The sequence below is a fragment of the Telopea speciosissima genome, chromosome 1 (genome assembly GCF_018873765.1).
Source record: "Telopea speciosissima isolate NSW1024214 ecotype Mountain lineage chromosome 1, Tspe_v1, whole genome shotgun sequence".
NCBI classification, from domain to species: Eukaryota; Viridiplantae; Streptophyta; class Magnoliopsida; order Proteales; family Proteaceae; genus Telopea; species Telopea speciosissima.
In genome coordinates, this window is record NC_057916.1 from 67,139,603 (window position 1) to 67,211,691 (window position 72,089).

The 72,089-nt window shown below is 40.8% G+C and overlaps 1 protein-coding gene across 5 annotated transcripts; it reads left to right on the plus strand.

The window, feature by feature from the left end:
* The first annotated feature begins 2,641 nt into the window (after window positions 1-2,641).
* LOC122648488 (COP9 signalosome complex subunit 7-like) lies at window positions 2,642-48,256 on the plus strand. Of its 5 annotated transcripts, none has more exons than XR_006331089.1 (9): window positions 2,642-2,993; window positions 3,689-3,764; window positions 31,386-31,474; window positions 32,485-32,574; window positions 35,458-35,502; window positions 35,606-35,676; window positions 36,258-36,400; window positions 39,734-39,828; window positions 47,859-48,256. XR_006331089.1 is itself a non-coding variant. In XM_043841692.1 (9 exons), the coding sequence occupies exons 1-9, from the start codon at window positions 2,835-2,837 to the stop codon at window positions 47,878-47,880; spliced, it is 786 nt and encodes a 261-aa protein (XP_043697627.1). In that variant the 5' UTR covers window positions 2,642-2,834; the 3' UTR covers window positions 47,881-48,256. The 5 variants fall into 5 exon arrangements, 2 of the variants coding, with proteins under 2 accessions (XP_043697627.1, XP_043697628.1); XR_006331087.1 differs by having other exon boundaries at window positions 36,258-36,396; window positions 39,714-39,828; XR_006331088.1 differs by having other exon boundaries at window positions 36,258-36,396; window positions 39,717-39,828.
* Window positions 48,257-72,089: the final 23,833 nt, after the last annotated feature.

Consider the following 72,089-nt stretch of genomic DNA (forward strand, 5'->3'; position numbering starts at 1 on the left):
GGAGTAATTTGAGTTTTAATTGAATCAAACTAACAATACATGGCTGGAATTAGGTTATAAACCATGATCAAGCATAATAGGTGATAATTGTTAGTAATACATCCAAACTAGAACCAAAGTGAAGTCTCCTAACAGAATTCGAGCATGCATGAAGAAGGTTTGATCAAATCAGTAATCTTTCAAATAAATTCACATTCATGCAAGTTGGATATTCAGATTCCCAAATCAGAGATGAGTTTAGTATTAGGATTTTGGTAAAGAAGGAAAATCAAGGAAGAGATTAAAGAAAAGGGTAAGAGTTACCTTCGCAGTTGTTGCTTGGAAATAATTGGATGGATTTCACTCTTGAACCATACACATACAAGCTGGACAGATTACAATAGATTTCAGAGAAGGTTTGGTGCAAAGATCAGCTAGGATCGAATGGATTAAGGAGAAGATGATCGATTGCTTACCAATTTCCAGAATTTTAATTCCCAAGGCTTCCTTCTTCTCCTCTTCTTTTCTTTCTCTGTTTCCAATGATTGTAATAGTGAACGAGTTTGGTTTTTAGTTTGTTTATATAGTAGTGGGTTATTAGGGTCTGTTTGGTTTGGGTTTAATTGGTTCAAAACTAATTTTTAAGCCGAGTTAATGTACGCGGGTCAATTACGTGGGTCCCACATACCAACATTGTTGGAGGAACATATCCACAGGTAAATGGGACGTGGAGGTGAGATCCCTGACTCGAGACACTGGGCCCTGCACTCCCAAGATAGAGAAATGTTGGGACAACAACACTGGTCTGTGTGAGATGTCGACCAGTGCCATCGACCAATGGATTGTTTTATGCTGACCAAGTGTCGGGACACCCCGAGCATTGGTGTTTTCATGTGTTTACATATTTCCAACTTTTCTCAAGTTTAAAATATTAAAGTTATGACATGGGTTTGCCAACTAGTGGGACTTATCATGATCCGTACATCTGGTGGTGAATCTCGAATTTGCATGGGAAAGGTATCCATCTGATTACCGGCAAGTGGAATCTCACAATTGGGATCCTTTCTTCTTGCTCAAACACCCAATTAATATTCCACAAGGTACTGGGGGCTATAACCTTGGGTTCCTGATCTGCAATTGGATTCGGGTTAGGATCTTACAACTAAAGTTCAAATTAGCCCGGGTTTTGGGCATTGGTGTAACACTGGAGGCTTATAACAGAGGTTTTTAAATGTAGTTTCTACAAAAAGTTAAAGGAAACCAACATGGTATTATAACCAACATGAAGAGTTAAGGAGGCTTAGACCGTCCATAATAATGGATATATGTGAAAATTGTTCCTTAGTTGCAATGCAACCTGCTGCTGCACTTGCAATAGTATACTCTCTTGCTCAAGTTTGGGCTACGAAGCACCCTGGTTTGCGCGTCTAACAATGAGATTTTTGTCACCCATCTTTATTCCATTGAGAGCTGCGCAAGCAATGTTGTCATTGATAGATCTTGATACACACAAAAAGCACAACCTTTTGAGTTCCTTGTTTCCTTGTCCTTGACAAGATCAAAACCAAGAAGAGGTCCAAATGATTCTAGAAGTTCCCATATCTGTGCTTCCGTGAAATAGTATGGAAGCCTACCCATAAAGATGTGATCGGGACCCTCGAGTCTACCAGCGAAACCTGGTGTTAATCCAACGGTAGCTATGTTGAGATTGGGATTGGGTTGACTTGGCCCAAGTGCTGCAGCAAGAGAAGGGTTGTAATCACTTGGCCTCTTTGGAATCGTTCATGTCACAAATCATCTATTGAGGAACATAGGTTTCTCACCTTGGTCAGTCATATGTTCCATGGCATCTACAACTGGGGATGGACCAGTTTCTCCAATTGTCGACTCAGATAGGCGAGCAGTTCAAACCCGCAGAGGAAGAGTGGCCATGGCGCAGTGTGAGGGGAATGGCGATGGTGATAGCGACGTCGGGATGGAAATGGCTGGCGATGGTGGCATCAGTTGATTGGAGATGGTAATGGAGGCAGAGGTTATTTGTTTGTTTAGCAACGATGGAGGTTTTTTTTCCTCTATTTTTCAAATTTTTTTTTTTTCCTCATTTTGATAAGATGATGTTATGCTTCATCCCATCATCCCTAATGAGGGTAAAAAAATAATAGCACTTCATTCCAAATGAGGTAAACAAGGAATGAGGTATTATTAAGAGTATTATAGACATTTAGATTAAAATTGGGCGATGACATCATCACTTAACTATTTTAATCTAATGGTAAGGGTATGGTTGTAAGATTTTTTCAACATACAGGTTAAGTTTTTGAAATAAATGATTTCAGGGGTGGACGTAATAGATTCACACTTCAAGGGTGGTAAACGTAAATTTTCCAAAAAAAAAAGGTTACACATTGGTGAAAGTTATTGCAAGGGAACTGAATTACAAACCCCACAAGTACTCCGAAATTCCGACCTTTTAAGGGGCGCATCCTAGGCGTACATCAAGGCCCGCATCGCAGGCGTAGACAACTATGGCAAGTGTACCACCTTTCATGCTTTTCACGCTCTAAAAAAAGGGAGTTTTTGATTTCGAGCAATTATTAAAAGAAAAAAAAAGTAGAAAAAGAAAAAGAAAGAGGGAAGAAGCCCTTTATATGGATTCTAGAGGGGACACCTAGAGGCGCCGTAGAAGTATTGGGAGGGAACGAGGGAAGCTAGTGGAATCCTTTCATTGAAAAAACCCATCTTTTCGAATCGATTTCTCTATAGAATTATATCATCTTAGTCTTCTGGTTTGATGGGTTCTTAGTTACATATACTGTGTTTGAAGCTTTACTTGTCTTTCTATTAAGTAGTACTACATGGATATCGAGCAGAAGCAAGCGGAGCTTATAGAGCACTTCGTCAAACAAGCAGAGAATCACAAAGGGGCTTCTCTTGCGAATGTAATAGTTGAAGCAACCTCGCATTCATCTCTCTTCGCTTTTTCTGAGATTCTAGCTGTTCCTCATGTTGTCGAGGTCAGATTATATTCGACGATTATTTATTTATTTATTCCATTTATTGCCTTTTCTTTTTTAATGTTCTTCCCCACTTTTGGGGGCTTTATGCTTCTTTTTCTTGTATTTGGTTGTTCCTTCTAATTGAATTCATTGATCTTCAATGCATGTTTTTTCCCCCTTGTATCGTAATTCGGTTTCCAGTTGGTTTTTTTTTTTTTTTTTTTTTGAAATCCCTTTCTTGTTGAATGTTTTTGTTGATGGTTCTAGTAAGTAGATAATTTGTTTCTTGTGGGGTTTGCTTCTTTTTTAGGCATAATGTCACTTATAATTTATATTGTTTAGCACAGGAGTTTAGTTTTTCATCTATTTTTATGTTTTAAGGTTGTGGTTTGAATTTATAAAATTGAAATAGTTGTAAATAGTTATTGTGCAAGCATGCAATTAGAGTCATATGTTGCTTCATGTTATTATTTACTATCAGTTGGCATTGTGTGTTGTTTAAGTATTCCATATCATGCTTAACATCTTCAGTAACTATTAAGGCGTCCCATTCAATATTGAGTTTGTCATGATCGTTAATGTTGCTACTTGCTAGTTTCAGTATTATACAGTTCCTAGAACTACTTATGTCATCCCTGAAGAAGGGTATTGATTGATTGCACTAGTATATTTTAGCAGATGTCTAACTTGTCTTTCTGCTAATTTTGGTGCAGCTTCAAGGCACTGAGTACTCTGTCTTTCTTGATATGCTTCGTCTGTTTGCCCATGGCACATGGAGTGATTACAAGAGTATGTGTTTCATTTGTTCGTGAATTGGCAATTTTCTGTTTGTGCAATGATGCCCTGACTGTGTATTTAAATTTTCATCTATTTGATGATTATGATTTAGGTACTCGAAGGATTTACATCACAGCTTATCATCTGTGTTTACTTTGATTATGTAACTTGTGATTACCCTTTTTTTGATATATATGTAATTTGTGATTACCTGAAAAGAGGACCAATGATTGATGGTGTTATTCGCATTAGAATGGCTAGTGAAAGCAGCGAAACAAGGTTAATGTACTGGAAATGTAACCAAAGAGTATCCCAAAGCATGTTTTTGTTTCTAACTCTACAACAACAACCATAACCTTATCCCAACTAAATGGGGTCGGCTACATGGATCCGATAGAGGCCATGGTAGTAATAGGAATAAGAGAAGTAGAAGGAAGTGAAAAAAGTAAAAAGGAGTGAAAGGAAGTAAACAATAAAATTAGTAGAGGAAGAAATCTAAGCAGCATCCCAGGAACATCCCCCTACAAGGGGTCGGCTACACGGGCCCTCGTCCTCCAAACAACTCTATCTGCGGTCATACTAGGATCGAACCCTACCACATGCATATCCTTTCTTAATACTTCTCCAATAGTCATTTTAGGCCTACCCCTACCTCTTTTAGCTCCTTCAAATTGAATCTGGTCACTATTCCTTACTAGTGCATCAATGGGTCTCTGTTGGACATGACCATACCACCTTAAGCGGCTCTCATAGAGCTTGTCCTGGATTGGTGCAACTCCCAATTCGGTTCTAATACAATCATTCCTTACTCCATCTCTCCTAGTCTTGCCGCACATCCTCCTCAACATCCTCATCTCCATTACACTCATCTTATCTATATTACTCTACTTAACTGCCTAATGTTCCGCCCCATATGTCATTGCTGGTCTTATTACTATCCTGTAGAATTTCCCCTTAAGCTTAATAGGTATGCGTGTGTCACATAACACTCCTGATGCACCTCTCCACTTTATCCATCCTACTTTAATTCTGTGGGAAACATCCTCCTCTATATCACCCTCTTTGTTAATGGTTGACCCCAAATATCTAAAGCATTCACTTTGTGGTAGGTCTCGCTGCTTAAGTTTCACCACTTCATCATCTCTCCTGGTTTGACTGAAGTTACACAATATATTCTTTCTTTATTTTACTCTTTTTTTTTAACCCGAATATTACCTGGGACCCGGGTTGGCCCCTAAACCTTTATTAAAATCAATGAGCAAATAATAAAGAATACAGGGGGGGACATTCCGCCTAACCCCTTCCCAAGACAAAATCACACCTCTCAATGAACAGCCACCCCATACAAGAGTAAAAACAACCAAACCATTAGCTTCGTAGGACAGGAAGGCCAGCTTTGTCCTCACGGAGAATGGCCTGAAAGGGACCACCCGGCAAGCTCTCCGGTTGATAAACAGTAGAAGTCATCGCAAGACAAGAGTGCTTGGCCAACCAATCAGCCGCTCTGTTGCTCTCCCGGTAGGCAAAAGTGATGTTGGCCCGAGTACAAGCTAATAATTCATGAATCTCCTTGTATTTATACCACCCTTCCCATAAGTTACCCCTCCTTTGATTGACTGCTCTAACCGTTGCCTCTGAGTCACTGTTAATCACAACATCCGTGAACCCCAAATCCTTACACAACCTTAGGCCATCCCTCAGCGCCTTGAGTTCCGCCAGTGAGCTGGTACTTGGCCCATAAAAATTAGAGAAGGCTGCCAGCGCTTTCCCATTCCAGTCTCTAATAATCCCACCTCCTCCACCCAGGCCAGGGTTACCAGAACAAGCTCTGTCAACGTTCAACTTTACCGAGTAGAAGGGGGGGCACCAGTATACTGGGATGGGCCGTTTGCACTTTACGATGGGAGCCGCAAGACCCGCATTAATCGTAAGATCAAGGTTTCCCTAGCGATCCGTGGGTGCCTACCTTGGTCGGGTAGGGCAACTCCTCACCCAGGCTTTGATGCAAGCAATAATGGAGTTGGCTATCCGCCTCCTGTCATCATGTCTTCTGAAGTTTCTTTCCCTCCATAGCTCCCAAATGATCGGGATGGCGTAATCCCAGAATAACAAAGACTAAGACCATGTCCACCGCTAAACTCGCGCAGTAAGACCCCGCTTCCTCGCATCCTCGAGCGGGAAGAAGGGTGATGTCAAACAAACCGGAGAAGTGGTCCCACACTCTAGTCGCCATGCCTCCGGAAATAAGAAGTGGTCCGTGGTCTCCCTCTGAGGCCTACCACAGCAACAACATTTCGAGGCAAGTGGAATACCTATTGCCATCAAAGAGTCATCTGTAGGTATCCTTCCATTCAGCAGCTGCCACGAAAAGAAGCCCATCTTCACCGGGAGTGTGCTATTCCATATCCACTTCGCATAGGAGACTGTTGGCGACTGACCCCGCACCACATCCCACACCGCCTTGGTAGAGAACAAGCCATTACTAGAGAGAGCCCAAACCAGCACATCTTCACCTCCCGACAAGAAAAAAGAACCTGACGAAATATACTCTCTTATGGCCTCTGAATCAATGCTGTCCAACACTTCTTGCTTCCAAGTGCCATCCTCGCAAAAGGCATCCTTCACCCTCAGCCCCATATCAACCCCAAGACCATTGTCTACAGTGTCCATTAGGGGACCAAAACCCATCTAGTTGTCCAGCCAGAAGAGAATATTACCTGCCCCTAGAAACAGGACCTCCTTGTGCTCCAAAGTGTGCCTCCAAGACTTTGAGCCTGTTCTGTTTGCCTCTGATAGAACAACATGCTGATTTTTAAAGAACTTAGCTTTGAAAAAATAACTCCAAATGGAGCGCTCCCCTAGCGCCTTCCACAGGCCTTTGAGCCTAAGCGAGAGTCCAACATCCTCCAACAGTCTGATCCCTAGCCCTCCCTCCCCAACTGGCCTACAAACTTTATGCCATCCAACCCAATGTTTTCTCTTCCCCCACTCTGAGCAGCCCCATAGAAAGTCAGCAAACATCCCATAGACCCGCCTAGACACCGCCTTGGGTGGTGCCAGTGTCGCAAGAACATGAATTGGAATTGAGGAAAGGATATGCTTTATAAGAGTAATCCTGCCTCCTGCAGTAAGCAGCCTTCCTTGCCAACCTGCTACCTTGCATCTAATCTTCTCAATCAACCCATCAAACAAGCAAATCTTCATCCTCCCTGAATGGAGGGGTGCTCCTAGGTAAGTAATAGGGAGAGATTTCCTAGGAAAACCAGTTATCTCACCAACCAAGCGACCTCTAGCCGGTGTGGCCAAACCACTCAACACAAAGCAGCTTTTCTGTCTATTAACCAGTTGACCCGAGAAGCCTTCGTACCTGTTGAGGAGACCCATGATCTGTTTAAGAGAACCCTTGAGCGCCCTAGAGAAGATAATAGTGTCATCTGCAAACAGGCAATGAGAAATCCCCGGACACCCTCCTGGAAGCTTGTAAAAGGAAGCATGCCCTTCCACAAACATGTTTTTAATTCCCCTGCTCAGCACCTCCTCAGCAATGATAAAAAGAGCTGGCGAGAGGGGGTCACCTTGCCGCACCCCTCTAGAAGATTTGAAAAAGCCCAATTGTTAGCCCCCTAGCACTGTAGAGAACCAACAGTTGTCAACCATCTTCTTAATCAAGCTGATCCAGGCGCCACTAAAACCAAATTTGGCGAGGACCTGCCAGAGAAAGTCCCAATCCAATCGATCATAAGCCTTCGCCATGTCCAGCTTAAGAATAACATTGCCCCCCCTGGTTTTCCGGTTAATGTCCTGGGCCATTTCTTGCACAATGGATATGGAGTCATGAATACTTCTGCCTTGCACAAACGCTCCTTGCTCCTCTGCAATTAATGAAGGGAGGATACCTGCCAGCCTGGAAGCAAAGATCTTGGCAATAACCTTGTAAGCAAAATTACAGAGGCTAATAGGATGAAGATCAGACATTACCTCGGGGTTGTCCTTCTTAGGGATGAGGACCAGGTTTGCAGAGGTGAAGCTCCTGGGAAGCTCCCCTCCCGCAAAGAAATCTTGGACCGCAGCCCAAACCTCCTCACCCACGATATCCCAGCACGAGGTAAAGAAATAGTCAGTAAATCCATCCGGACCCGGTGCGCTCTCGCAAGACAGAGAGAAAACAGCCCCCTTGACCTCTTCCTTCGTGGGCCACACAAGGAGACTAGCGTTATCAACCTCAGAGACAACCTTTGGAACCACAGAGAGCAGTTCAACATCCACCACACAACCTTGAGACAAAAAGATGTCAGAGAAATGCCGCACCGCCTCCGCCTCCGCCTCCGCCTGGATCCCCTCAGGGTCCATTATCTACTCTCCATTCCCCCCCTTGATTTTTTGGATACAAGCCTGCCTCCTTCGAACATTCACCATAGCGTGAAAGAATTTCGTGTTTCGATCCCCCTCCTTTAACCAAGTTACCCTGGATATCTGCCTCCAGAATATTTCCTCCTGTAGGAGAATTTCCTTCAAAATTTCCTTAGTTGCTACCAATGCCTCTCTGGACTCATCGGAGGTTTGTTGGTAAAAAACCACCTCCGCTCTGCACACCGAGTCCTTAGCGTCCCTCACCTTCTGGTGTATATTGCCAAAGACCTCCTTATTCCATTTTCGCAGCGCACTACGAAGGAATTTTAACTTAAAAAACAGCACATAGAGAGGGGAGCCAGAGACCGGCCGAGCCCACTGGTCCTTGATGAAATCATGAAAGCTTGGATGCCTGAGCCACATCTGTTGAAACTGAAAGGAAGAGAAAGCCAGCTGCCCAGCCATCATAAAAGAAAGCCCGATGGGCGCGTGATCTGAACATGCTCTGTTAAGGTGGGTGACAAAGCTGCTTGGGAAGGTAGCCAACCAAGCAGTGTTAACCAGAAATCTGTCCAGCCTAGCCATCACCCTACCTGCCCCCACTTGATTATTTGTCCATGTGAACATGTTACCAGCATAGCCCGCATCAACTAGGGCAGCCCTACTCATAAATGACTCAAACTCCTCCACAGAGAGAGAGCAAACTGGACAACCACCCAGCTTCTCAAGGGGGGACACAACCACATTAAAATCACCTCCCACTGCCCAAGGGTGCAACACCTCCCCCGAGAACACCTCAAGCCTCTCCCACAAGACCCTTCTTTCCACATTTGAACAACGACCATGGACAAAGGAAAAAAGAAAAGTCCCCCTACTGGCCTCCTTACATTCAAGGGTAATAAACTGATCATGCTCCTCCACCACACGGACAGTCAGAGAGGCCTTCCAAAATATCCAGAGCCTGTCCAGCACATGATAAGACTCCAGCCCAATCCTCCTCATCACCAATCTTGCCTTCGCAGCCTGTGCCTTGGGTTCAACAATAGCTACAATGTCCACCTTGTGTAAACTCACCAAAGATTTCAGACGCCTAATAGTCGGCTTATTTCCAACACCTCGAGCATTCCAAAAGATGCAACTCATAAGGACACATCGCGAGGGGCTGCTGTCGATCGCATCGATCTCGTAACACGTCTTTGGGCCGAATCCCTGTTATGTCCTCCCTGCCTAGCCTTCTTAATTTTCTTCCTGTAATTTTCTTTATTTTACTTAAAACCTCTTGATTCCAAGCATGATCTCCATTACTCCTGCTTCACATTAATCATTTTCACTGTCTCATCTATCAAAACAATATCATTAGCGAATAGCATACACTAAGGGACCTCATCTTGGATGTGTCTGGTTAAATCATCCATGATGAGTGCAAACAAATAAGGGCTTAGAGCTGATCCTTGGTGTAACCCAATTGTAATTGGGAATTCACTACTTTGGCTTTCTGCAGTTCTGACACTCGTCACCACGCCTTCATACATGTCCTTAATTATATCCACATAGTTACTTTAGCTCTTTCTCTTCCCTAGGATATGCCAAATGAGCTCTCTAGGGACCCTATCATAGGCCTTTTCTTGGTCGATAAAGACCATATAGAGGTTCGTTTTGTAAGCTCTAAAATTTCCATAAGTCTCCTTAGAAGGTAAATAGCTTCTGTCGTGGATTTCCCTGGCATAAAACCAAATTGGTTCTCTGATATATCAATTTCTCTTCTTAGGTGGGCTTCAATGATTTTCTCTCATAGTTTCATGGTATGACTCATTAGTTTAATGCCTCTATAGTTTTTACAGTTCTGGATATCACTTTCATTCTTATAAATCGGAACTACAATGCTTCTCCACCAATCATCTGGCATTTTCTTTGTACTTAAAATCCTTTTGAACAACTTGGTTAGCTAAGATATCCCTCGTACTCCTAAGCTCTTCCACACTTCAATTGGGATTTCATCTGGTCCCCGGTGTTTTGCCTACTTTCATCTTTCGTGGGGCCCCTTTAACTTCGGCCTCGCCAACTCATTGTAGAAGCTCATGACGTGTGTTGGCTTCGAGACTATTTCTCTCTACTTCCGAGTCCATCCTATCAGTCAAGGTAACTCCATTTAGTAAATTGTAAAAATATTCACCCCATCTCTCCATAATGTCCACATCCCGTATTAGTACTCTACCATCCTCTTAATGCATCTAACATGGTCCAAATCTCTGCTCTTCCTTTCTCTTAACCATCCTCGCTTTTCTGTTTCTGACTCTATGTTACTTATAAACCTTGTTGATCATGCTATGAACTGTCAGTTTTATTTGATGAGTGTTATATCAGATTGAAATAGGTGGACGAAAAAACATATCATGATTCGTATGGAAAAAAAGGGTCTGGTACCTCAGATTACATGCTTTATATTCAGGTATATCGCTTAGTGTTTGGGTGAGTTTAGAACTTTATGTTGCCAATTTATTGTTTTTCCCGGGCACCGGTGCTTGCTACCTTCCTTTCCTTGTCTTTTTTGGAGGGGTACTGGGGTATAAAAAAGTGAATCATGGTTCTGATTGGCATGGAGGGGAATCTCTATGCTACAGTTTTGATTGTTAGAATTAGTTTATTTTTGAAATGATGATGAAACATCTTATGACAAAGTGGGTGCATGAGAGCAGTAGCAAAGTAATGTTTTGGCCTAAAACAGGTAGGATTTTGACATACTGAAGGAGTGGCTATAGACTATAGTGCAGATCAACTAGCTAATAGTCACCTTAAGAGGATACATGGGGTTCTGTCGCTCCCTACAGAGTTTAAAACTTCAGTCCTTTGGCCATCGCAAAAGTGTAGGAAGGAATCTATGCCAGCCTGGTCATATGAATTAGTGCCTAACAAATTTCGGCTTCAATTACTGTCAGTTTAAGTTGTTATGAGTGATTTATAAAGCCTCAAAATGGGGTTAATGATTTTAGACAGTGTTCTGGTTTCTTTATTTAAATTTTCTGTGTCACGGTAGGAGGCAGTGGCGGGAGTCTCGTGCACTGGGTATGCCCTTTTTATGGTAGGAGGCAGAGATACTAAATCGTGATCCTAATTATAATATGATTTTTATTTGTTAAAGGAGTCAGCTTTATATATCTAGACAGTTGGTGTTGTTATACGTTGAGTTTATGACTTGAAGTTTAGTTGTTTTATGAAGAAGTGCATAACCACCTAGACCATATCTGTGACAAATTAAGCTATATATTGCTGCTACTGTTCTAATTTTTTTGCTACTGCTGTTGCATGTGAACAACTATTCAGGCTGGATCTTTTCCTATTGATTAGATCTTCTAGTTAATTCCTTAAAAACTCCATGCTGTTTTTGGTAATTGTTTACCAGGCTTGTTCACAGTTGATCAGAATCAGACACTCTGTTTCTGTCATCTGTTCACACACATGATTTTTTGTTGATTAATTCTTGAATTGAATTCAAGAAATCAATTACCATAGTCCAGATTTGTCTCTCTACTTATTATTCTTCCATATTTCTTGTTTTCAAATTTCAATCATTAAAATTTGTTCTGTATTCTAACAAATAAGTATCTCTCCATCAAAATTCAGTTTCTCTTCATTGTGCTTAATTGCATTAGCAACAGACTACTGTTGGATGTCAGAGTAATCTCTATCACCTGGGTTGCATTGTTTATTTGATCTTCTAGGGCTTGTGTTTTGTGTTGGGTGATTTGCAGCAACATTTTGCTGCATCTCATTTTATTCTTTGTTTTGGTCCTATTGATCATATTAGACTATTTAAATTTGACTTGAAAAACTTGGGCTTATAGTTGTTACCTGGGCCTAACAATGTTGTTTAATCTTGTTGCATTGGAGATTGGTATCCGATCTTTGGTTATTAATATGCCATCTAATATGGAGGAGTAAAATATTTTCTACTGGCTGTCTGCAAAATAAAGGTGATTCTGACATTGAAAGCTTCAAAATATTGAGTGAGGAGCTACATTTTCAAGCAGATTTTTGAAAAATTTCCAACTCTTGTTCTCAATCTGTTTGCTGTCAAGGGCGATGAATCTGTAGGATAACATGCCTATGACAATCCTGGTTCTCTCTTTACTGTGCCAGATGATGTTTTCCCTTTCCAAAGCATGTACTATCCCATTATGTTGAACCTTCCTAATTAGGCAGTATAATGAAGGCATGGAGGTACACATTGTATGGCTCTTGATTGACTGAGTTTTGATGCTGAATTGGTACATCAATTGGGTTTCAAACTGGGTCCATACTTGGGTCATATTATGGGAGTATTTAATTCCAACTTTCCAGCCTATATTTTGCCCAAGGACAGCTATCGGCAAGCCTTACTATTTGTTTTTGGGTGGGGGTTGGGGAGAATATAGCTATCAATCTTGCTGATTTGAAGGAGGATTAATTCCAGGTCGACCCGCTTTATTTGGAGAAGTATATTCCAGATCTTATGGCCATCTAGCTTGCTGATTTCAAGGAGATATTTCCATAATCAAGTGCTCTGCCCATTAGCTATTGAGCTTACCTATTTGGGATGATATCGACCAGCAGTTAAAGGAGGAGATAATGACTAGATTTGGTGGCTCCCATGGCCAGCTGGTGAAGATCAAGCTAAAGGCAATATTGCTGGGCGTGGAGGCCTTCTTTTCAAGTCAAAAACAGCTGTCAAGCTGATCTGGATTAGGAGAAATTTTAGCATTCAGTTATACCTTGCATGGGGGGGGGTTATTACTTATTGGACTTGAGAATTTTTTATTTTATAGAGTTGTTTTTATGTAATGGGTGGTTTCTATTTTTAGGATTTCTTAGTTAGTTAATTAGATTGTTATTAGGATTTTATTTTATTTCTAGAACTCTAGAAGACTTGGGTTGTAATCGATTACTATTTAAATAAAGAAAAATGGGCTGAAACAGCCAAGTCGAGTTGGAGAAATGAGTACAACAACAACAACAACAACAACAACTACTACTACTACTACTCAGCCTTATCCCAACTAAATGGGTTCGGCTACTTGGATTCCAGAAGAAACAGAAATTAATAATATAAAAATAAAGGGAAGGATCACACAACAATGACACAAACTCTAGGGCATCGACCCGACTTAGCTACGAACCACATCATAACTGCTCAACAATGAGCCCCAGGCCTCAAGAAAGGAGCTTGATTAAAGCCATTAATGGCTGTGACTTGTGAGAGACAGGTACGGTCAGAGGCCGTGGGTGAGAGACCTAGGAGAGAGTTGGGATACTCGATCCAAACCTATCCTTCTTCTCTATTTTCTTTTTTCTTTTTTGTTTCTATTTCAAAAGATTTCATTGTGTGATCTTCTATAAGTTCATCAATTGTTGCCCAGTTTTTGAAGACCAAACCAGCATTAAACTTTGTTCAAGAAGATCCTGCCTGGGGCTCGGTCCTTCGTGATCCAGCCTTACATTAGTTGTGTGCAGTTATAGGAACATGTTGCTCACCAAGTGTAAGGCTTTTGTTGGTAGTGGCTCATAGAAGACCAATACATGGATATGTTACATAGGAGATGTGATAGTTTGGCCATTCTCCTTCATATTTGAATCATTTGCAAGATGGATGAAGAATACCTCTTCATCATATCCACTTTACTTCAAGTGTTGACACCATTGCTTGGTCCTATCTGGTGGTTCTTGTGTTGTTTGAGAGAAGGAACAACTGATTGGAAGTTGTCTTGGTAGCTTCCTTATAGGCAATTTAGGAAGTGAAAGATGGAAGTACTTTTAAGGATTAGTTTGGATCAGTGTATACTCTATCATGATGGATGGCATCTCTATAATAGTAGCAAATTTGGTATCCTCCATGGATATGTTCAGAGGTTTACCTGTAGAGATGGTATTTAGTGGTGCATCATTGCATTCTCCAATTGGCTCTTTCTATTTATTGAATGTGGTTGGTCCTCGGGCATCCCCTACTGATTACTTTATCAAATTCAACTCTTATGGCTGCTGCTTGGGGAATCCAAGTGATGCAGACACATGCAGGAAGAAGGTAAAAAATCTGTCTACAGATCGCTCAGCTGACAGTCAGATTCTGTGTCATGACAGCCTGTGGCTCTAGTGTATTGTCCAGTTTCTGATTCGTGAACAAATCAAGAATCTTATCTTGTTAAGAAGTCTACTCTTGCGGCTGGAATAGAGGTTTTACAGAATTCTACAGTCCAATTGCGAATGAAGGTGTTCACGTTGTGCAGTCCAATTGCGGCTGTAGGTGTTCCCATTTCTGCAGTCCAATTGTGGCTGGAGCATAGTTGTCATGGCGATCCAAGTCGGTGAAGGGGTGTTTGATCGATATATCAACACGTTGCACGCCATGGCAATCATGTCGACCATGGCAGAATTGTAATTAAATTCAAAGTTGAATGGCAAACTAATAGATAAATCAAGATTTATAAGAGCAATGGCAGAATTGTAATTAATCTGAAGTTGTAAAGGAGTGGCAGAACTGTAATTTAATGGAGTTAAAGAGAAAATTGAATGGGCTAAACAGAATAGCAATAGAGAATATAGGGGGTTTTATGTAAATAATATAAGTTGTCCTTGCAATTTTAAAGACTTAATATGTCTTCTTCAACCTTGTAATAATACGATAGAAAGAGAGGCGGTGAGCTGGAGTAGTTCCAGCAGAGGAAACTCCTTCTTAGGAAGACGATTCTCCTTGCAATTACTGGAACAAAATCGGAGTGCCAAGGTCTGCCGATCCCAACGAGAAATAGCCCCAAAATTCTGTTGGCAACCGAATGGTGAGATCTGAAATCAGATCTGGTGGATGTCTTAGTTGCAGGTTACTTCGAAAATTTGAATCTAACAGAAAGAGAGACTTCTGGATATGAAACTTCCAGGTATGGATCGCCCAAGAGAAAAGAACTTATGGATCAAATCTCAGAACCAGTTGATGTGTGTGTAAGGATCCTATGATGGCTTTCCAGAAACCAAGGCTAAAATAGGAGATTTAGGGAAACAGGGACACCGTGACGTTGGTTGATATGCACATTTCTTCAGCGCCAGCACGCCATGACAACTGTGGGCTGGAGGTTTCCATATTTTTTTTTAACTTTTTTGAATTGTAAATTCTATTTAGTATGAGTTGGTTCTCTTTTTCTTAGTGGTTGTTAGGTCTTTAGGTCAGTTTAGAGCCTTCCTATGGGTTGGATGATGTAATAGGTCAGTTTAGAGCGTTCCTATTAGTTAAATGATGTAATAGGTCAGATTGGAGCTTTTCTATTGGTTGGATAATGTAAGAGCTCTAATAAGCCAATCGTAAGTTTCTGGTGAAGGCTATAAATACAGGTATTTGCCATACTGTTGGGTCCTCATGAGGATGTCATCGAAGAAGGTGACGTCACACGTGAAATCCGATTCTGTTATCCTTCATTGTCAAGTAACCTTTTATATAAAAAGGGAGACAGATAGGTGGTGGTGGTGCGTGCAACTTTTTCATGTTGTCTTGGTGCTGCGAGGGTTTGTGGAGAGAACCACAGAGTGGGTGCGATGAGTGATGCAACCTCGGCCAAAAGGGAACTAAAATTTAAAAAATTACTAAACTGGACTTCCCGTAAAGTCTAGGGACAAAACAGAGGGAATAATAAGAATCAGCTTCTTCAACCTCACGACAGAAACAAATCAGCAGTAGAACACTCTTGGTTTCAGATGATTAATCTCATCCATACCAAACCCAATCAAGGTGAATTCAGGGAGTGAACCATGTGATTCCTAATCTTGAACCCCCTTGAATGCAACCAATAACATGCCAGATAGTCAACTATAAAATAGAAAAAATTTCTCTGAAACTGTTCTGAGCTGAGTAAACAGTACCAAACCTAACTCTGTTCAGACAAACTCAGCCTTGTCCCAACTTAATGGGGTCGGCTAAATGGATCCAAACAAAACAAAATAGGGAAAATAGAGTTCTAACCAAAAAGGGAAAGAAAAGATGGGAGAAGAGGGATGGGGAAAGAGATATCAAATGCAAAGGAAGAAAGACAAATAAAATAAACAATAAAAAAAAAAAAAGATGAAGTGTTCACCTAATGATTATGAACACTTCACAAATTTTTTGGCCAAATGGGTTATAATCAGGGAGTATTAAGAAATTTTCTCTAACCCAACGGTAACGCAAGTAGCAGGAACAATGCGGAAGCAAAAACCAGAATAGAAAAAAATAACTGAGGAGAAGAAATATAAGGAGATATTATCATAAACAGAAACTGCAAGGGGGGGGGGGGGAGAAGATCAGACCTAGGCCTGATTTGGTATGATTTCTATTTCAATTTTGGATTGATTTCTTGAAATAGTCAACAAATAGATTTTTGGTCAAAAAATTGAAATTGTTTTGGTTGTATCAATATGAAATATTTCAAGAATAAAAAAAATCCATTTGATAGTTCAAATTCTGAGAATAGATTCTCTATATTTCTTTGGGAAGGATGGGGGTGGTGGCGGCGGGGTAGTAGCGGTGGTGATGGTGGTGGCAGGGTAGTGGTGACGTGGAAGTAGTGGCGGTGGTGGTGGTGGTGAAGGGATAGCGGTGGCGGTGGTGGTGAAGGGGTAGCGGTGGCGATGGTGGTGGTGATGGTGGTTGTGGAAGTAGTGGCGGTGGTTGTGGAAGTAGTGGCAGTGGTGGTGGCAATGGCAATGGTGGTGGTGGTGGTGGAGGTGGTGGTGATAGTGGTGGTGGTAACAGGGTAGTAGTGGTGGTGGTGGCGGGGACAATGGTGGGAGTGGGGTGGTGGTGGTGTGACCATTAGGAGAAGAAGGGTGGTGTTTTATTTTTAACATGAAATTACTACTTTGCCCATGAAATTAACCATGTGCTCATTCAAGAGCAAGAGTGCTGAATCAAATGAAATAGAAATTCTGAAACAGCTCCTCAGCTATTTCAGAATTTCTATTCAACTTGATTTCTATTTCACTGAAATAAGATGCAAAAATCAAACCAAACAATTTCAGAAATAGAAATCACCCCCTGAAATTGAAATAGAAATCATACCAAATCAGGCCCTACACAAGAAGAGTTTAAAGAGAAAAGAACTGAAAGAGGAACAATCAATCGGTTCAGCCTTTGGGATCATAAACGTCATACGGAATACAATTTTATTCTATCCAATTTATCTCTGATCGATTGGTTACATGTATATAAATAGGCTCAGATTACTCCTAACCATAATTTGCCAACAAAAGTTGAAATTGACTCAACTTCCTACTCCTACGATAGCTAACAAGAATAAAATAATTAGAAAATGAAATTAACAAAAGTAAACCTAATAGTTAAACAAACCCCTAACTGCACCTATTGGACCAAGACCTAGGTTTGGACCTGGTTGTCAGTCCGGCCTTTCAGATTGCGTAATGTCAATCCAGCCATGCATATGCATTTGTATCAATTCTCCCGCTCGTAAAATAACTTGGCTCTGTTGAGTTAGCTTGCAAACCAAGATACTTTTGTAGTGATTTCAACACTGAGGTGGTACATATCTTGGGGAAGACGGTTGAATTGCAATTCCATGAGTGGGAAGAATAGAAAGGCCCATAGTTGGAGGAGAGAATTGTCGCCGTAAAGGCATATCCGTCAATGTGCGAGGTAACGTCACACACTTATGCGCTTTTTGTTTCACCTTGATGTTGTTCCGTGCACCATCATAGAGAATACCAGCTTTTTGTTGCTGTGGTCGCCCTAAGAGAACGCCATAATGCGTTAAGGGACTGACTAGTAAAGGCACTTGGTAGTGGAGCAGCACAAACTGTAGATGAACTCTTACAATTGAATCAGCCTCTTCTCTAGCATTAAGCCCAAAACCTGCACAACTTTCTTGAAAAGCTGCTTCTGTAGGAGGTTTAGTGCTTGAACTAGGTCTGTTGAGATGAGGTTGGCTTCCCCTCTTCTGTCGGTCACTATGTAGAGTGCCATAGAATCCTTTTGTCTGAAAAGGGGGAGCTTTCTCTATTAGTCAAGATGTTCCTCCTGATCAAGATGATGACCACTCTTTTTCATCAGATGATGATCTTCTTGTTGCTATTAGAAAGGGAGTTAGATCCTGTACGACTGTACCCTACACTCAATTTCTAACTTTTTCTCCTATAAATCATTGTCTCCATCCTATCGTGCCTTTGTTTCTTCATCGTCCTCTGTGTCTATCCTGCAGGGCTGGAAAGTATTTGTCACAGACCCAAAATGGAAGGATGCTATGGTAGAGGAAATGCGGGCCTTGAAGAAAAATGATCCTTGGGAGCTTGTATCTCGTCTTGAAGGAAAGAAATTGGTAGGGTGTTCTCTATAAAACATAGATTAGATGGTACCATTGAGAGATATAAGGCAAGACTGCTTGCCAAGGGATTTACCCAAACCTATGCATTGATTATTAGGATACGTTTGCCCCTGTTGCAAAAATAAATTATGTTCGAGCATTGCTATATTGTGCTGCAAATTTTGGATGTAATCTTTACCAACTGGATGTAAAAAATTACTTCCTTAATAGTGGTCTTGTAGAAGAGGATACATCATACATGGATATTCCTTCAAGCTTTGCATCATCAACCACAACTGGTAAGGTGTGTAGGTTAAGGAAATCTCTCTATGGTCTTAAATAGTCACATCGGGCTTGGTTTGGCTGGTTTTAGAAGGCTATGCAGAAGTTTGGGTACAAGCATAGTCATGTTGATCAGACCTTGTTTGTCAAGCACAAGGATGGCAAGGTCACTGCTCTTATCGTCTATGTTGATGATATTGTAATAACAAGCAATGATGATGCAGAAATCTCCTTGTTAAAGGGGCTCGGTTGGCAGTAGAGTTTGAAACTAAGGATTTAGGACAGCTTAGATACTTCCTAGGGATTGAAGTAGCCCGATCTAACAAGGTTATTTTCATTTCACAAGGAAAGCATGTTCTGGATCTCCTTGGTGAGATAGGTATGCTCGGATGTAAGTCTGCAGATTCAAAAATTGAAGTCAATCACCAACTCAGCTGTAAAGGAGGTGATTTGGTAGATAATGACAAATATCAACGTCTTGTGGGAAAATTAATATACCTTTCTCATATCCGACCGGATATTTTTTCTATGCTGTAGGGGTTGTTAGCCGTTTCCTTCATGATCTGGAGTCTACTCATCTCGAGGTAGTATACTGTATTCTAAGGTACTTAAAATCAGCACAAGGAAAAAGAGATTTTATTTTCCAACAACAGTAATCTGAAGTTGAAGTCCGTTACTGATGCTGATTGGGTAGGCTCCATTGATGACCGACGCTCAAGTTTAGGGTATTTTACATTCCTCAGAGGAAAACTGGTTACATGGCAAAGCAAGAAGCAATCAGTAGCATCCAAATCTAGTGCAGAAGCAGAATACTGAGCAATGGCACAAGGAGTGTGTGAGCTTATCTGGCTCAAAGTGCTACTTGGTGATCTGGGAGTGACACCTGAAGGATCTATAAGGCTCTACTGTGATAATAAGGCAGCAATCAGTATAGCTCATAATACAGTCTTGCACGACAGGACCAAACACATTGAGAACGACATACACTTCATCAAGAGAAGCTTGAACATGGTTTGATCTGCATTTCATTTGTCACTTCCAAAAACCAATTAACAGATTTATTCACAAATGGTTTAATTTTCTAAGTCATTTCATCCTATTGTATTCAAGTTGGGCATGAGGGATATCTATACACCAACTTGAGGGGGAGTGTTAAGGATAAGGATTACATACCCGTCTAGATTCATTATATGTAGGCTAAGGACCGTGACTGTATTGTGACTCAGCCTTAGCTAAGCATACCTTATTTGTAATCCATTGTCCATACTATAATTAATAACAGCCTCTGTCATCTCTGACAAGCCAAATCATTCTTTGATTTGTCTCTTCTCAACTTCTAGCATCTCAATTCTCGCCAGTTCAACTTGGTATCCCACAAAGCTTGCTATTGCATCTCACAAAAATTAAGCAAACATAGGTTTTATTGAATGAGAAAATTGTGGGAGAGTTGTGTATCCCCTTTTTTTTATTTATGGAACTAAGAAATCACAGAATTAGGAAACCCTCCATGTACAAGCTAAGGAAAGTCCCATTACATCTTAATTCTTGAAAATCGAAAGTCTATAACCTCTAAGAAAATAGAAATACGCACTATTTCGTATTGGCCTCAAATACCTTATATGTGGCTTATAGAATTGGTCCAGAAAACCCAAACATGCTAAATCCATGGCCATATAACCCATTGGACACTCAAAATTACGCCTATTGATCCATTTTTGATCTAACCGATGGCCATGGTTTGCTGCTGCTTCAATTCTCTTAGCAGGCTTTGGTAGATTCCTAGTCTCGGGTTTAGGTGGATTGCTAACCTGTTTTTATCCATCTAATTTATTAAGAACTGAGTCCCTAACCTACCTGTGATCTTGTTTGAGCTAAATTTATTTAGTTCGAGTTTAATCTATGTTATATGGTATTAGAGCCATGGCAAGCAATGGTGATATTAGTGCCTTTTTAAACCAGCTAGTTGAGATGGTTAAGAAACTCTCAGAAGATGTTTTTGATATGAAGCAGTAAAGACAGAGTACATCTGAAAACAACACCTACTGTCAGAGTTTCAAAGAGCAAGCTGAGTTTATTTTTAAAGAACTACCAAAGCAAGATGAAGTAATCAAAGAAGCTTGTGACAACAAAGATGAGGCAATGCTTGGAGATTTTAAGGAAGAGAATCAACATGCAGAAAATTCTGATGTGCAAGACAGCGGTGTTGCTGAATCAACATATGAAAGAGACATCCTTCAAGATGAAGTCATAATAGCTAAGAATGATCAACATGAAGGCTTGAGTACTCAAAATGAGTTCTTATTGTCAAAGAGTTTATAGAGTTCGTGATAGATCGTCTATTCTTCGACTAGAAGGCTCTAAGAGTCATAGATTTTCTTCTTATTATTCAGGCAGCCAAAATTTTGATTGAAGATGGATGCGGTGGTCATTCTATGTCATCAAGCAGGGGAGAGTTGATGCAGACACAAGGAAGGAGGTCAAAAAATCTGTTTGTAGATCTGACAGCCATGATAGCAAATCTGATAGTCAAGTTCTGTGTCATGACAGCCTTTGGCTACAATGATTTATCTAGTTGTTGAATTTGAACAGATCAGGAATCTTATCTTGTTAAGGATTCCAATCTTGCTGCTGCAAAGGAGGTTTCTAGAATTCTGCAGTCCAGCTTTAGATGGTCACATTCTGCGTTTCAAGTCCAATTGCAGCAGGAGCTTTTCAGACTATAAGCAGTACAAGTCCACTTTTGTTGCTGGAGGTTTCCTGATTTTCTTTCTTTTTTATTGTTAAGTCTGTCTAGTATGATTTTTTTCTACTTTTCTTATTGGTTGTTAAGTCTTTAGGTCAATTTAGAGCATTCTTGTTGGCTGGATGATGTAGTAGGTCAGATTAGAGTTTTCCTATTGGTTGGATGATGTAAGAGCTCTAATAAGCCAGTCATAGGATTTTGGAGAAGCTATAAATAAATGAATTGGCCATAGGCCATTATTTCAGTTTCTTATTCGCTTCTATGGATTCAAACCTCTCTCTGTGGATTCAGTGGTGTTTACCTGGGACCAGCCGGTTAACAACTGACCTCTCTACTATTGAGCTATTGAGATATAGTGGAAGATTATATCTCATAGAGTTCATTTCTCTTTCTTAATCCATGACCAATATGAACCCGGAGCTTCCTTTGTAAGTCCTGAAACTTATTTGTAGTGGTTTTGTTCCATGCCTCATTTCATCGGGAAGCTCAAAGTGGTTCTATTGCATTATGTTCCATAGCCAAGCAGGCATTGTTATCACGGTGTCTAGGTGACCCAAGACGATGGAGGGGGCCTGGGCTCAAGGTGACCAAGGTGACTGGATGCCTTGGCAATGCCTTGACAACTATGCAAGCAAGGGGGACAACGGGTAGAAGAAATGGAAGCTTGAGCTCTAGAAGGATTTGGTGTTGCTCATAGTTTACAAGAGATGCTTAGTTATAAATCTGATCATATTGGTGCTTGTTAGGAAGTAATTGGGACTATGTTCATTGGAGGAACAAAAGCTAACTCTAAGGATGCTCTACAATCTTTTCGATTGCTCGTTTGAGTACTAAGTTTTTTGGCTTTGGAATTGAATCATTTCCTTGTATTTGAGAGGAACGCCTAGATTAATAGGAAGGAAGCTTGATCGGAAATTAGGAATCCACCTAAACCCCAGGTTAAAAATCCACTGTTTCTTAGGAATCCACCTTAGTCTTCACTTGGAATCCACCAAGTACACCCATAATCCACCGGTCAACACCACTGAATCCACAAATCCAAATCCTCAATTCGTTGATGACCTATGGACAGTATATGTATTTATAGTTTCTCTAGAAATCTGTGATTATTTGACTAGAGTTCTTATGTCATCCTACCAATGGGAAAGCTCCAATATGACCTATTACATCATCAAGCCAATAGGAAGGCTCTAAACTGACCTAAAGACTTAACAACCAATAAGAAAAGGAGAACCAACTCATTCTAGATAGACTTAACAATAAAAAACAAAATAAATCTGGAAACCTCCAGCTGCAAAAGTTGACTTGGACTTCTTATTGTCTAATGTCTGAAATCCTCCATCCGTAATTGGACTTGAAATGCAGAATGTGAAAACCTTCAGACGCAATGTGAACACCTCAAGCCGCAAGGACTGCAGAATTTGAACACCTAGCCGCAATTGGACTGCAGAATTCTGGAAACCTCCTTTCCAGCCACAGGATTGGACTTCAAAACAAGATAAAATTCTTGATCTGTTCAGGAATCAGAAACTGGATAAAACACTGGAGCTGAAGACTGTCATGATACATAACCTCTGTCAGATGGGGTATTAGATTTGGCGCCAGGATGACAAATCTGCTGTCATGGTTGTTAGATCTGCCATCAGACTTTTTGACCTTCCTCGTGTCTGCATCACCAGGCCTTTTATTGAGATCTTTTTCAGTCGCTGCACAGGTAAGTGCCATGTTTTCTCAAGTCGACAATGGATTGAAATCTCTACGAAGGACAAGCTGCTTGTGGTATTTCTGGGTCATTGTTTCTTCTAGTTCATGTGTTTGGAAATTTGACTGCTTGTGGTGGAGGATTCTTCTACATTCATTGACTTTGTTGTGGTTCTTTAATTTGATTAAAACAGCTTGATTCCTGGATCCGTTGGTCTCTCTAGATATGTAGACTGCATGTGTGTGTCCAGCTTTTAGTACCTTTTCTAGGACACTAAAACATGAGCAGCTGATGTCACTAGGCAAAAGGGGCTTCTATATCTCAGTTTTCTTTTGTTAGGACTGATACTTTTATGTAATCTTTTTCTATTTGTGTTGGGTCTTGTGCCCTACATTGTACACCTTAACCTGTCTGTATGTTCTCCATCCCATTTTCACAAACTATATTCTGTTACTCATCCATATAAAAGATGGGCTCTTTGCTAAGAAAATAAATCTTTAGGTTAAAGGAAAATCCAACACTTATATTATATAATATGTACTGTATAATATAGTCTCTTAATATAAAATATAAAATATATACTACTATATATATTTGTTGAAATAGGTTACTTATCCCCTATCCGATTGGGGTAAGCAGTCCTAATTCTATTAGGACTGCTTCCTAACCGATTGGGGAAGTACCCCTAGTTAGATTAGGATGTTTCCTCTTTATTCCCTTTTATTTTTCTCTCTTATTTTTCTCCTTTTTTATTGTTTATCTCCCTCAACCGAATCCTAGTTTGGTATTCCTAGTTGTACTAGGAATCCCTAATATGATTAGGACTGAGGTTGATTCCTATTTGTACTTGGATCCTTATCATTCTACTTAATATAAATACAAGGCCTGTGTGATCTAAGGATCTGCAGAGTCTTACCCTAATTCAATTATCTCTACATGGTATCAGAGCTAATCTTGAATTAGGGACCATCTCCCACGATATTTCAGTTTTTTTCTTCTTTTTTTTCTCTCTTTCTCTCTCGGTCTCTCCTTTCTCTTCTCCCTTGTTCTCTATTGTCACATAGGGCAGCACTGATGAGGTGATCTTTCGATCCAGTTGCTGCCCCCATTACCTCATGGATGCTACTACATAATTCTGCTCGATAGGAACCAGCACTTCCAGCTTGCGCAAATTGGAGCTTCAGTTCTTTGAGGATTGCTTCTACTTCTAATACAAGGCATCATCTCCTTTTTTTTTTGAAGACCAGAAACTGCAGCAGGAATTTCTTATTATTGCTTCATGTTCCTATCTCAGATCTGATCATAGTTTCAAGACCTCCTTGAGATTGATATTTACCAAATCAGGGTTTTTTCCAAACCCGGACAATTGTCGATCTAGGAGTTTGAGCTCACTACTGTATCTGATTTTTTGAAGGCTTCTTCTCCACCTATTTGGACCCACTCGACAGCAATTTGGGCTCCCACAGTTCAGTTTTATTGAAGAGGACCTCCTTGAGATCGATATTAGCAAAATTAGGGTTTTTTTAAAACCCTACCTCTATCGGATTTAGAGCTACTGCAGTTTTTTTGGAATCTGATTTCAGGAAGATTTTTCTCCCATTCTTAAGGGCTCCTTATCCTCAGTTCAAATCCATTCACTGCAGGTTTTTTTCAGCCCCTTGGATCCTTCATCGATTTCATCAAATTCAGGGTTTTTTCAAAACCCTGACCATATCGATATAGGGTTCTTATTGGCTGCTGGTTCTCATATTTGGGATATCACTTGAAGATATTTTTTGGCATTCTCCACTGCCGGTATGGGTGACTCTACCAACTCTACTGACTACCTCGGATCATGATAGCAACCACAAGACAGATTATCACAGTTTTTCACCTAACCCTATCAAACTGGATGGCTCTAATTACCTTCTATGGTCCAGATCAGCCTTCTTTGCCATTGCTGGCCGTGGTCTCACAGACCATATTGATGGCACTAGTGTGAAGCCTAGTGATAAAGGCCCTGCTCAGACTAAGTGGCTTGCCAATAATGGTGTTCTCATGTCATACCTCATAGGCTCTATGACTTGAACTACAAGATAATTTTCTTCTTCGAATCTGCCGACCAGATTTGGGTTGCTTGCAAGGAAACCTACGGGCAGCTTGGTAATGATGCCCAAGTTTATGAACTTCGACAAAAGGTACTTCACACTACTCAGGGAGACCTTTCTGTTTCAAAATACTATGCTACTCTCCGCAGCCTGTGGCAACAGTTGGACCACTTCTCTGATTTTCACCCTACTACAGTTGATGACATTGCTTCCTATAAAAAGCATGTGGACAAGATTAGGGTCTATGACTTCTTGGCTGGCTTAAATGTGGAATATGATCAGATTCGTGTTCAAGTGTTGGGCCATAAACCTTTTCCCACACTTGAACAATCTTATGCCCTGGTGTCCTCTGAGGAAAACCGTAGGGCTGCCATGTTGCACCCTCCTACTACAGATAGATCAACTCTTAGGGCTGCTGCCCCAGCCTCTTATGCACCTAGTGGCACTGCTTCTCTTGGTGATTCTACTACAGGGAATGTTGTTTGTGAGCACTGTCACAAACCCTATCACACCAAAGAGAGGTGCTGGAAACTTCATGGGAAACCGGCAGATTTTGAAGCTAAGCGGGCTGCCAAGACAAAGATAAAGACAAAGCCCAAGGCACATTAGACTGCGACTGTTACTGCAGCCCCTGCTACTGAAACTGGTCTATCCCAGGATGATATACAGGCACTCCTATGTATGCTCAGGTCTTCTGCTGCCACTGCCTCTACTACATCAGCGACTGCCAATTCTTCGGCCCCTTCAGGTTCACACTTTGCCCGGTCAGGTATTCCTTTTGGAGGTCATTGTGCTTCTGTGGCTTCCCATCCTTGGATCATAGATTCTGGAGCCACAGATCATATGACTGGTTCCTCTAGTCTGTTTAATAGATATTCTCCCCACTTCTGTGAAAGATAAGGTCAAAGTGGCTGATGGTTCCCTTTCCTCCATATCTGGAACAGGAATCATACAATGCACTTCTTCTCTTCCCTTGTCTTTTGTTTTGCACATACCTAATTTTATTACTAACCTCCTTTCCATTAGTAGTATTACTCGTGATCTTAACTGTAAAGTCACTTTTTTTCCTTCTCATTGTGTATTTCAGGATCTGGACTCTGGGAAGACGATTGGATTGGGTAAAGTGCATGGTGGCCTGTATTTGCTTGATGACGGTCGCTTCTCTCCATCACCACTACCATCTCCGCTGCATCAGAACTCCTTGGTCTCTTCTGAACTCTACCAGTGGCACTCTCGGTTAGGTCACCCCCCTTTAGGCATTTTAGCTCATTTATTTCCTAGTTTGGTCACCTACGTACTAAGGATGACTTTTTTTGTGAGGCCTGTGTTCTGGCCAAACAGACACGTTCCAATTATCCTATTTCAAAGAAAAGAAGTTCTACTTGTTTTAATTTGGTACACTTTGATGTTTGGGGCCCTAGTCGTAAACCATCTATTTCTGGTCATCGTTGGTTTGTGTGTTGCATTGATTGCCATTCTAGGAACACTTGGGTTTATCTTTTGCACACTAAAATCAGGTTTTCTCCTGTTTTCAACATTTTCATAACATGATACAAACTCAGTTCCAGGCTACTCTCCAAATATTGAGAAGTGATAATGGAACTGAGTATACTGAGTCCCAATTTCAGAAGTATTTGGCTGACCATGGCATTATTCACCAGACTAGCTGTGTTGATACCCCTGCCCAGAATGGCGTGGCAGAAAGAAAAAATCGTCACCTCCTGGATGGCCAGGGCTTTGATGTTTGCGAGGAATGTTCCCTCTCAATATTGGGGGGATGCAGTCCTCACTGCTGCCTATCTTATCAATAGGTTACCTTCTCGGGTTCTTGGTTCCCGTACTCCCTCTGATATTTTATTGGGCCATTCCTCCTTTATTGTGCCTCCCAAAGTCTTTGGGTGTGTGTACTATGCTAGGAATACTAGCTCCCCTGGCAAACTTGAGCCTAGGGGGCTCCGTTGTATTTTCTTGGGTTATTCTCCGACCCAGAAAGGTTATAAGTGTTACCATCCCCCTTTCCGCCGTACCTTGGTTAGTATGGATGTGGTTTTTCATGAGACGCTTTCTTATTATTCTTCACCACCTCTTCAGGGGGAGAGTACAAGTGAAGATGTGCCTTTTGAGATTCCTCCACTGGAGGTTCCTCTAGTTGCTGCCCAGCCCCCTTTGGCTGCTGCCCAGACCTCCCACTGCTGCCCTGACCCTCCCACAGTGCTGCCCGACTTCCTTTGACTGCTGCCCAGCCTCCCACGGCTGCTGCCCAGTCACCTTTGGACATTGCCCCACCTTCTCTGACTGTTCCTCCCTCACCTACTGGGAATCCTTTACAGGGGGAGACCATAGAAAATAGTGATGTTAATATTCCTATTCAGGGGGAGCTGACTCCAATGCAGAGAACTATTGGTGAATTTCAGAAGAGAATTGACAACTCCAACATACTCACCTACACAAGGGGCAGAACCAACAGAGGGCAGATGCAATCCACTTTAGCACCAATACCCATTCAATTGCTTGCTCCAGATCCAGATCCTCCATCTCTTGGTAATCCCTCCTCCTCCGACCTACCTATTGCTCATCGCAAAGGTACTAGGACTTGTACTTTACATCCTATATCTCGGGTTGTCTCTTATAGTTCTCTTTCTCCTTCTTTTCGTGCCTTTGTATCTTCTCTCTCTTCTGTTTCGATTCCTAAAAATTGGCAGGAAGCTTCTACAGATGGAAAGTGGAAGGCAGCGATGTTGGAAGAAATGGGAGCACTGAATAAAAATAATACATGGGAACTTGTGAATCTTCCTCCAGGGAAAAAACCAGTTGGATGTAAATGGGTCTTTGTGGTTAAACAGAAGGCTGATGGTTCTGTGGATCGATATAAGGCACGTCTGGTTGCAAAGGGGTTCACTCAGACTTATGGAGTTGATTATCAGGAGACCTTTGCACCCGTGGCAAAGCTCAACACCGTCAGGGTGCTATTATCCTGTGCTGCAAATCTTGGGTGGGATCTTCAGCAGTTAGATGTCAAAAATGACTTCCTCCATGGAGAGCTTGAGGAGGAGATATACATGGACATTCCACCAGGATTCTCTAATGACAGGACTAAGGGCAGGGTTTGTAAATTGAAGCGTGCCCTTTATGGTTTAAAGCAGTCACCTAGGGCTTGGTTTGGCAGATTTCATAAGGCCATGATCTCAGCAGGTTACAAGCAAAGCAATGTTGATCACACGTTGTTTATCAGACGACTTGGTAACAAGGTTACTCTTCTCATAGTCTACGTGGATGATATTGTGGTAACTGGTAATGATGATGCTGCAATCAGGGATTTGAAAATTCTTCTTGGCCGTGAGTTTGAGGTCAAAGATCTTGGTTCCCTAAAATATTTTCTAGGGATAGAAGTTGCTCGATCTTCAAAGGGCATCTTTCTTTCCCAAAGGAAATATGTCCTTGATCTATTGACTGAGACAGGGCTGCTTGGTTGTCATCCTTTAGATACTCCTATGGAAGCTACTACAAAACTTAGGGAGAAAGAGGGTGAACCTGTTGACAAAGGTGCTTATCAGCGGTTAGTGGGCAAACTAATCTACCTTTCTCACACACGTCCTGACATTGCAGTTGCTATAAGTTTGGTGAGTCAGTTCATGCATGATCCCTATTCCTCTCATCTGGATGCAGTCCGTCGTATTTTGAGGTATTTGAAGTCGGCTCCAGGAAAGGGAATTCTTCTATCTTGCAATGGTCACTTGAAGATTGAAGCCTATACTGATGCCGATTGGGCTGGTTCCCCTGACAGGAAATCTATCTATGGCTACTGTTCCTTTGTGGGTGGGAACCTTGTCACATGGCGTAGCAAAAAGCAGAATGTTGTGGCAAGGTCTAGTGCTGAATCCGAGTTCCGTGCGATGGCACAAGGCATTTGTGAACTTCTGTGGCTTAGAGGATTATTGCAGGATATCGGTGTTGCTGTCCATCTTCCTATGATGCTTTATTGTGACAATAAAGCAGCCATTAGCATTGCTCATATCCCTGTCCAGCATGATCGTACTAAACACGTGGAGGTTGACCGACATTTCATCAAGGAGAAGCTTGAAGCTGGCCTCATTTGTGTTCCCTTTGTGAAGTCTACTGATCAACTGGCTGATGTGTGTTCACTAAGGCACTGAGTAGCAAGCTGTTTCATCCTATATTAGTCAAGTTGGGCATGCATGATATATATGCTCCAACTTGAGGGGGAGTGTTGAAATAGGTTACTTATCCCCTATCCGATTGGGGTAAGCAGTCCTAATTCTATTAGGACTGCTTCCTAACCGATTGGGGAAGTACCCCTAGTTAGATTAGGATGTTTAAGGGTCAATTGGGTAGTCAAATAGGGGAATGGCAGTTTGGTATATCACCAGTATCTCAATAATTTCCAATCTCCCCCTCAAAACAAACTCCAACCTCAATATCATTTAAGTACCAATTTGCCAAAAAACAAATTGATGTGATCTGGGCCCACAAATGGCATATATGTATACCCAATGGCAATTCTGTAATTACATCATGCAATCTCCAATTGATGTGGAATCCGGGTCAAAATACCCAATTTCGTTCGGGATGGACCCATCCAAGTATACAATAGGCAATAACAAGAGGAAATGGCAGAATTGTAATTCAAGGGAAATCCATATATATGCAAGGCCAAATTTAAGGGAGTGGCAATCTTGTAATAAACGAGAATTTGCAAGAGGCTCTTGGGTAAATAAATATGGGAATGGCATAGTCGTAATTAAGGTGAAATCCAATTAGCACAAGCAAAGGCAAAAGGGTAAAATTGGAAGATAGGATAAAATATGGATATTATGGGATAAGGGAAGATGATAAGGGTATAAAAGGAAACAAAGAAACTAATGCATGATAGACTCGTGGGACATTAGTGATATAATGGTAAAGATGTAAATAGACATGAAAAGGAAGGGTAATAATTAGGGTAGGGTAATAGGAGCATTAAATACCAAATAGGGGAGAATGAACCGAGTAAGAGAAGTCCATCGTCTTCAATCTCAAGGCTCCAAACAGCAGCGGAAACCACGGAAGAAGAGGAACCAGCGGCAGCGGTAGCTTGACTTCAACCTTACGAAACCCAGCCACAACTCCAAAACTCTCCTCCTTGCAACCGAGAAAAAGATCAGGCGGAGACGGTTAAGTACCCCTAACCGATTGGGGAAGTACCCCTAGTTAGATTAGGATGTTTCCTCTTTATTCCCTTTTATTTTTCTCTCTTATTTTTCTCCTTTTTTATTGTTTATCTGCCTCAACCGAATCCTAGTTTGGTATTCCTAGTTGTACTAGGAATCCCTAATATGATTAGGACTGAGGTTGATTCCTATTTGTACTTGGATCCTTATCATTCTACTTAATATAAATACCAGGCCTGTGTGATCTAAGGATCTACAGAGTCTTACCCTAATTCAATTATCTCTACAATATTATAATATTATATTATATAATATAAAAGGAAGGCTCTTGTTATATATATATGAATAATATAATAATAATATGGAGAAAAGAACCCTACCTGGTCGTGTGGCCCATGTGGCTCCTATGCCTAGACACAAAAGTGCGCGAAAGTACCACACTACCCCATGGAAAGGAAGAAATCCTGCCCAAGGCGATGCTTGCGCGTGCGCGCCCATTGGCCAGCATGCCTGTGCAAGTTCTAGAGGCCCATATAGCGATCTCTTGCGCTAATAATATATTCTTCACTTAAACATACCAAACATATTTTTCATTATATAATCTAATTAGTCTAATAGTAACCAAACGATTATTGTTTATAGCCCATAACTCATTATCATAATTGGTTATTCATAAATTGGTCATAAATATAAACTATGCCAAAGAGAGCCTAAATTGGCCACCACTGAATTGGATTTTAGACTGGGTGCTCTGGAGGATACTGGTCAAAGATTCAGGTTCAGGTTCCTTATAAGGTCGCTGTTACTTAGAAAGCTTTGTGCATGTTATCTCTGAGCCAGCATGCTTGTAGACTACTGTGAACCGATTTTCAGATTCATGATCTTATTATTTCTGGTTCCATTTCTCCATTATATTAATCCTTATTTACAGAGATTGAAATACATATGAGACATGTCATGTTGGCTTCTTACTGTGCGTACATATGGCTGATAGGTAATGCCTGCCGTCTCCCACCTCTAGTACCTGATCAAGTCCTCAAGCTAAAGCAACTTAGTGTGCTTACTTTTGCTGAAACAAACAAGGTATTTTATTCATTGATTGTTTGCTAATTATTCTCCTAGCTGTTGATGTTTTATTAATATCCATAAGCTTTTATCTGTCTGAGGCATGTTCCTCTGACTCTGTTTTTTCGATGTAAAATGCCTGGTTGTAAAAGAAAGTTGGAAATGTTTTACTTCTCCTACATTATTTTACAGATTAGACATAAAATAGTAGATCTCATCGTAAAACTGCATGTTCCTCCTTTTTTGCTTCATATGAAACAAACTCTTAAGAGGATCCATGTAGCCACAAACCCAATTAGTTGGGATAAGGCTGAGTTGAGTTGAGTTGAGTTGAGTTGTATGAAACAAACTCTATAATTAGATACTCCATGTTCTTTGTTTTTCTTTTGCCCATTTTACATTGAAATGATCACCACCTGGTGAACTTGTGGTGGCTTATGTCTGGGAGTACTTAGCAAGTATTGTATAACCTACCTGATTATACTGCTGTGTCATTGGAGCGGCATTTTTATTTCATTTTCATTGAAGGAAAATGACAGCTGTTTGAAACTACTGTATCTTTGTTTTTAATTTTTTCCCTTCAGTTTAATTAGCTCAGTACAGACATTTTAAAAAGATGCACTTTAATCTGTTTCCAAAGCATAGTTGTTAAATTTTGCAACTCAACTTTGTCACTTGGTTTAATTTTGCCTGGTTTTAAGCATATCCTAGACAAAGTCCACTTGGCTTGTCAAGGCTAGAAAGTGCCCTCCAACCAGGTACCCTATGATTGTTTTCCATTTACTGTTTCTCATCAAATTATTGACAGGCATTTCTATATTGTGAAGCTGATTCAAGTCAGTGTTCTACCACATTTTTGTTTTAGCACCCGATTCTATGTTTTCTGCTTTGTTTGTAGTAGCACTTTCTTGGAATTGCGTAGATGACCCTCATCAAGTAGTGTGAGCCTCATTTTGGTTATGAGAGCTTTCTTCATCCAGTTGAATTTTGCACTTTACTAGTTTAGGTTTAATTGTGGCACTTTCCAGGTACTCTCCTATGATCAATTAATGCAGGAGCTGGATGTTACAAATGTACGTGAACTTGAAGACTTCCTTATCAATGAATGCATGTATGCGGTAAGTTTTTTGTCCCTTCTGATAACACCTTGTGATTGACCAATTCCAGCTAATGAATTCACTTTCACTGTGGACTAGGAAGCAAAGTGGCATTGACAATTCTTTGATAGGCAAATTGATCAAGTTGACATAGGAGTGTAGTCATCAATACTTCTCCCGTTTGATTTGATAAAACAATACAATTTATTGCGATACACTTAGCTATGCTAATTCCTCTCCTTTTATACCTAGCTTTACCAGTCTTTTAGTATGCAACTGGTGGTATGGTAGTATTTATTGTGATGATCAGAAACTGTAAACCAGCACCTGCACAGGTAAGTTTACCTTCAGAAAGAAGATTTACAAGTAACTGAGGTACATGAAGAACAAATGATAAAGACAAAGATGAAGTTGGAGAAACGATACTATGACCAAAAACTTGGGTAGAAGATCCATTTGCAAGGATAACTCGAAGAAGGATGATTTAATTTGTGGATGGAGGAGAATACATTTGACTTACTAGTTATCTGAGAAGCAGCACCTGAATCAATTACCGAAGTTGATGTAAAACATGAAGAAGAAAAGACCAAAACACTGTTCGCATTACTGTTCACGTGAACAGTGTTACAACCCATATTTGCCTTGTGTAGGGATGCTATTTAGAAGATCTTGTTGGCCCATCAAGTGGAGAAAGATCCTATCCTAATGCTGCCAAAGTTTAGTTTCTATTTTCAGTTTTAGAAAGTTTATTTTATTTCATTTAGGTAGCTTCTAACTTTAGTTAGTTTCTATTTTTGTTTCCTTGGTTGTTTAGAAGGCTGGATCCTATAAAGCCTTAGTAGTTTCTATTTTCGTACTTTCTGTTTATTTTAGGATGTTTATATTTTCTTAATTCCTATTTTTGTAAGCTTGCCTAAGCTATAAAATTGGATCCCATTATAAGAAAGAGTCACCGATTGATTAATGAAATTTACAAGCAATGCTTGCCTCCAATTCTGAGAAAGAATTTGCCTTTCAACAGCTGAGATAGCTGTGGGTAAGAGACCCAAGGCTGAGATAGCCTACCCACTTTCTATCTATCCTTCTATTTTTTTTTTTTTTTGGTTCTTCCAATCAACCCTTACTATTGCTACCATCTTGTGACTGCAATAAACTGCTGCTGGATAACTCTTTGAAGAATTGAATCAATCCACAATCATCACCAAGTACTGTTGCTTCTGTTTACACAATCAAGTGAAGGACTGCTGCACCTGTGATCTCAGTTCTGCCCAGAATCTGCTGCAAATTTCAGACTTGAATAACTTCACAACCAATCAGTAGAATTGGCTGATATTTGGAGCACAAACCACTCTTGCCTAGGCCTTCACTCGATCCTACTTTGGAGCCATTCCTGCTGCTGGATTGGTCCTTATTCACTAAGTTACTAATTCCGATTAAGTTTCTATTTTGGTGTTCTGCTGCAACTATTATTGATCCTACTGTAGAGTGGTTCTTAGTTGAACTCCTCCTACATTAGAAGTGGTAGAAGATAAAGTAGTGACTAGTGAGAAGCGTAACAATACTTGTATGGGCTAGTGTAGCAGTGGATGAGGAAGTGGATGACTCAAAGCTTTTGTCCGGTGTCATCACGAGACATAGAAAGGGGTTAACCAACTCCATACGAAGAAGCAAGATCAGTGCCACTAGACTACACCATGACATCACTTTATAATTCCCTTCTGTCACCGATGTATTTAAAAATTGCTGAGCCCATTGTGGTTTACCGTATTTTACCCAACATTTATCAACAATGTGACTTTGCCTCAGTGTATACATAGATGCAAACTCTGGTCAGTTTACTACCCTCCATGACCTCCTGAACCAGGTCCTTGACCTCACCCTGAACCCAACTAATGTAGTCCTAGATTGGTAGAAGACCAACAAGGAGTCAGTAAACCAGGATCTGTTATGAACAGGTGAATCGGCTAGGTCAAAATAGGGTTTTTGGTGAAATTAGGGTTAGGGTTGTGTCAAGTCAAGGTAGGGGAGTCTATCAATGAAGGTCTTGAGATGTTTTGATGGATGGAAGTGTGTAAATTTGAATGGGCAGCAACTTGGGTTTAGGGTTTTGGAAAAGAGGAAAAGAGGAAAAGAGGGGGATCTAGGGTTTAGGATGGGAATTTGGGGCTAAGGTTTGGATTGATTATCCCTAGTATAGGGAATGAAATTCAATTCAGGTATGGCGTGTTTCTGATGGTTGGATGGTCTGTGAAGAATTTGGGTAATGGGATGATCTCCAGAAATAGGTGGGATGTTGTGGTTTGAATGGGGTAATGGGAAAACAGCTTGGTTTGAGTATTCCAATTGGGCAGGAGAATACTCGATCCAATAATGTGAAGGTGTTGTTAGCTGAATAGTTTGTTATGAATTTTGGGAGATGGGTGGGAAAATTAGGGTTTTGGGGTGGTCAAGCATAGACTCATGGCTTTTTATTTCTTATTTGTGCAATGACATCACCAAATTAATCTTTGAAACCTTCATTTATTTGAGGCTTACATGTGGCTGGGTGTGCATGGGCCAGGCTGGTCAATATCCAGATGCCCAACCTGCTTGACTTTTTCTGCCTCTAGAGGACCATGGGCAGGACATAAGTACTCTTTTTGATAAGCAGTCTTAAGCTTTCCAAGCTTGGGCTTGGAGCTTAATCTATACCTGAGGGAATGGCCTAGAGTAGTTTATAAACCTTGAATGGGTTTTTCCCATGTAAAGCTTGGGTTTTGCTCCTTGGGTCTTAGTTTGAGCTCAGGCTTTCGTTGTTCCAGGCCAAGCCTGGTCAATGTGCACCCGAGTTTGGACTACACATTTGAGAACATAGAAGAGAGACTGGCTAAAAGAATTACATGATTTTTTTTGGCTTTTATGTAGGGCATAGTTAGAGGAAAGCTGGATCAGTTGAGAAGATGCTTTGAGGTTTAACTCACCTCCCTTGGCTTTGTTTTAAACTGTATTGTTCTATTTTAGTATATGAACTGATACCTCTATTTGAATATTATTCTCATTTATGTGGGTGTAGGTACAATTTGCTGCTGGGAGGGATCTGAGACCTGGACAGCTCGGGAGTATGATACAAACATTAACAAGCTGGTAACATTTTGGGTTTAATTAATTTGTCAAAGGGATCTAATTTTTTTGATAACGTAATACTAAACGTCCATCTGAAAGATATTGAAGATTAGGCCTTTCATTTGATAAGGTCATCTGGTTGCTATGGTTTATTCAATATAGTTCATCCAGGTAGCCAAGCCATATGCACTGAATTGTGGCACCAAAAGGTGCCAGATGTCATCTTACAATTCCTAGAAATATGAATAGAAAATCTGTTACTGTAATTTTCTTCAGAGAAAAGAGGAAATTTTCATTCTGCAAGTGTCAAATGACTCAAAGGCACATTTAATGGAGTTGAAGAATAGCTTCTAGCTTAAGCCAATCTCCCAATGCCTCCAATTTAGCAAACCTCTTAGTCTTCCTCATAAATGCAGTAATGATTTCAAAACACCTCATCATTCCAAAATTTCTTTGGTTAGACAGCATGAACAGTTACCGTCTGCCTTTCTGTTGCTATATTAATTCGTCATGCTGAAGTCTCTTTTGCAGATTCGTGAACAGTTACTGTTCTTTTCAATCATTGAATTTGCTGCCTTCACTTACAGAGAAATATATTGTAGGTTGACTACTTCAGACAATCTCCTTCTCTCAATTCAGGAGAAGATAAAATGGGCAGATTTGATGAGTGAGTTGGACAAGAAGCACCGGAAGGAAGTTGAAGACAAGGTTGATGAAGTGAAGAAATCTCTCTCTGTCAAGGTCAGTTGGACTCACTCTATTTGCGGATATTTTCCCTTTATGTTGTTCAAAAATATTAGCTGAGCAAGGTTTGTAGAGAGCACCCTTAACATCCACATTTTTTTAGCAATATGCCATGGTAGACACTTATCCCAAAATTGAAAAATGAAAAAAAAAGGAGCCTAGGTGCTACATTGCAGTTCCGCACTCTGTTTCTTATTTCTTTCCTTGTAAGCAAAAAAAAAAAAAAAAAAAAAAATCTTTTTAATAATCAACGCTTGCATAGTTATAATCTCAAAATGGGGAGCTCCTTTGTTGGATATGGTGTGTTGGACACTTGGACTGTGCTGACATGCAGCAGGCTGTTCGGGTCAAGTATCTTAAAGATAAGCCAGGACTGGTTTTAAACTTTGGAATACTGTTTGGAGACCATTAAAGACTGACATGCCAATATTGCTTCATGCTGATTTAGAGACATGAAAATCTAGTATACACAAACTTATTATTCTAAATGGAAAGATGTTTGAAACGGTGTAAGATATAATTACTCGTAAAAAAAAGAAAAAAAGGACTAGTAAACAGGTCTAAGTGGCTTTGGATGGCGCTATAGTATCTAATGTGTCGGAATTCTCACTTGGATTTATGATTGGTCTAATAGATCCTGGTTTTCCATGGTGAATCTTAACAGTCATCCAGGTTTCTCAATAATTTATGGGTTGACTGATTGGTCAATTGATTGAATTTGTTGGTGTACCTAGTGCACGAGGCTCCCACCACTGCGGGGTTTGGGGAGTGTCATAATTTATGCAGCCGCACCTCATCTTCGTAGAGAGGCTGTTTCCTGTCGATTGAATTTGTATTCCCTAAATATGTAGTTGATTTTGCTTAGTACACCACTAGGCTATGACTGTGTTTTTGGCATATATTAACTGCCTCAGGCCCTCAACTACTAATTGGACTGGTGAGTTGGTTGATTAGGGCCATCTTTTAGGTTTAGTAAAGTATTAGGTGTTTCCCTTGGGTCGACTTGTTTTAAATTTTCATCTTTTGAGTACATGGCATTGGTTGCATTGTAAACTATATCAACAAGTACTGTATGCCATTATTTTGAGCACATTTGTGTAACCAAGGTTTGAGATTTTGGTATTGACTTTGGTCAAAACCGAAATGCGATAAAACTCTGCTTGTTTTGGCTGGCCATTTCGGTGGTCAAATGACCATATTATGGCCCAAAACTTTAGGTAAACTCTAATTAAGCATCTCTAAACAAATTGAAAGCTTAAGATTGTAAAAAAGCACACAAAAAATGGTAGTATGGTTTCGTACATGAGGTTGGTAGTGTATGCTGTACTTTGCTGTATCCTTTCTCAAATATAGCCTATTCTACACAATATATTTTTAGATTATACAAAATTCAATGAAAACAACTTAAATATGCATTAGGAACATAGTTGTCACGGCGTCACGGCGATCCAAGTCGGTGGAGGGGTGTCACGTCGATATATCAACATGTCGCCCGCCATGGCGAGCATGTCGACCATGTTTTATTTTTTATTTTCTCTATTTTTAATGTGTTAATAGATGTATACTCAGGTCATGTTTTATTTTTTCTCTATTGTTTCTCAAGTTTTAAGAAGAAAATTCAGAAATCGAAGAGGGAAAGAAGAAATCGAAAGAAATCGAAGAGGGAAAGAAGAAATCGAAAGAAATTGAAGAGGGAAAGAAGAAATCGAAGAGGGAAGAAGAAATCGAAGGCAGGAAGAAGAAATCGAAGAGGGAAAGAGAGACAGGAAGAAGAAATCAAAGAGGGTCGCCATGGCGTAGGTCGCCATGCAACCCTCTCCAGCTCCAGGATGCCATGGCGTCGCCATGACAACTATGATTAGGAATGAAGAAAAACCATTTAATATTACACAATGTCAAAGTGTTGCAAGTAGTCAAGTACAAGTGTACAGTTGTACACCCTTACGAAACCGTTCCTCCAACTCTATGTCAGTACCATATACAGTTCCAGGAAGGCTCAAAACCTTTGGGGAAAAAGGATACACCGCTATGTTTGAATCTTGCACAAATGTGGCAAATCATCGCTGTATATGCGTTGTAGTAGTCCCCAACACTTTGTTCCACAAAAAAATGTTCAGGCGATTTGGCAAAAAATACCAAATTTGGGGTTTTTACCCTGGGAATTTCCCCTTCAAACAGGTGAAACCACTCGACATGGTCGAGATTGCGACCCATTTTGATCGGAACAGTGCTTTATATGCACTTTTATTGAAATGATACTGAAACCGAAATTTCAGATGAAACTGTGAAATTGTGTGAAATTTTGCATACCTAGTGAGTGAGTTGTGTATTTCGAACTTTGTCTAAACCGTTTTTTTCCCGTGAAATCTCGGTCTTCTCGACCGAAATTTCAAACCATGTGTGTAACAAAAGATACGAACCCCTGATAGAATGTCATGGCAAAGTGGGATTAGATAATTAGGAAACTAAATGATATATAAATATGTAGTGTGTGCAATATAGCAGAAATTAGATGATGACCAAACTAATAAAAGGAATCTCATTGTGTGACATTGGTCATTGGTGAATGCAATGAGATGCAGATGCGGGATGAGCTAGTTGTTGGTTTGTTATTTATTTTTGGGGGGGGGGGGACCATCAGAGGCTATTGGGTTAGCCAGTCTCAGTATTCCGGATCATGTGCTCTAACGGAAATAGGATATGTTCACAACCAATGGTAGAGGAAGAATCGCTTCTTTTTGTTTTGATTGATGGAGGGGGGAAGAGTTTGTGAGGTTATAATTTCAGACTGTTATTCAAAATTTTTATATTTTTGTTGCTGTTGATGATTGATTTGTATTGTATGGGGAATGGAGAGGAGCTTGGAATTATGGTATTTTTCTATTTTGTGGCTTGATCATGTTACTCTGTAAAGACTTTATCTAGCATTAATTTGCTATTACAGGATTAACTACTGTTTCTCTAGGTCTGGAAAAAAAATGCAGCAAAGGGGGGAGGGGGAGGGGTGAAGGATTATCAATGTCATTAAATAAGAAAGTTAAATATATATTTGGGCCAGCCTCCTTCACGCTTCCAACCCCGGGCCCGGGTCGAAAAATGCAGCAATGAGCTTTAGAGGGTTGAACCAGAAATTTTCTGAGGCTATTTGTCAAGCAATGCATGTAAAAAGTTAGAAACTAGAGTTTCTGGGTTTTCAATTCCTATTGTTCTTTGTTTCCACATTTTTTTTTTGCTTGTATTGAATTTATTTTTCATCTATAAAAATGAAATACTTGGGATGTGTTGGTCGATGTGTCTTACTTACGTGGTGGCAGAAGTTACACACTGTAAGCAGGCAGACATGGAGTTCCGGGGGCACGAGGAGATGATCTACTCTGAACCTGGTGGAGTAGTGATGGATTATGAGGAAGATCGTAGCCGTCCCAAGAGGTAACACATCTTACTCAATAGATTATGATTCCACATGCTCAACAGGCTAAGGAAACTGAAATATTTTCATTTTTCTTTTGGTAATAAGGTTTCTACATTCCAAAAAATTAAAGAAAGAGTTTATTGTTTTATATAACAAAGTTTATTTTTTCAGTAGCTACATCAGGATGATCTGAAGTAATTGCACTGGGTTCATGATATATGTTAATCTTCTATACCTACTAGTGTAGGCCACTGACATAGATGCATATGCTCACTTGTATGTGGATGCACTTATTTGAATTCTTGTTGATGCAGATTCATCGCCGAAATGTGCTTATTTTGTTAGGAATAAGTCTAGGGTTGGGTTATATATATGTTGGGCCTTTGATCCCATGGTTTTTCTATGTAGTAGGCCACTTTTATGGGTCTAAAATATAGGTAGTAAGGTTACATACGGGATTAGCAAGTAGATTTCCTTGGTTAGTGGTCATGTGATCACTTAAGTGATCATGTGACTTGGTTAAGTGGTCATGTGACTATTTAATTGTTATTTAAGTTGGGCTGGATTAAGACTCTATAAGTTTAACCATGTTTTGAGTCTATTTCCTTTGTATTTTAGTTTCCTAGTTAGTTTAAGTTACCTAATAGGTTAAGGATTGGATTAGGCCTTTCTTTTTTAGAGTAGAAGTCTATTTTGAGTCTTTTATATAAGGTTGTAAGGGGGCAAACCCTTGAATACGAATTTGATTAATAAAAATTAGCTTTATGCTTGCTGCCATTGTTGTTGTTGTTTTACTCTTTTGAGAGTGTTTGCCTTGTGGTTACATCAAGGAAGAAAGGGTAGGTGGATTTCCTGCGACTCCTTGCACTGTGACGGCCGGGAGGATCCCAATCCGAAGGTGGTTCTATCTTTCACTTCTGTCCAAGCTGCTGCAACTTGTTCATTAATTTCTTCTTCTAATCCTCTACTCCTTCCCCCAATTGATCTCCTTTATTTTTGTGTTTGAATTTATTTGAACCTAATTCCATAAACCCTAGATCTCGCTGCCCAGCCATATTTGACCATTAGAATTATTTCAAATTCAAACCATAGCCTCCATACTACATTCCCTCCACTCGATCCAACTTGCAGCCCCATTCTCCCACTCCAACCCTAATTTACCTCATCTCTGTAAAACCCCAAAAATCCCTAAATTATGTATAGCCCAATTTAGCCATCAAAATTACACCATAATACAACCGAGCATCCTTCCCATTGTCCCTAGCACTCGGCCAGAAGCCTTGCCCCAAATTCCCATCCCAAACCCTAATTTCAACCTTAATTCTAAAACCCAAAACCCAAAACCCTAACCCTAATTTCTGAAATTTCAAATCCTTATCTAAACCTAATCAAACCTAGCTTATTAGATTCCCTAAAACCTGCCTATTAAAAAACCATATAAGATTTAGCTTCATTCTCATAAACCTAATCCTAGAAATTGACCTAAAACCCTAATTCTGCCCATTCGAACCAGCAACCCCCTTTGAGATCTTGTTGCTTGGCCTCTAATAGGATCCTTATCCTATTTAGAGTTACATTAAGTGGTATCAGAGCTATGGCGGAGGGAAGCTCCAACCAAGCCTCGAAAGACCCACCTCCCTTCGTTTTCAAGACCCGAGTTCGTCTACCCAATGGGAGCACAACCATATTATTTGTTGATGAGAGGCATCGTGACTAACATTATTTCACAATCCGTGGTGGATATGTAGTCCCAGTCAGGAGAGATTTGCATCATGCCTACAGGTCAAGTTTTTGTTGAATTTGAGCATTCCTCATACTTTGACGGTGCTTGGTGTTAGCCGGTACTGTTTGAGTTAAAATAAAACCGCAAGCGTACGGGTCAATCGTAGCTACGGGTCGAACACGAGGAGATATACGCCACTCTATTTAACTAACTTAAAAGTAATGCAAAATGAACCAAATTAAAGTGTTAAATTAAACTAATTAAACTAACGAAAATCAATGCATCCTAACTCATAAGCATCTAACAAAATTAAGGGATTAAATCGGCGTCCTAACACATGAGCATTTAACCTATCAAACTAAAGCGAATTGAAAGGAATAAAAATGCAGCCACACATATTAACCACATAAAAAGAAATAAGGGAATACAAATGCATCCATAAACCACAACCATATAAAATTAAAATAAAAGAAACAGAGGGGGAAGAAGAAGAAGATAGAGAGAGATAGAGATGGAGAATGAGATTGAGAGTTTAGATAGTAAAACCTGGATGTGCTTGCATGAATGTAATTGAAAAGCTTGAATACTTGCATAAACTTACCATGGCTTCCTCTTTTAAATCTTCAAGTCTTGTCATCAACTTAAGAACTTAGACTAGAAGGCTTAAAACCTAAACTAGAATTAAGAAATTACAACCCAATTGAAGACTTAAATTGAAATTAAAGCATAAACTAAACCTATTATAACCATTAAATGAAAATAAAAAAAGCAAACTAGAACTTAGAAAAGCCAAAAATCACAAATTAGAAGGAGAAGAAGAGAAGAAATTTCACTAAGTGAATGAGCTAAAAATTACACTAAAAACTGAATTAAAATTGAACTAGAAACTAACTAAAAACTGAACTAAAAAAACTAACTTCTTACAACCCAAAGGGCAAGGGGAATTTATAAGGGGAAGAGAGGAGAAGAGAGAAGAGGGAAGTGTAGGAGAAATATTCCCTAAGGAAAGAGAATATTTTCTTCTCCTTCCTCTTTTACAATGCCTTGAATCCTAAAAAAAAAAGAAGAAAAAAATAGAAAGAAGAAGAAGAGAAGATTGTTTACATAGACCTTCTATTTCTAGAAAAGTAAACTTCCAATTCTAGCAAGTGCTTCATTTTCTTTGTAGATATCTTCTCCAAGCAATAAAATCAAAGCATCTTTGATTTTTCAACTTTCCATAGGTGAGAATATCTTTCAAAATAAATCTATCCCAAGTAGAATTTTAGAAGTGCCCTTGAGAAGTTGGAGGAGAGAGAGAGTAAGGGTGATAACTAGGATTCCTTCAAGAATAAATAAAATACCCATTCTGTCCTTCAGAAAACATGGAGCATGGGGTGCTTATATAGGCCTCACCATTGTGTTCCTTGTGAAAAATCACCCAAAATAGACCCAAATTTCGTCCAATTTGGAGTTCGGGAGCCCAAGATATCTCAAGTTGAAGTTGGACTGTCCAGAGCCCTCCAAATGGAATCTTTCGGGTACAGGAAATATAACTTCTGGTTATTGCATTAAGGCCCTTGGAATCTGAACTTTCGCTTCACTTTGTCTCCGGCCGACTATCAATAATTACAAATAAACCCCTACAGACCATTTTTGTGCTTCGTTACGGAAACGGCCGTAACTTCTTCGTTTTAACTCGGAATCATATGCCGTTTGAACCATTGCGAAGCTGACTCGATGGGCTACGCATCCAAGCCATTAACACCTCTAAATAGCTTAAAAACATTTCCTTAGCATCATCTCCTCCATTTTCACAAGAATTCACCTAAAACCTGAAAAGCACAAGAAAGCACCGAGTAACTCTGTCCAATGTGGTAAAATGTTTGCTTTATGCCCTAAGATTTCACACATAAATGTGCTCATCAGGTACCATCTCCAAAGAGCTTTATTGCAGTAGGTTGTGATTGGTTGGACGAGCGACAAGGTTGGATTGAACCTGAAAACAATTCGTGTATCCTACCTGATCGACACCGTATATACCATTGTTTTACTCTAAAAGGGTTACAACCAAAGGTGACCACATCGATTGTACAGCCACAGGGAATGCCGAACATGTCAACTTAAGCACTAGTGGCATCGATTGTGTTTGAAGTTTCACCAACGGTTGATGCGCCAACAGAAGATTCTACTAAAGTGGCCTATGTCGAAGAAACCAATGTAGAAAAGGCTGATATAGTAGAAGATGAAGAGGTGGAGCTGGTGTCTAAGAAGGTTATTAACATTGAAGACTCTATGGATAGGGCATTCACGGGTGATTCAGAGATCGAACACATAGAGTTTGTTATGTCACCATGGTTCTTCGAAGAGAAAGCTCCACGCCTTAAAGACTTTATCCCTAATGTTCCTGCATCACCAGAATTCTACTTGGGAGTGGTTAAAGCAGCTACTCACATGTTGTTTCCCCCTCCTCACTACAAAATTCAAGGACGAATTTTTTCAAGATGGGGAGAGTTGATGCAGATTCATCACTGAAATGGGCTTATTTTATTAGGAATAAGTCTAGGGTTGGGTTATATATATGTTGGTCCTTTGATCACATGGTTTTTGCTATGTAATAGGCCACTTTTATGGGCCTAAAATATGGGTAGTAAGGTTACATATGGGATTAGTAAGTAGATCTCCTTGGTTAGTGGTCATGTGATCACTTAAGTGATCGTGTGACTATTTAATTGTTATTTAAGTTGGGCTGGATTAGGACTCTATAAGTCCAGCCATATTTTGAGTCTATTTCTTTTAGTATTTCAGTTTCCTAGTTAGTTTAAGTTACCTAATAGGTTAAAGATTGGGTTAGGCCTTTCCTTTTTATAGTAGAAGTCTTTTTTGAGTCTTTTATGTAAGGCTGTAAGGGGGGGGGGGGGTAAAGCCTTGAATACGAATTTGATTAATAAAAATTAGCTTTATGCTTGCTGCCATTGTTGATGCTATTTTACTCTTTTGAGTGTTTGCCTGATGGTTCCATCAGGGAAGAAAGGGCAGGTGGATTTCCTACGACTCCTTGCGCCGTGACGGCTGGGAGGATCCCAATTCGAAGGTGGTTCTATCCTTCACTTCTGTCTAAGTTGCTGCTAGTGGATTTTTGCTATCGGCAGGTGATCCCAAAAATCACCTTGTATGTGATCATAGCCATGGTTACACAAGAAGTTGCTACCCGGCCTAAGGTCAAGTTAGCACAACCCATCAAGGAGTTATTGCATGATTTTTCTGATGTCGTGCCGGAGGAGTTGCCACACGAGTTACCTCCATTGCAGAATATTCAACATGTAACTGATTTGGTGCTTGGTTCTATTTTACCAAATCTTCCAGCCTACAGAATGAGTCCTACAGAGCATGATCAGCTCAAGAAGCAAGTTGAAGAGCTACTCCAAAAGGGTTTCATTCAAGAGAGCCTAAGTCCTTGTGCTGATTCAACAGGAAATGAAGAGGTGATTCCACAGGAGAACAATGGCCTTCAAGATGCTGTTCTTGAAGAGGTAGAGCTTGTGTTTCAAGCATTAGATGAAAATGTTGCTAATACTGAAAACTCTATGGACAGAACATTCACAGTTGCTGCTGATTCAGAAAAGGAACACATAGAGTTTGTTATACCACCATGGTTCTTCGAAGAAAAAGCTCCACGCCTTGAAGATTTTATTCCTAATGTTCCTGCCTCACCAGAATTTTGTTTGGGGACGATCAAAGCTGCCAATCACATTTTGCTTCCCCCCCATCATTGCAAAATTCGAGGACGAATTTTTTCAAGCTGGGGAGAGTTGATGCAGATTCATCATCGAAATTGGCTTATTTCTTTAGAAATAAATCTAGGGTTGGGATATATATATGTTGGGCCTTTGATCCCAAGGGTTTTCTATGTAATAGGCCACTTTAATGGGCCTAAACTAGGGGTACATTAAGGTTTAAAGTATCGGTATCGAGTATCGTATTGGTCGAACGATTTTAAGAAACGTATTGTATCGGAGATACGTATCGATCGGTACCAAAACGTATGAAAATGATCAAAATACACATGGAAATACATTTTTTAATACAAAAAACAATATAAATAAGCAATATATGTCATATATCATGCATATACACTTAGAATTGTGAATAATGTATAACCAGACAAGTGCAACTCTTCTAAATTGTTATAAAAGATGAGATTTCTTACATGCAGAGTCACTTTATTACTATGAAGAATGTCGGTGTGGATCAAACTCATGTCTGTAAGGGTCTTCAAGAATAAGAGCAACTAGAATGATATTGAGTACTGAACGAATAAAAGCACAATACTGACCCTTAAGGAAGCCATTTTCGGGTTTGGGTGAAAAATGGTGGATTTGAGTACAAATTTTTGCAAATGTATACAAAGCATGCATCTTATAGTTTGTTGAACTTATTCTCCTTGAATCATAGCAAAAAAAAAAAAAAAAAGAACTAAAATGCAAGATTTGAAGCAAAAGATCAAGTTTTTTGAAAAAAACCTACCTTTTTCCCTTTCAAGTGTTGAGTATGTCTTGTATTCCAAGGAATTGAGTGCGATATGGATCCGACTCGACATATTTTGTGGTGCGACCCGAAGGGAGAACAAGTTGAGATTTGGTTCGTGACGCGGAGGGTTGGGGGGTTCTGGTTCGTGTTTGGCGTAAAATATGAAAAAAAGGCATGTGTGTCGATACGTATCGATATATATCAGTATGTATCGATCGATACATATCGATACGTACAGATACATACCGATACGTACTGATACATTTTAAAAAATAATAAAAAATTGAAAACAGTACGTATCGGTTGTATCGAGACGTAACGGCCGTATCGTATCGTATCAACATGTATCGATCGATACATTTCAATACAGTCAATACATTGTTTTGAAAAAAAAAATATATACGTATCGGTATGTATTGTATCGACACCGACCGATATCGAGACGTATCGGCCGATATGGTACGATGCACATTGATACTGTAAACCCTGAGGTACATAGGTTGCATACGGGATTAGCCCAATACTTAGTTTTTTCATGTTTTAAATTGAACCGGTTGAACCACTGGTCCAATTTAAGTGAAATGTTCCTATTGGCTGATAGGGTCTTATATCCTATTGGTTACTTAGGAATCTTCTTAGTTTAAGTGTTTTAAATTGTTTAAGTAGTTTAATTATACCTCTCCATGATTTATGAAGAGGGAAGAATTGTAATAGCTTTAGGATTTGGCCTATGGCCTTTTATTATAAAAGATTAAATCGTGGGAGGCTTCCCCACAGTTTATGAATTTAAAAAAATAGAATGGTGCTACTGCCGATTGTTGCTGCTACTGCTCTTTTGAGTGTTTTGTCTTGTGGTTCTATCAAGGAAGAAGGGTAGGTGGATCTCCTGTGACTCCTTGCGCCATGACGGCCGGGAAGATCCTTATCCGAAGGTGGTTCTATCCGTCAACTCTGTTCAAGCTGCTGCCAGTGGAGTTCTGCTGCAATTTGATCAATATCTTCTTCTAATCCTCTAGTTTCCCCCCAATCGATCCCCTTTTAATTTGTTTGAATTCCATAAATCCTAAACACTCTTAATTCTGTCCTATATCATTCCCACACCAAAACCCCACCAGAATTGGACCGTAGCTCCTTCCCCTTGCCACTTACACTCGATCCTAAGCCCTGCCTCTATTCATCTGTCAAACCCTAAAATCCCCCCAACTCCATTAAACCCAAAACCCTAGAGTTTTCAGATCTACTACTTCCAGCCCTCACCTAGGCCTCATACCTTGGTCGAATATTGTTCCCTACCCTAGGAGAACTCGACCAGAAACCTTGCCCTAAAATCCCCTTTTAAACCCTAGTTTTGACTGTTTTCCTATTTCCCAAAACCCGAAACCCTAACCCTAATTTCTGAAATTTCAAATTCTTATCTAAAGCTAATCAAATCTAGCTTATTAGACTCCCTAAGACCTGCCTATTAAAACCATATAAGGTATAGCTCCATTCTCATAAACCTAACCCTAATTCTGCCCATTCAAACCAACAGAGTCTCCTTTGAGATCATGTTGCTTGGTCACTAATAGGATCCTTATCCTATTTAGAGCTGCATTACTTGTCCAAGTGAAATTATACATGTGAGCAACTGATAGATTCTTGGTACTTAAATTTTGACGAGGAAGTCGCAGCTTCCCAAGTATTGCCTTGTGGACTTCATGCGCCTAGTGTATAACTCTAGAAGCATCTTCATTGTGTACTCTGGCCTTCATTGTATTCTTGCATCTTCAATTCCTCATTCTTCCTTCTGATTTTGGCATGGGTTTGAAAATGCAGGAGACGGCCACCCATATCTTGAGCTTGAGGGAATAAAAGGTGGGTCCCATTGGACAGTTTTTTTTTTCCCCAGAGGTTTGCCAGATTTTGGTGATGGCATTGCGGGATCATGTAGTCTCTGCTGTTGGAAGTATTATGGCCTTTTAATTAACTTGCAGTAAATCTGTGCAAACTCAGTGTATTCACTGTATTGACAATAGATGACAATATATATATTTTTTATTGGTTAAATTTGATTATTGTGAGTCTTGGGAAAATCATATACATAGTTCAAAGCATTCAAGATTTGTAATTTCATTTATTCTCTGCTTTTTTGAGGACTTGAGAATGGGGCTCTTTCTGATGTGGCCTACAAGCATTGGAGTCCAGATGTGAATGTTTTTAGGTTCTTTGGAGCCAATGGCTACTCAGATGTAGTTGGTGGCCATTTTTGAATCAATCTTTCTTCTGAGAACATACAGAAAAGTCTTACATTTGAATTGGGCATTTGAAAGTTTGGGTTGGTGGGGAGCCTTATTTTGACGTGGTTGTTCACAGCCCTTGTCTGACAATTCTTATGCACGTGGTGGTCCTGGATGGACTTAAGCGCCTGGCCCTACTTAGCATAGCCAATAAGCCATTTAGATCGCAGTTTTCATGTCCATTAAAAGATTTCTTATAAAGTTTCTTCCCCAAATTATAAGATTTCTGTAAGAAAATTTTATTTTTTTGATTTTTCTTTCATTTCATGGCGGAAACTCTAAACAATTGTGCACGGATTGCCCAATCAGAAGCTCATCCACCACCCACCTGTGAACCTATTGTTTAACACTCTTATGGATTGGGAATCAGGTTTTCTTTTCTTGGTAGAGCAAGACTTATTAAACACCAAAACATGCCTAGCAACGTTAAGAAAGTGTCTATCAAACCATGGAGGATTGAGGATTGAGGATTGAGGATTGGGGATTGACTTCTTCCCCAACCAAACCCAACGGTTGGGGAGACCTAGTAAAAGAAGCTAATACATGAGCAACCTGCCCACCCAAAATCCATAGAGTCCACTACATGGATTCCGCCTTGGGAAGTTTGATTTCGAAGACAACCTATGGTTTCTTCTCTTGTACTTTTACAAACTTTGTACTTCTCACATTTATAAGAAAAAATAAAAAATCTTTATACTTAAAACATCTCCAATCTTCCATGGGTTACTTTGTTTATAACGAGTAGAAAATTTGCCTATACACGGTCGTGCTATCAATCATTGGATGGGGATGAGAAGCCGTGTATTGTACATGGTCATGCTCATCTAATGATTGAAAGTACAACATACACGGCCGTGTACAAAAACCGCCTCAAATGTTATTATGATGTAGATTTATTGTTTTTTAAACCATCTTGCAATCCTCATTTAACACGACTTTTGAAATCTTTTTGGGTAAGGTTTATTTGAATAATATTTGTCAAAATGTAAATGACTTGATACGATAATCCATCTCCGGTGTTGTGTGTACAGAATTAACCAATACCTACTTCTACAGCCTTCGATAAGGTGGAAATCATTGGGAATTCTGCTTCTGAATTTCGTATTTTCAATGAAGACATTGTTGCTCCGTGGCATCTCTTAAAAGGTTTTGTTTGTTTTGGTTTAAAATAATTAAAAAAATAAAATTTTATGAAAGAGTGTTGCATATAGGTTGTCATTGTTGGCAGTTAAGTACAGATCAGTGATGAGTGGCCAATACTGAGTTAATGCGACAGTTCATAGGTCCAAGGTGGTTGCTTGTGTGTTCAAATGGATTCCACATCATTTCATCATGCTTGAGAAGTGTTCAGGATTTCTGGCAATGTTCAAGGGCAGTTTGGTAATCTTGCACAATTGATAATCCAATGGTCAGACAAAAAAAAAAGAAAAGAAAAGAAAACATGATGCCACCACAATCATTGATTTATGTCCCTCTCTCTCTCCTCAAATTTAAAAAATTCTTGAATTTTTTCTTTTTTATTATTGGCTTCCAAACATAGCTTAAATTCGATCATCAAATTCCCTTTCAAGGGTTTCCATTGGGCGACTAAAATGTGTCTTGGTGTGCGGCCTCACACACTCTCTTGAGCCCCGTGATGCTTAATGATTCAGTACGGTGCATATGCATCGAAAGAGTTTTCAAGAATTCAAAAGGCCACATCTCGTTCGCTGCAATAAAGTGGTTCTGGCCATGATTCCAATCCAGGGGCGGTGGTGTTCTCCCGCCTTACCGGACAATCTTAATGGCCCAACACGTTTTACGTATTACGGTCCAATGAGCGACCAAAACGTTGTCTGCCACTCTGCTCGGTGACAAACTGTTCATCACGAGCTCTCTACTCTCGTGCAACACCTGCCCACATGTTGTTGGTGAAGCCTGATTTGGTCCAGAAAGTGCGGTTGAGACTTTCGGAGGGCCGTTTTGGCTTCGAAACGACCTCGGAATACCAAAATATAGCGGGGCTGAGTTGTGTTGGGCTCGTCGAGATCTTCGAAATGAGTAATTTTGAGCCATGTGTTATGTTTTGGTCCGGCTCTGTTTTTTTGGCAATTTTGGGCTAGAGGCATATTTGTACTTTCAGGGATTAGGGCTTCCCTATACAATGTTCTTATCTCCTTGAGATAGGGTTATGAGGGTTTGTAACATTTTAAGCGAAAAATAGTGAAACCTGTTCTATTGCTCAGCCGTGGATGTAGCTTCCATCTTGGAGGTGAACCACGTAAATCTCTGTGTTGTGCGTTGTGTGTGCTCTCCCTATTTTTTGTTTTGTTCTGCAAATCGTCATTCTGGGTGTTGTTTTCTCAACACATGTAACTTTGATCGATTCCAAGTGCTCTGATTGGATTGGACCCATACTCTGGGCATTGCGCTAGCCTGCCTGGCTTGTCAGATGCTTGTCAGACGCCGATCTAACGGTTAATGTGGCCATGACTTCTTTTGCACATCCGATGGCTCTTAGTGAACGTAGATCTCGTACACCCCATGGTCCGCTGTTATGTTGCATCATTTGTGCTCGGTGCACACTCTTGAAGATTCAATTTATAATTTTCTCATTGGCCCATCTTTGATTGGCCATATCTTGTCCATCCGATATCAGATTGAGGTGATCCAAGTCTCCAAATTCTCAGAAAGTTGTGGTCTACCTACGTGCAACAAGAGAAAAGATTTGTCATGCATGAAAATTGTGAGAAAAAGGGGAAGAAGTGTTTTTGAGTGTATGAAAGAGCATCAAAGTGCATTGAATCATCCAACTACCTTTGTGAGGTTGTTTTGAAAGCAAATTGAACTATTGAAGAACACAAGTTGGTGATTGAGCTTCATTGAAGAACAAGGGATGCCTTTGAGTTTTTTTTTTCTTTTTTTTTTTTTACTGAAGAAAGACAGGAGGAGGAAGAAGACAAGGAAGAAGAAGAGTATTGTGGTCCCCACATTTTAGTGCACACTTGAAATCTCAAGGTTCTCCATCAAGGTCAGAGTTGATAGTTTCAGTGGGCTCCAATGCATCTGAGGGATATCACAGAGCAAAGGTTGTAAGCATTTCTTCATTGTATTTTGTTTCAAATACATCTCTATTACATTGTATGCTAGAGATAGGTGGTTTATTATTGAAAGATCTATTCTACCTTGTGCATGACTTTAGGGCATTGTTATAAGCCCAAATCCTTATTTACATTTTAAGGGGTGCAGTGGATGCTGAACATTGGGAGTGGGTGCTCCTTGGTAATGGGTGTTATCACTATACTAGCACTTTTAATGTCCTCTTCGTTCTATGCTGAGTAAACTTAGGTGTGCGAGCTCCCAGCTGTAGGTGCAACAAAATTGGAGTATTGAGAAAATATGAAGCCTCAGTGGCATTGCTCCGTGGATGTAGGCAACTTGCTGAGCCACATACATCTTGTGTTGTGGGTGTGGTTTCTTGTATTGAGAATGTATCAGAATTGGAAGTGTGTGGGTTGCAAAATATGTGGTCACACTTGGCAAAGCCTTTGACAGTCAGTTTGGGGTGTGTACATGATTGTGTGATCATCAGCTAGTGGCAACAGACTCAACCAGCCCAGTGTGGGAAAGAAAATCAGGTCACTGATTCACCTCCCTCTCAGTGACAGTCATCAAACAATGGAGATATTATGCATTTTTCAGATTTTACTTTGACAAATTTTATTCATCGTGTTACTGTAAAATATTTTCTTGAAAAAATTTCCAATTATATATATTTTTTCCGATCATTCCTGTCAAGGTCCCATAGGTCTCTAGGGCAGCAGCCTAGGAGGCGATAGGAGGGGGGGGGGGAGAGTGGAACAAGTGACTTCTCCCAAGGACTTAGCACTCTACCGCAACTACTAACCACCACCATGCCAAGAGGCGCTTCCCCAATTTTCAATATCTAGAGGGTGGCTTTTGTTGCCTTAGATGGATTACATACGGCATATGTAGATCCCATGATTTTATTTTTTGGGTAGAAGGAAACTTTATTCATAATCAACGTGTGAAACTCATGGCAGGAGTAGAACATATCTCCTAAATCCATAGATCGGAATCGGGGCAAAGCAGTCATACACGTTAACGACAGAGCCCTCCTTGCCAAGTAGTCAGCTAAGCTGTTAATCTGCCTTGGTACATAACTAAAAGCATAATAAACTAACTCTAGAAGATAAATACAAGATGCCTTTTAGGATGGAACGAATTATCAAAGGCAAGTTTGTAGCATTCTTTGGAAATATGTCACCACATCCTTAATATCTGATTCGATGATGACATCATTACATCCTTTAGATATCAACTCCAATAGTGCCGTCTGAATGATCATAGCTTCACCTATCACGAAAGTATTGAAAGAGGCTGGGGAAGAAATATTTCTGAGATATTTCTGTAGAAGCAATTTAATTGGAGAATAAATGATAGGAGGTTATGATTGAGATAATTCCATTCTTGGATGCACCCTATTCTAGATGAAGTTCTTGTGGGAATAGAGATTTGTTTTTTCATGAACTCCTCCACATCAATTGCATTAAAAAGCTCCTCTAAAACTGTTAGATTCCATCCTCGTGTGTTTTGATCAATGAGTTAAGATACCCGAGTGATAGTAGTATCTATTGGTCGTTGGGTTTGAATCTTGAATGCCGGTAAAGTTGGCACACAATTATCTAACCAAATATCAACATTATTACCACTTCCAATTCTCTAACACTGACCAGCTTTTAAAACTTTCTTTCCCTCCATTATACTGTACCATCCCCAACTTGGTTTATGACCTAGTGTGGACCTCCTTTGGGAGATCAAGGATCGCTCAGAGGAAGAGAGATTAAGAGGGGTAAACGTTATTGCATGCGATGAAAGGGTGGAAGGAATTTATATTTTATGTGGCGATCAAGGGCTTGAGAGGGTGGTGAGATGGAGGGTAGCGTGAATGGGAGAGAAAGATGGAGAGGGACAAGAATGAGAGGGAGAGAGGGTGGAACGGTGGAGGTGAGATGGTGGAACGGTGGAGAGGGGCTGCGGCTCTTCTAGGCCGCGGGTGGTGGGTCTCTTCTACGAGTGGACAACTCTTCAAGGCTGTCGCTGGGAGGCTCTTCAAGGCCTAAGGAAGGTGATCTCTTCAAGGATTGATGGAGCTAGGCTGCACATTCAATTGCTTTCAAAATCTTCTTCAATTTCATTCCATGGATGGGGATTTAAAGCCCAGGAATTGATTACAAATATATGGTAAGAAGGGAAAATAGAAACTAGGAATAATTGAAGCTTTCCTAAACTACTAAAACTTGCAACCCAAGTTGCATTACATAAGAGATCCTAAGCACAAAAGGAAACTAGTAAATAGGAAAGCGAATAATCCTACGTACATATGGAAATTAGTAAATAGGAAGGCAAATAATCTAAGAATCTAAAAGATATGCTAGACGCCTATGCTAGATGCCAATGACTTGCGCTCCAAGAACTGATGTGGCGCCTAAGTGAGGTGGCTAAGGGGTTGGGACGGTTGGCGAGTCCGCATGGAACGCCTAAGCTCTTTGGGGTGGTTGCGATCATGGTCCACCCGACTGCCATAACTGATGCTACATCATTCCCTCCCGGTTTAGAAGAATTCGTCCCCGAATTCACAGTACCATCATCGGAGGAGTCACCATGGTAAGGGGTCAAATGTCGCATGTTGAACACATTGTGAGTGCGAATGTGAGAAGGCAACTTCAAGCGATAGGCGTTGTCATTGATACGCTCCAAGACCTCCAAAGGTCCAATTTTTCTATCGTTGAGCTTGCCATAGCTTCCGGCAGGTTGACGTTCAGGCGGCAAGTAAGCTCATACATAATCACTGGGCTCAAATAGAACCTGTCGACGCAGCTGATTGACTGCTTGTTTGTAGGTAGCGGTACTGGTCACTAGCTTCTGGTGCACCTCATCATGAATACACCGCAACTGAGATGCAATTTCTTCAACCTGTACAAGTGGCTTGTCCGAAAATGGGATTGGAGCTAGGTCCATTGCAGATGTAGGTTGTCGTCCATAAACAATCATGAAAGGACTAAGGTCGGTGGAGCGATTCACAGAGCTATTGAATGCAAACTCACCCAAGGATAGTGGACGCTCCCAAGAGCGGGGGTTGTCATCAATCAAACTATGAAGCAAGTTTCCCAAAGAACGGTTCACCACTTCGGTTTGACCATCAGTTTGAGGGTGAAAAACTAAACTGAATTGTAAGGCCGTCCCTACACTCTTCCACAACTGCCGCCAAAAGTGACTGAGGAACTTGGTGTCTCTATCAGAAGTATTGGTGCGAGGTAAGCCATGCAACTTATAGACCACTCTAAAGAACAAGTCCGCAACGCGAGATGCGTCCATCGTCTTCCGACAAGGAATGAAATGTGCCATCTTAGAGAAACGGTCTACCACCACAAAAAAAGAATCCATGCCCTTTTGAGTCTTAGGTGACCCAAGAACAAAGTCCATGGAGATATCAGTCCACGGTGAGGTAGGGATGGGCAATGGCATATACAAGCCTGCATTGGTGGGTTGCCCCTTCGATGTCTGACAAATCTGGCACTGCTGGACAAAACGCTGCACATCCTTGGTAAGCTTAGGCCAAAAATAGCGAGAACCCACCAGTTGTAGAGTCTTGACTCTTCCAAAGTGTCCTTCATTGTGTATGTCTGCAAGCATTTTTAGGCGAAGAGAATAGTTGGAATACACAACCGATTTCCTTTGAATAGAAACCCATCATGGAGGACAAAATCGGTAGTGGCTCTTCCTTGCACATCAATCAACACCTTAGAAAAGTAAGGGTCACTTTCACAGAGATCCCAGAAAGTGTCAAAGCCAAGGGTGGTGTTGCGCATGGTGGTAAGCATACTCTTCTTTCTGCTAAGAGCATCCGCCACTTGATTTTGAACGCCAGCCTTGTGCTTGATATTGAAAATGAACTCCTGAAGAAACTCTGCCCACTTTGCGCAGTGGGAATTAAGCTTATGTTGACCTGCAAGATACTTCAACGCCTCATGGTCAGTGTAAAGAACAAACTCTCGGTGGATCAAGTAGGATCGCTAATGTTTTAGAGTGCGAAAAATTGCATAGAACTCTAAGTTGTAGGTGCTGTAACGAAGCTTTACGCCGCTAAGCTTCTCACTAAAATAGGCAATGGGGCAACCACCTTGACTACGAACTGTGCCGATACCTGTACCTGATGCATCACAATGAACCTCAAACACAAGGTCAAAGTTAGGTAGGGGTAAAACTGGCGCTGAAATCAACTTCTCCTTCAACTGTTCGAAGCTCTTCTGGGCTGCACTAGTCCACTCAAATACACCTTTTTTCATGCAAGCTATAAGTGGCGCTGCAATGGAGCTAAAATGTGAAATAAATCTCCAATAAAAGGATGCAAGTCCATGGAAGCTACGAACATCAAAGATGGAGGATGGAGTAGGCCAATCCCAGATGACCTTAATCTTGGCATCATCAACTGTAACGCCATCACTAGAAACAACAAATCCCAAGAAGAGGATTTTTGTTTGAAAGAAATAACACTTCTCTAGAGCTGCAAACAGATGCTCTCTCCTTAACACAGATAGAATAGTGGTAAGATGCTGCAAGTGCTCATCAGTAGTTTTACTAAACACAAGTATATCATCAAAATATACTACTGCAAAATGGCCAAAAAATGGCTTCAAGATCTGTGTCATAAAACGCATGAATGTAGATTGTAGAAGGAGCATTGGATAAACCAAAGGGCATTACCAACCATTCAAACAGGCCGTCTCGTGTCTTGAATGCAGTCTTCCACTCATCCCCTGGTCTAATCCAGATCTGATGATAACCACTCTTGAGATCTAACTTAGAGAAAATGGTAGAACCAGTAAGTTGGTCCAATAGATCATCAAGACGTGGGATAGGGAAGCGATACTTAACAGTGATCTTGTTAATCACTCTAATATCCACACACATTCTCCAAGTGCTGTTCTTCTTTGGCACCAAGAGGGCCGGGACTGCACAAGGGCTGAGGCTTTCACGAATGAAGCCTTTGTTCAACAATTCTGTAACTTGCTGGTGTAGTTCTGCATGTTCAGCCGGACTCATCCAATAATGAGGTAAGTTGGGTAATTGAGCTCCAGGGACCAAATTAATTTGGTGCTGGATATCTCTCATAGGGGCTAGGCCAGTGGGGAGGTCTTCAAACACATCATGGAATTCGACCAATAGAGGCTTGGCCCTTTCAGGTACAACATGTGAATCACCCTCACCTACAGATTTGTTTAGTAACACATACACAATATCCACATCGGTCATAGCACCCTGTAAGTCCCTCAATGTGAGTAAATTAGAGGAGCCATATTCGGCTAGGGGGACTTCAAGGACTCCTTGGATGGGGCTAGAACAATTTTTTTTTCCATCATACATAAAAGAATAAGTGTTCTTATACCCATCATGCAAGGTCTTTCTATCAAATTGCCAGGGGCGCCCAAGTAAAATATGACTGGCAGCCATAGGCAATACATCGCACCAAATCTTGTCGAAGTAAGTAGAAGCAATAGATAATGCAACCAAACATCATTTCGAAACAGTTACCTCAATGCCTTTCTTCAGCCAAGTCATCTTGTAAGGGGTAGGGTGCTCTTTCTGTTCAAGTTGCAACTTCCGGACCGCCTCTTCAGAAATAACATTCTCACAACATCCGGAATCAATTATCAATTGGCACACCTTTTCAGCGACGGTGCAAGCTGAGTGGAATATGTTGTTGTGGAGCCAATGGTCATTAGGTTCATGACGGGGGGGGGGGGGGGGTGAGAAACACCTTTCTCATCATAAGGAATTCACCAGAATCTGCATGGAGAATTTTACCTTCTGGATCGCCTTGGCTCTTATACTGGGGATCCTCCAAATTGGCTTCTTCATCATCTGGCGCTTCAGGATCATTCTTCAACAAAAGTCCCTTGCCAGCCAATCTATTCTTTACAGTGCGACAGTTGCTCACACGGTGTCCCAACTCTCCACAGGCATAGTACTTGAGGGAAGAAGTGGTTCGCTGGGTAGAGAGAGAGGGTGTTGCAGTTTTGCTGGCCTGTGACCCTATCGCCGATGCAGGGGGCTGCGATGCTTTAGATGTCGATTGTTGGTCTGCAACTGATTGGCTAAAAAGTGGATTGTAAGTACCCTTAGAAGAGGGGAATCGCTGGCTGCCTGTAGGCTGCCTCCGCTGCCGCGACTTCTCGATCTTCACTGCATGCTAATGAGCATCGCCTAAGTCCCATATGTCAAGGACTTCAAGCACCTCCTGGATTTGGGGTTGTAGCCCACCCAAATACTTGCTCACAAGCATCTCTTCGGTGTCACCAATGTTATTGTGGGTAAGCAATTCGTTGAATTCACTGGTGTACTGATCAACAGTGCGGGTACCTTGCCAAAGATTTTGGTAACGCTGGTAGAGCTCCCTCTTGTAGCTAGTAGGGAGAAAGTATTTTCGTAGCTTTTTTTCCATATGCTGCCAATGGGTGATGGGATCTTTACCGGTGCTTTGGCGTGTCTGCTTCTCTCGCCGAAACCATGCAATCGCCTTGCCTCGCAGTCGTATGACTATGAGGCCTATGCGCTTGTCCTCAGGAACTTCACGGTGCTCAAAAACCTCATTGACTAGAGTAAGCCAGTCAACAACTTCATTAGGCGATTCGTTACCTGTGAAATCTGGAATATCCCCCTTTAGCTTACGGTTTCAGTTATGCTCACGTGGGGGTTGAGGAGGGCATGGGTTTCTGGCTCGCAGTCCTCTTCCCCGAACATGGCACAAATCCTCATTTATGGAGGAATGGCTATCGACATCTCCTACTTCTTCCTTTGATTGACTCGTGCGCTCAACTCAAGTTCGTGGGTGAGTTCCGCAACCTGATGTTGAAGGAGGGCTATCTAGGTTTGGGCAGCATCGTCGCGTGTCTCAACTTCTGCAATACGGGCTGCACATCCTCCACGACGTGGTGCCATGAGAACAATCTTCTCTTCGTTCTGGCTTTGATACCAAATAGTGTGGACCTCCATCGGGAGATCAAGGATCGCTCAATGGAAGAGAGATTGAGAGGGGTAAACGTTATCGCATGCAATGAAAGGGTGGAAGGAGTTTATATTTTATGTGGCGATCAAGGGGTTGAGAGGGCGGTGAGATGGAGGGTAGGGTGAATGGGAGAGAGAGATGGAGAGGGATGGGAATGAGAGGGAGAGAGGGTGGAATGGTGGAGGTGAGATTGTGGAACGGTGGAGGTGAGATGGTGGAGAGGGGCTGCGGCTCTTCTAGGCCGCGGGTGGTGGCTCTCTTCTAGGAGTGGACAGCTCTTCAAGGTTGTCGTTGGGAGGCTCTTCAAGGCCTGAGGAAGGTGATCTCTTCAAGGATCGATGGAGCTAGGCTGCACATTCAATTGCTTTCAAATTCTTCTTCAATTTCATTCCATGGATGGGGATTTAAAGCCCATGAATTGATTACAAATATATGGTAAGAAGGGAAAATAGAAACTAGGAATAATGGAAGCTTTCCTAAACTACTAAAACTTGCAACCCAAGTTGCATTACATAAGAGATCCTAAGCACATAAGGAAACTAGTAAATAGGAAAGCGAATAATCCTACGTACATATGGAAATTAGTAAATAGGAAGGCAAATAATCTAAGAATCTAAAAGATATGCTAGACGCCAATGACTTGCGCTCCAAGAACTGATGTGGAGCCTAAGTGAGGTGGCTAAGGCATTGGGATGGTAGACGAGTCCGCGTGGAACGCCTAAGCTCTTTGGAGTGGCTGCAATCATGGTCCACCCGATCTGCCATAACCGATGCTACATCATGACCATATGTAGCTTGTACGAAATTGGATCAAGAAAAATAAACAGCCTTAAGAAAGCGAGACAAGAGTGTTAGGCTCAGTCTATAATCTCCAAGTAATCTTAGATGGAAGAGTCTTATTATGAAGCAATAGATTGTGGAATCCAAGGCCCCCTTTTTCCTTACAGCGACACATGTAGCGCCCCCAAATCCAGGTGAGATATGGGTGCCGGTCCTCGCGGGCTGCCGTGTGATAACGACAGGTCTTCCATCTCACTTACATTTACATCATATGCAGCGGGAATAAATCAATCGCATATCTTAGAATTACGGTGAAAACTAAGCATATATCACCTCAATGCATAGCGGAAACTATTCATTCTAAGTAATTCTGTCAAAGACTGAAATCTAAGAAAACTTCATTCACAGGACCATAGTCTAAAAACCTCATACTTGAGTCATCATACAACCTGTATCATCATAAAGCATTACATCTCATTCTATCCTTCAAATTACATTAATGTTACTAACCACCTACTATCGCATTGAAACTCACTAAATCTCTCTAGCCATGAAAGAGAAGGAAAACAACTAAGCATTATCTAAATCAAAGATCCACTACTTGGGAATTATCAAATATTTTCCCCTGGCTTTCTTAATGCACTCCGCACAGTGATATTCCATATGAACCTGCTCCGTAACTGTAAAATATTGAGGGGTGAGCTCAACTAGCCCGTCAGGAGAATACAGTCGTCATATTATGATGCAAGAAACATGGATGATAGAATCTGAACATAGTATATATTTGATCATAGATATATAATCATGCATGACATTTGAAAGTAACACTCAAGACATATTTAATGAAAATATCATACATCCTTTAATCCATAAAACAATTCATTTAATTAAATAGGTCTGGTCATCATTGTGAACTGCCACTCATACGTAGAAAGTGAGGTCATCATAACTGCCATGACTGTAAGGTCTACTCCTTATTCTAGGCATCGTAACCCTGGGAAGGACCCTGATATAAATGAACAATGGATAGTCTACCTCTGATTCCATGCATCGTAACCCTGGGAGGGACTAATCTCATTGGTATATAAGGGATAGTCTACTCCTGATTCCGGGCATCGTAACCTCGGGAAAGGCTATCTCAAAATATACAATGTCTACTCTTGGTTCTAGGCATCGTAACCCCGGGGAGGATGTTTGTGATCTACTCTTGATTCCGGGCATCGTAACCTCAGGAAGGATCACACTCAAGTATCTGTAAACCTCATCCAGTACTTAACCCCCTACTGGAAAGGGGTGATAGTCAGTTGGATTGTTTACCATTCCATTCCTTTCGTTTCATTTCCATTTCCATGAGTCCATAACATTTCTTTCTATATCTCTTTCATGTAGTTCATATTAGCCTTAAAATCTCATCATAGATAAGATCATGTATTTATATATCATTTAAACATCCTAAGACATATAATATAATATATTTCATTTAAACATAAATCATGATGCAATGGACATGTTTAATCATAAGAGGTGGTAAAACTCAATAATGTGACGATATTCCATTCACATTGCACTTTGTCTGTCAGTTCTATGAAAACCCTTTCTATCTCGTTTCTTGTGAATTCGTCCACGTCACCTACATGGGTATCCTTCCTTAATCTAGAATCTAAACATTTTATTACTTCAATTTTAATGATTTAAAAATGTAGACAATCCTAATTTTAAGTTATTGGTTCATTGTATATACCACCAACTTCCCTGATTTTGACTCTGGTTCACCTAATCAAAGAACCATTATTTTGTTTATTTACTTGTAGTGCAGGATCGATAGACAAGAAGGTTGAAAGGGGGTAGCAACTCTTCTAGGTCACTGGTAAGACATAGGGAAGCCCTTCAAGGCTTGCCCAAGGACTCATCAAGGTTCATTAATGGAGTCTTCTCCAAAATAGAAATCAATATCATATTCTCTATGTCTTCTCATTCCAATAGAATAGCCATTAAATAGCTATTGAGTTCACGAGATTACAAGAAGAATAGGAAAGATAACATAAAATAATAACTAGCTAAAGCAACCAACATAAAATAATAACTAAACATGCAATCAGCAATAATATAATAGGAAGTTAGATAGGAGCAGCAATAATATAATAGGAAGCTTAGTGCTGAGGTAGATGGGACGTAAGCCTCTCATGGATCCGTCTGGAACGCCAGAGCTGTTTAGGAATTAGGATGGGTATGCGACTCAAGTGTTCCTCTTGGAACCATGGGGTACCTAGAATTATCAGGGTTCTCAAGTTCAAACATGGATTTCAAGTTGGGGATCGGTTCAGCCTGTGCATAGCACGGAAGTTGGTCTGAGTTATTGAGTATTGTACATTCAGGCAGGGTGTTAGGTTATATTCATTGAAAAATCGGGTATACTATTCAGGAATGGAGTTGATGTAATCAACATAATATATATAAAATAATCAATGAACAAAAAAAAAAAAATATAAAATAATGGGATGATGTAACCATTATACAATATAAATAATCAATGCAACAAAATGCACATATTAAATAATGAGGTGATGTGAACGGTGCCCAACATAATATATATAAAATAATAGATTGAAATTTATCCACTACTATCTTTATAATATATAAAATTAATAAATATATTGAAATCAATACTATTCCAGAGGGAAAGCATTCGGTTGTCTAAGCTTGGTGACTTAGTCACCGCGGCTTGAGAAGAAGACCGGAGTCATGATCAAGGTGAAAAGAATGGGAATAAAATTAGTGGGTTTATATACAACTGCTATTAGGACGACAACTCCTCCTTCTCTTATTCCAGAAACAACTCAGCTCTCTCTAATTCTTTTACACTTTGACTCTACTCCACCTCTCACCTTCGTCTCTCTATTTTGTCTCCTTTTCTCACAAACTATCACTAGCACCTCTTCTCACCATCTCACTCTCACGACCCACTCTCTCTGCTAATGGCGTGAAGATCATTCCCTTCCCTGCCTTATCTTTATAGACTCTCTCTTACTCCTCTACGTTGCAGGAGGATGATAGAATTCAAAGTGGGAAGTCAAGGAAAGGTGCATTGGCCATAATTTAAACGGCTAAGGAATTAATGCGAGTGCCTAGTTGATCGAAGAAAAATCAAAACAGAGGGATCCTACCCACCGCCTACCTATCACATAACGCCGACGTGAATGGAAAAAATGAGGTATCCGTGTAGAATTCGCGTGAATCCTGGATGACTTTGGTTCTGCATAGAATCAATTCCAGAATAAGGGTTTGTTGTATAAAGTGTATATTTATGAAGAATAGACAAGTATGGCAGAGATAATCATGCACAGTGGTTGGAGAAGTTCTCCCAACGGAGAGGATTGTGGTTGGGAGATTTTCTACACAGAAGTATTGTTGAGGTTTTAAAGAAGAAGAAAACAATGAAGGTTCGATTATTAATGAAGGGACACATCTAGGGCTGCAAGTTTGGCCACGTTGGCCCGAACCCGCCCTGGCCTGCCCTGAGCCCGAACAGGGCCTGGGCTAAGATTTTTGACCCTGAAGGCGGGTTAGGGCCAGAAATTCTTGGTCCTGAGTCAGGGTCGGGTCGGGTCAGGGTTGAGATCTTGGGTCAGCCCGACCTTGATTTTAGCCCTGAAGAAATTTCTTTATTTATTAAAAAGTAAAAAGTATCATAACTATGTCAAATACTTAGCGCACTTGGCAGTTTGAATTGTGTAAAATCCAATATTTACCAAAAGGTCTAGGGTTCAAGGCTGGTCTCTCACATCTTTTGTCTTGTAATTTTAATTTAATTATTGCAAGGCCAATCAGGGTGGGCTTGGGCTGGGCTTGGCGGGTTAGGGTTAGGGTCAATGTATTTAGGCCCTGAATCAAGGTCAGAGCGGGCCTGGGCCCACCTAAGGGCACTCAGGGTTGGGCTAAGGTTTTAAAAAGCCCGGCCCTGTTGCAGCCCTAGACACATCCATATGACAACTACAGGTGTAGATTGAAAAAAATTGAATTTAGATTTGAATGTTGAAGTTGATAGTCTTAACTTTTGAACCAGATTCATTAATATATATACCTATTCAACTATTCAGCTAACGTGACCCACCCTCCTCCTTTGTTGAAAACCCTATTTGAATATATATATATATATATGAAAAATTAATATAATGCATTTATATATATAAGAATATTCAAAAAACAAAAATTCAGGGTATTTTTTTTTTTTTGTTGCTAAAGATCAGCAAATGAATGGAATTAAAGAAAAAAGAGTACAAGGAATTAAAGTCCAGGCATACCCAGACTGATACAAGCACAAAGAGAGAGCTAAAAACCCCATTCACCACACCTCAACCATAGCCACACCGGCTAAACAAATCTGTATTTTTGCCGTCCAAGCGCATCATCTAAAAGCCACCCATTCAAAGAGGAGGGGAGGACTGAGTTCCAAGTAACAGGACATGCACCCTTAGCCGAGAATTTGGCCAAGTAATCCGCCTTTTGGTTTGCTTCTCTGAAGCAATGACTAATCTTCCATTTGATAGAGTTCAGGAAAGGCTGGATAGAGAGCCAAAGCTGTCGCACCTGCTAGGGAATGAGACTGCCTTGGATCGCCATCCAGACAGCCGCAGAGTCTCACTCAATCCACAGACGACAAACACCCTTCTCCTTGGCAAGGAGTATCCCATGAAGGATGGCCCAAAACTCTGCCAGAAAATTCGAGGAGATCCCCAAATAAATGCCAAACGCCCCAATAGGGATAGCATGGTTGTCGCGCAGAATTCCTCTAGCCCCAGCCCTACCTGGGTTTCCAAGGGAACACCCGTCAGAGTTCAACTTAACCCAGCCTACAGGTGGTCTACACCACCACACTTCCCGAACAACTTGAACCGGCTGAGGGATAATGGGAATATGGAGCGAGCGGGCATAGATCAGATCCTGTTGGTTAAACACCGGCCGCTTGAAGGAGGTAGAGATGTCCTTGATGATATTGATCAGAGCAAGGAAGGAAGCTGCTTGCGGCCTCTCCCTCGCCTCAAACAATCTGTTATTGCGCTCCCCCCAGATTAAAAAGGGGATAAGAACCACCCCAACCATCCATGCATTAGGCATAGGCACCACTTTGGCTTTTAAACTCCACCAAGCTAAGAGCTCCTCATAAGAAGACACATTTGCCAGTGCAATCCAAAGATATTTAAAAAATTCTTCCACAGGGATATAGAAAAATCACAGCTCAAGAATAGATGTGATAGGGACTCAGAATCACAATGACAAAGGACACACCTGGAGGCGATGTGGAAGCCTTTCAAGCGTAATGCCTCCTCAGTTGGGATTTTTCGAAGAACTAATCTCCAAGCAAAAATTGAGTGACGTGGGAGCAGGGCCTTGTTCAAAATCACCTTACCCCAAAGGACAATGGGGTTTTTAATGCGGATGCATTCCCAACCAGACCGAGAAGTGAAAATGCCAGAGAGGGAGGGGCCCCAACAACACTCATCAGCCACGGTGGAGGGGGGAAGGGGCACTTTACGGATGTCTTCAAACGTCCTCTTATGAACCTCAGCATGAACCTGTGGGAGAGACCAAGAGGAGTCCTTAATGAAGTCCGAGACTTTCGCCTTTTGTCAAGAAACCAGGCCTCTGGCAGGCCAGACGCCTTGGCAATGGAAGAGTTCCCAAACCAGTGATCTTTCCAAAAGTTAATCGAGGACCCATCATCGACAATCCACCTTTCATTGTGCTGCACAACCGACCACACTTTTCTAATCCCCGGCCAAAAGGAAGAGGGAGAAGAAGGGGTTTTAAGGAACCCATTGCCATCTACAAATTGGCCTCGCAAGAACATACTGACCAAGCTGTTATCGTGTTTTATAGACCATGCCAATTTATAGAGAAGGGCTAAGTTCACATCTCGCAGCTTCCTGATGCCCAGACAGCCTTCAGATTTCGGTCTGCAAACCAGATCCCACTTTGCCGTCACTAGTTTCCTCGATTCAATGTCACCGGACCAAATGAAATTTCTAATCCATTTCTCCATAAGCGAGATAAGGGAAGACGGCCACCAATACACCAAAAAATTGTGGACCGGGATGCTAAGCATGATCGATTTCACAAGCTCCACTCTACCTGCAAGAGATAGGAGTTTCCCCTTCCAACCAGCGAGCCTGCTTTTGAATTTATTCACTAATGGAAGGACCATTGCAAAAGTCACCCTCCCTTTGAAGATATCCACACCTAGGTATTTTGTGGGAGAGAACATAAGGGAATATTAAGCACATCCGAAATTCTGCGCCTTCTCGAGGGGATGATTGCTCCACAGAAAAGTTTGCCTTTCTCAAGATTAATTTTCTGGCCAGAGATGCTTTGGTATTACAACACAACTGCTGCCAAGATATCCAATGCATCTTAGGATTGTCATTGGTATCCCCTAAAAAAAAGTTGGTTGCTACTTGATAAGAGGCCGACAATTTGAAATGCATACAAGCATAATTAGACATAAAAAAAGCGACATATTTAAGTAACACCCTCTTGCCTGCATGAGAGAAGCTTCACTTTCCATCCTTCTAGCCTACTTTCCACCTTTGCTAATATGTTTTTGAATAAAGATAACTTAGACACGCCGAATTTCGTAGGCAATTCAATTTACTTTTTTGGCCACGAATCATATGAGATTTTAAGCAAACGAGAAAACCATTTCTTCAACCTTTGATGAGTATTTGGTGTAAAAGTCAAGAAAGATTTTTTCAAATTAATCAATTGTCCTAAAGCTTTGCCTCAATGTGCAAACTTCATCAAGCTTAACCTTAGAGAAGAAGGTCACGCACAATGGAGGAAGAAGGTCACGTACAACTTCTTACCTAACCCACATTCCTAATTTCCCTCCATACTCAACGCCTCATGCCCCCTCGATCCCTGGTGATAGTTCGCAATCAAACCTTAACCTACCACAATTGTTGGCCAGTAACCCTATTTTTTAGCACCCCGACGTGTCAACCTTATTGACTAATTTACTCCCCCATCTCTATGTGATATCCTTAAATCAAGTTTCCAATTCTGGTAACCAAGGCCCACCTTCCCAGCAACCAAATCTTACCAACCTCCATCTTCCCACTTCAGTAGGGATGTCCCCAACCCGATCCAACAATGCACCTCTTGAACCCTCGACCTCTGCTATGGATACTAGTGAAACCCAAGTTTCTCAGGGAATGACTTATAAAATTTACTTGGACCCAAACTGTACTGATTCTATGATGCATGAGAAGCAGAAAAGGCCTAGATTGGACTCAACGGTGGAAGAGTTGGACGCTGGAGTGGCTGATATGGAGGATTCACACGAGATTGGTCATTTTTTATTATCGAAACCCATAGGTGCTGGGAAGGATCAGCCCCATGGGAGCCAATGAAAGTGTTGAGCTGGAATTGTCGGGGTTTGGGGAGATCCCCGACAATTCGAACCCTGTATCATCTCTCTCGTGTTGAAAAACCTAGCATCATTTTTTTAATTGAGACTAAGTGTGGCAAGGATAAGATTGAGAGATTGAGGAAGAAGTTGAAGATGCATGCTTGTCTCTCGGTCTACTCTGGGAGTGTCTCAGGGGGCTTGGCATTGTTCTGGTCTTATGACATTACCATGGATATTATCTCGGCTGATTTCCATTTGATTGATGCAAAGGTGTCGCAGCAGAATGGTTCTTCTTTTCTGATGACTGCTGTGTATGGTGCTTCTATTAAAAGTAAAAGGCAAGAGGTCTGGGATTGTATTACTCAGTTAGGGATGGGGAGGCATACGGATTGGCTGTGTTATGGTGACTTCAACTCTTTTTTGGCCTGGCATGAAAAGGAAGGGGGTAACCGCATAGGTCAGGATATTGAGCCTTTTAAGAATATGATCAACTCCTGTGCCTTAGAAGACATTGGCTTGCATGGGCCATGCTTCACTTGGAATAACAAAAGGAAAGGTGCTTCTAAAATTAGAATAAAACTGGACAAAGCCCTTGCTAATGATGCCTGGAGAACTTCCTATCCTGACGCAGCAGTGTTTGTTAAGCCTGCAGTTAATTCGGATCATGCTCCTCCCGTGATTGATCTTGTTGGGGGTCGCTTCAAAGGAAAACGCCTCTTCCATTTTGAATCAGCTTGGTTCCGCCATCCGGATTGTGAACAAACAGCTAGGAATGCTTGTGTTTCCCCCCCTTCTAGAGCAGCTCCTTCTTCTTTACACCAAAAGATGAGCAAAGTGCAGCCAGTTTTTAGGAGATGGAATCGTGAAGTTTTTGGGCATATCCAGACCAAGATTAGAGATCTAAATCTGGCCATTGCTAAGCTTCAGGAGGGTCCACCTATAATTGATTATCAGGAGCAAGAGGATTTGCTTACTTCCTTACTCAATGAAGAATTGGAGAGGGAGGAGGAGCTGTGGCGTTAGAAGTCGAGGGTGTCTTGGCTTCAACAAGGTGACCGAAATACCAAATTTTTTCATTTGACTACCTTAAAACATCATAGTCAAAATAGAATTTTGCGGCTCAAGGCATTGGATGGTAGCTGGATCCAGGAGGAGGGGGAGATCTATAATACCATGATTGACTATTATCAGGAGATCTTCAAGTTCGAAGGGTTAGATGCTCGTGCCTTGAACCAGGTTCTAACCACAATCCAACCACACGTTGATGATGGTATGAATTCTCTCCTTTGTGCCATTCCTTCTATGAATGAAATCCGCTTGGCCTTGTTCGCTATGGCTCCCTTGAAAGCCCCTGGTCCTGATGGGCTGCCCTCGGCTTTTTTCCAGAAATATTGGGACTTTACCCATCCTGACTTGGTTTCTTTTGTTTATAATTTCTTTGATTCTAGTGTATTGCCTCAAGATTGTAATGATACTTTACTCTGCATGATCCCAAAAGACTCTAACCCTAGTAGTGCAGATCATTACAGGCCTATCAGCTTGTGTCCTGTGGTTATTAAGTGATTAGTAAAATTATGGCTACAAGATTAAAAGGAGTTCTTGATCGACTGGTGGCCCCTACCCAGTCTGCTTTCATTCCAGATTGGTCCATTTCAGATAATATCTTCATGGCTCACGAGCTGTTCAACTATATAAACCAAAAGAAGAAGGGTAAGCAGAAACTTATGGCTCTGAAGTTAGACATGAAGAAGGCTTATGACCGAGTTGAATGGGAGTTTCTAAAAAATCTCTCACTGAGGTTTGGGTTTTGCACCCGATGGATTTCTATGGTGCTTTCCTGTTTGAGTTCAGTGTCTTACAGTTTGGTGATCAATGGTGCTGTTAGGGGGAAAGTGACACCTACTAGGGGCATCCGTCAGGGGGGCCCCCTCTCCCTTACTTTGTTTATTCTCTGCTCCCAGGCTTTAAGTGATGTTATTTCACTTTCAGAGAGGCAGGGGTTGATCAAAGGAATCAGGGTTAAAAATAGAACTGATCCGATGACACATTTACTTTTTGCAGATGATTGTCTTCTATTTTCAGAATTGAAACTCCAAGAAGTGTGTAATTTGAAGGATTGTGTTGAGCTCTACTGCAAGGCTAGTGGGCAGTCCATCAACCTCAAGAAATCTACAGTGACCTTTAGCCCAAATGTGGTTGGTAGATTTAGAAGGTGGTTCTCCAGGATTTTGAAGGTTTCTTATACCAAGGGTCCCACTAAATATTTGGGACTTGCCCTGGATTTTGGCATTTCCAAAGCTGCCCTTTTTCAGGAGCTAGCAGATAAGGTTGGTCATCGCTTTTCAGGGTGGAAGAACAGGCTGTTGTCACATGCGGGTAAGGAGGTTATGATTAAGTCTGTAGCCTTGTCCATGGGGAATTACTCCAACTCTCATTTCAAACTTCCTGCCTTGCATCATGATTAGATTCGACAGAAAGTGGCCAATTTCTTTTGGGGGAATGCGTCTGATAAGCAGAAGATCCAGTGGGTTGCTTGGAGGCGCTTATGTAGGTCTAAGGAGAAAGGGGGTTAGGATTTCATGATCTAGCCTTATAGAACAAGGCTCTTCTGTCGAGGATGGCCTAGAGGTTGTGGAATGAACCAGAATCGTTATGGGGAAGATTCATTAGAGCAGTGTATTTTCCTAAAGGGGATTTTCTCTCGACGAAGTTGGGTTCCAAGCCCTCTTGGGCGTGGAGGTGTCTTCTTGTTGGTAGAGAGGTGTTAAGAGATGGATTGATATGGAAAATTGGGGGAGGTGAGTCCATTCGGATTTGTCAAGCCCCCCCCCCCCCCCAAAAAAAAAAAATTGCGCTCATTTCTGTGGAGAGCTTACGCGGGTGGGCTAGGGTTGACAACAGTTTTGCATCAGTGTCAGGTTCCTATTGACACCATCTGTTGTAGATGCGGGGGGCATGAGGAGACCGTTGAGCATATCTTACTCCATTGTACCTTTGCGCATGCTATGTGGTTTGGATGCAGCTTAAACTCCTTGATTGCACCTGATCAAAACTTGAAGCTCTTTCAGTTTCTGGAAAATTGGAAAAGACTCTCAGCCCAGGGTAAGAGAGTTTACAAGGAAGTAACGACAAGATGCTGCTATGTTCTGTGGTTTTTGTGGGCTTCTAGGAACGACTTGATCTTCAATGGGAAAGTGTGGTCAAGGGAGGAGGTGATTCAGGCCGTAGACAAAGCATGTTCTTCATTTATGGAGGCCTATAGTTTGCCTGAGACTCTTAGTTCTGCTCGAGCAGAGGGTGTTGTTGAGGCGCAGGTAACTTGGTTCCCTCCTCCCCCGGGCTCATACAAGCTAAACTATGATGCTTCCTTCGATCCTAGCATGGAGCTTAGCGGGGTAGGTTTTCGTATCCGGGATCAATCTGGTCAGTGTCACATTGCAGTCTCAAATCCGTTGATGTTTGCTGATATCTTGCTCGGAGAGGCGATGGCGATCAGGGATGGACTGTTAGAAGCCATCTCATAAGGCACTCTCTCTCTTGTGGTTGAGAGTAAGAACCGCACTATTATCTCCTATCTCAATGATACTTCGAAAGCTCCTGATCTTAGAGTGCTATCGATCGTGGAGGGCATCAGACATATTGCCTCCTATTTGGAACATTGTATTTTCTCTTTTATTCCAAGGACTGCTAACTCCATAGTAGATAGCCTTGCCAGGAGGGCTCTGTCCGTTTCGGGAAGGACTGTTTGGCCCAATTTCGATCCCTATTTGGCTGAGTTTGTTGATCCAGCAAATAAGAGTGTTTCCCGTTCTTCTCAATAAATTTTCTTCCAACAAAAAAAACCTTAGAGAACAAGAGGCTTTCATCTGCAAAGAGCAAATGTGTAATAGGTGGTGCACGTCCATGTACTTTAATTCCATGTATGAGCCCATTAAATTCAGCCTTAAGTAATAAACAACTTAAAACATGTGAACTCAAAATAAATAAAGCTAAAGATCATGGATTACCTTGACGAACTCATCTAGAAGGGAAAATAGTACCACGAGGGGCGCCATTAACCATAATCTACTAAGATACTGTAGAGATACATGTCTTAACTAGTCTCACCCATTGTGTTTGAAACCCAACTTCAATAACATTTGCTCAATAAATCTCCATTCAAGATGGTCATATGCCTTCTTCATATCGAGTTTCAAAACAAAGAATTTATTCTTATTCTTCTTCTGCTTGGTATAATGAAAGAGCTCATGAGTTATGAAGAAATTATTAGAAATAGAGCAGCTTGGAAAAAATGTAGATTGAAATGGTGAGAAAATATCATTAAGAATTAGCTTCAATCTAGTGGCTATGTTCTTAGTAATCACTTTTAATACCACTTGACATAAAACGATTAGCCTTAGTTGATAAGTATTCTCAAGATAATTGATCTTAAGAATCAGACAAATTAGGGTCTCATTTAGTTGAGTTGACAATATTCCTATCTCAAAGAAATTGGAAACAATTGAGAATAGGTCTACCTTGATTAATTACCAATATGTTTGAAAGAATGATGGCAGAAAACCATCTGGACCTTAAGATTTGAGAGGACTGATAGAAAATAAAACAATACACATCTCCTCCAAGGTAGTGGCTGAATCAACAATTGTAGGGACTGCTTCTAAAACAATAGATATGGAATCCTCATCAATACCATCTGATATAAAAGCCACTCCAAAATGTGAGAGTACCACTTTGTACACTTCCTCTACTTATTGAGTCCACTCACTAGATGAGAGTTGAAGCTTCAAGATTCGATTCTATTGCCTTCTTTACAAAGTAGAAGCATGAAAATATCTTGTATTTTTATCACCTTCTTGAGGTCATATAATTCGAGATTTTTTCCCCGAGAGTTCCTTTTCAGATGCAATAGGTTTATCAAGGGTTGAAGTTTGGTCCACAATTTGAAATTGAATTTGCTCAGATGAAGGTAACTTTTGTAAAGACTCAATATCATGCATCAAGGAATTAACCAGAATTTACACATTTTTGAAAACTTCCTTAATCCACCTTATATAGTCATGTCTACAACTGTTCAATTTGGTGCAGAACATAAGATAAAGTTTCCAAAAAAGATTTGTTGGATTTTGTGTTTTTAAAAAGTAGTTTCAAAGCTTTCCTTTTTTGAAATGTTCTTTTTGAAATATAAGTTTCAAATATGAAAAACCCTTTCCCTCCACTTTGTTTTGATTTTGTTGGAAACACTTGTATATGTGTGTGCATGGTGGTTTGAACAAAGGACCTCTTGTGTAAACTTGTAAGGAAACTTGGAAAGGCTTGAGTACCTCTTCAAGTTTAGTTCCATATTGCTTAGGGACAAGTAGAAAAATGAGCTAACATGAGCTCATGTAGCTTACAAGGGACATAGGGTTCTAAGGGAAGTCTCCCTTGTCCCATGTATAAGGTTGGGGTTCGGGGTGCTTTTCACACGCGCTCGCGCGCCGGACTGTGGCCGTGGCCGTGGTCGAGGTCGAGGCAGG

Coding starts and splice junctions, on each gene's coding strand:
- LOC122648488 (XM_043841692.1), top strand. CDS start 2,835: ATGGATATCGAGCAGAAGCAAGCGGAGCTTATAGAGCACTTCGTCAAA. Junction 2,994..3,688: donor CTGTTCCTCATGTTGTCGAG/GTCAGATTATAT, acceptor ATTTTGGTGCAG/CTTCAAGGCACTGAGTACTC. Junction 35,677..36,257: donor ATACAAACATTAACAAGCTG/GTAACATTTTGG, acceptor AATATATTGTAG/GTTGACTACTTCAGACAATC.